This window comes from Rhinolophus sinicus, linkage group LG06 (assembly GCF_036562045.2).
Source record: "Rhinolophus sinicus isolate RSC01 linkage group LG06, ASM3656204v1, whole genome shotgun sequence".
In the NCBI taxonomy this organism is placed as follows: domain Eukaryota; kingdom Metazoa; phylum Chordata; class Mammalia; order Chiroptera; family Rhinolophidae; genus Rhinolophus; species Rhinolophus sinicus.
The window spans coordinates 50,827,581-50,899,669 of record NC_133756.1 but is presented as its reverse complement, the minus strand read 5'-3'; the positions used below and the strand labels follow the sequence as shown (position 1 = coordinate 50,899,669).

Sequence of the window (72,089 nt, the reverse complement as noted above, 5' to 3'; positions counted from 1 at the left end):
AGGCATCGACTGTAACCCCAGTACCTGCGTGCAATTCAAAACACAGCGTCACTTTGAGCAAACAAGTTTTAATCCTTAATACTAGTGCCTGTTTTGTCCTGCACTAGAACTGGACTAGATTGCACATAGGCTTTGAGAACTACTTTTACCTTTCTAACTGGAAGACCCATGGGATAGTCATGGTCTTCAGGAACTTATAACTTTCAGAGTGAGGAAAGGGTGAAGAAGGCAGCCCTTCTGGGGTTAGGAGCAGAGCTGACTAAAACAATGTTTCTATTTCCTTACGCCTCCCTAGTCCTTGTGGGCCCTGCTATTAGAATCAAGGAAGGAGCAACATTGAAAGAAGGTATATAAGAGCAAAGTAATGTGAATCCATCCCAATAGGGACTTTGAGGCATGACAGTGAAGCAGGGAGAGCTCTTCATCTTTTGGCTGCTCATACCCAAAGCTCCTCCCCTAGTTATCATAGCCCAACCACGCACTTAGGAAGATTACACTATGTGACTGGATTTTCCTTCTCCCAGGATTGGAATGAGATATGAAGGGCTTAAAATCTTCTGCATGTACTTGTATGGTTTTCAAACTTTGAGTCAAGGAGACGGACATGTCTTCAAAGAAATCTTACAGAAATAAAACAACTAAGAAGCTCTCCTTGAAATGGGAAATAGGGATTCTAGGTTCTTGATTTCTCAGCCTTCTCCTTAGGGCTCCTTCTATGAGGCAGTTTCTTAGACCACAGGGGCTTCACACGATACAGCTGAAAACCACTGAATTAGGTGTAAGACATGGTGGCTAACACATAGGTCTGGACTTCTACCTTCCCATTCTGATGAACATTGTAGGAGACCCCTCCAAAGGCCTGTTGAGCATAGCAGACAATTACCCTCTTAGCTTATGTAAGGAGTGAGCCCACCTCACTTTCTGTCAACCAGCTGTTGGCTGGAGTCCTGGTCCCAGTGACTAATCCCTTGAGGGTATACAGTTATGAACCCACTGGACTTAGGAGAGTTGCCTGTGTTACATTACTGCTGCCATGCTCACCCTCCTTGGGTCTGAGTTGGCATGTTGGATTCTTTAATTCTCAGTCTTAAAGGCCACTGGACAGTTTCTCCAGACCTTGACCAAGCAGGTACCCATGTCTTTCTCTGCTTGGAGCAGTCTAGGAATGCTTTGTGTGCTTGAGCCAACCCATTTTACAATAGATCATTTCTTCTCTGGATAGCTCTTAGTTTGTCAATTTATTTATAATATTGAAGTAGAACTTAAATTCCAATGGTCCTAAATCTGCTGCTGGAGAGTATCATAAACTGACAATTATTTCTCTCTCACATGGCAGAACTCATGTCTTCAAGCATCTGAAGATAGATCTCATGTCTTCACCGAGCCTTTCTTTTTTTTTTTTTTTTAATTTCTATTATCTTTTCAGGATACATCTATAATTTTATTTATTTATTTAATACAAAGTGGTAAAACTTGTTTATCTGATCATCTGAAGAAACAATGTTTTCCTTGTCTTAAAAAAAAATCCCCACACCTTTAAGAGTTAGGACTTCTATGAGAAGTTCTATAGGAACTTCAGAGTATGATGAATTTTCTTTGCATCATCATCCTCTGCTTCATTATTTGGATGCTCTTCTGGACCTGGAGCAGTGATAGATCAAGAGAGACGTTTCTGATTTCCGAAGGAATAGATACAATATATGTATGGCAGAGGAAGCGTCAGTTTGTAGTGACCTGCACACTGTCTGAGATGATACTTTTCTGCCTACCCGACCCCCACACAATGAACAGCTGATAACTGCTGCCGTCATGCCTGGGCCTCTTTCTCAGGCTTTGGAAGGAACATATACTAATGTTTGTTTGTCCGTGTTTTCCTTGTGAATCTCCAAATGAAATATTTTTTTGTCTTTCTAGTGCTCAACAGAGTGGCTAACATAAAGTAAACATTCAAAAAATAGTTGGTGATTGAATAAATAAGTAAATGAAATAAGGAAAAGCCACATAGCCATTCTGTTTTCTTTTCTCCTTTTCTCTTTCCTCTCTTTACCTCTCTCTCTCTCTCTCTCTCTCTTTCACACACACCCACACCCACAAATACACACCTACCTAGGAGGGTCCAATCACACAACAAAGCCATGTACTATTTCTTCCCCTTATGAGCTCAGGGTCTTAGCATCATGTCAACCTGGCTGTTGGTTTCCTCTGACAGTGGATGCCGATTGTATGATATGAATTCGCCTGTTGTTCTGAGTGGCTGAGTCCACTTATTTCATTTGCAATAAGTGATTTCTGTCTTCTGCTTCCCACCCTGTGTCTGTCCTGCCATTTCCTTACCCCAGCAAATTCTGATCAGGAGTATTCTTGGCCTGGGCCCCTGTTGCCTACAGTAGGATCTCCCTAGTGCTAACTACTGAAGCCTCTGCTTATTGCCTCATATTTCATTCATTCATTCATTCATTCATTCATTCATTCATTCATTCATTTGTTCATTCATTATAGGGCAAACATTTGCGGTATGCTTACTCTGTTGTTGAGAAAACAATGAATAAAACAGTGGTTCTTGCTCAGGATGTAAGAGTCTAATGGAACTCATCTCCTATGAAAGCCTTCATCTTTTGTCTGCAGCTGGGACCTCCCTTAAGCATTCACCTGACTCCTGCTGTCTGTTTTCTGGTCTTGGCCTCATCGTGTTTCCTCTCACTACCACCACACTGCTTCTGCTTAGGTCCTGTACCTGACCCATGTGAGTCTACTTGAAAAACCTGTGCTGACTAAAGTCAACAGTATGCTTCCATTGCTGCTCTGACCCTATAGGGCATCGTCATACCCCATATAACTGAGAGTGTCCCACAAACACACATGCACGCGTGCGCACACACACACACACACACACACACACACATACACACACACTTTTATAATGCTTGCTCTATTATATTCCACCAGAACAAAGGATTCTAATTAAGTCATTTACCTCTTTGATGCTAAGACATGCTGTTACATGCCCCCAAACACGTACGTTGCATGGACTAGGTGACTAGAAACTCTGATAGGATTTTCTGAAATATGTGATGGCAAGTGCCTAAAGTGCCAAGCTCAGTTCACTGGATCTATATCTGAATATGAATAGTAGGTGGTAACAAGGACACAATTTTTTTTCTTTTTTCCCCTAATTCTCTATTATCACATTGAATGTATCAGGGTACATATTCATTGCCTTAGCCTCCTGGGTTGAAAGGCTGTGCACATGAATAATCAGATAAGGAGATGTGGGCCCCATCCTCATTTTGAAACTCAATGCACCTGGAACAAAGAACCTCTGATTCTGCTTACCATCTGCTGGAAGAAGAGAAAGCCTCTCACTGCGCCATTTGCCGCACTTAAGTTGAAAGGTGCATTCCAGGCAGGCGGCCGAGAGCTTGGATCCACAGCCCGGGTGTGGATTTCACCCTCAGATGCCCCCATTGAAGTTATGTGGGAGTTCTTTGACTCCCCACATTTGGGAGTAGAGTGAAATTTAATTTCTGAGTAGGAGGACTAGTAAGGAAGAGCCAATGTTCTGTAAACCATAGAATAAAAGACAGATACAAAATGACAGATAATAAGTATATTTTTTATTTAATAATATTCTCAGTAATTTCAGTCTTTTTTTCTGTAATTTTCATGATGAATGCAAGCGATACTTTTCTGAATATCTTTAGTGTTGAAAAAACAGGCTGGGAAATAATTTTTTAGTCAAATATGAAACTGTACATGATTCTAATACCTTGGAGGAGATTTCATTCTACTTTCCATTGTTCTGTAAATGAAAAGTAAATTATGCTTTGTTAAAAAACTTTCCGTTGAATAGTTTTATAGCAAATGTTTCACTCACTTCAATAAATAAATGTACAATATTTTTGAGAAAATTGAGACTCAGGCTTTGTAAAATTTAACAACTTTACCAAATTAGTCTCTCCGGTTCTTATTCTGCAATAGAAAATTATGCTTTTTAACTTTTAGTTAAGTAGCATTTAAATAAAATGCCTAATTCACTTCTGAGCTTTTGTGAAACATTAATCCTGAGATGCATAAAGGTAGTTAATGTTAGAAAGCTAAAGGATTTTTAATGATTATGCTTCATCTTAATGAGAAGTGTCATCTTAATGAGCTGCAGCATGGTTGAGTGGATAGAACACTGCTTTAGAAATTAGGCTTCTGGAGGCCTCCTTGCAAGACTTCCAATGCGTCACTCTGTGACTCTTTACTGATGCCTTAACCTCTCTGGGCATTTGATTTTTCTTTTAGAAAATGGAAATAATAAAATATTGGTATCCACAAAGCTCTCAGGGATCCTTAAACAACGGGAGCTTTTTACATGTAAATGATATAGGAAATCGTGGTGGACTTATCTAAAATCTACAAGGGACATTTAGCAGATTTGATTTGTGAGACTACTAATCCAAGTCAGAATTATTTTAGATTATGGGTTAATTTCTTTGTTTTATGTTTGTGATATTGTTATTTTGATTGATATTTGGTAATGGACATGAGGGAGGAAAGGAAGAAGAAAGAACTGAATATATTGAAACAATTAATTTTGCTTCTAAATGTAGGATTGCATTTTAATCAAAACAATGATTAGAATGCATGCGCTACCCTACATGATATGCTATGAGAGGTCCAGAATCTTCACAAAATCTCAGGCCTGGCTTTATGCTTAGGAAAACAAAAAAATGGAGGGGGATTATAGTTACTACCTTGTGTTCTCTTTTTGGCACTTTGTAGACATAGGGCACACTACATCTGTACTCTTTTTTTTTTAAGGATTTTCATTAAAATATAGCTTATGTGCAATATTATATTAGTTTCATGTGTACACAATAGTTATTCAACATTTATATACTTAAATAACTGATCACCATAAGTCCAGCAACCATCTGACACCATACTGTGCTATCACAGTATTATTGACTGTATTTCCCATGCTGTACATTACCTCCCCATGACTTATTTGTTTTATACCTGGAAATTTGAATCTCTTATTCCTCTGCACCTCCCCTGTTTTTAATTTTTCAATTACAGCTGACATTTAAAATTATTTTATATTAATTTCAGGTGTACAGCATGGTGGTTAGACATTTATATAATTTATGCAGTGATCCCCAGACTTGGTCTACTACCCTCCTGACACTATACATAGGTATTACCATATTATTGACTATATTCCTTATGCTTTAATTCACATCCTCATGACTATTTTATAATGACCAATTTGTACTTCTTAATGACTTCACCGTTTTCACTGTGACCCGTAACTCCCCTACCGTATATCACCCCAATAAATCTAGTACCCATCTGACACCATACATAGTTATTACAATATTATTGACTATATTACTTATTCTATACCCTACATCCCCACGACTACTTTATAACAACCAAGTTGTACCACTTCATTCCTTCCCCTTTTCTACCCATTCCCAACCCTGCTCCTGTCTGGCAACCATCAAAATGTTCTCTGTATTTTTGAATTTGTTTCTGTTTTGTTTGTTTATTGATTTTGTTCTTTAGATTCCACATGTAAGCTAAATCACATTGCATATGTCTTTCATTGTCTGACATACTTCACTCAGCACAATACACTTCAGGTCCATCCATGCCACTGCAGATGGCGAGAACCTATTCTCTTCCATGGCCGAGCAATATTCCATTGTACATATGTACCACCTCATGTTTATCCAGTGTTCCATTGACAGACACCCAGGCTGCCCCCACATCTTGTCCATTGTAAACCATGCTGCAATGAACATATGAATGCTCACATCCCTTGAAGTAGCACTTTGGGTTTCCTCGGATAAATACCCAGAAGTGGGACCCAGAAGGGGGTCCTCTTTGTCTCTTGTTATAGCCTTTGTTTTAAAGTCTGTTTTTTCTGATATAAGCATTCTACCACAGTTTTTTTCCCCTCACATTTCCATTTTCATAAAATATCTTTTTCCAATCTCTTTACTTTCTGTCTGTGTATGTCTTTTGATCTAAAATGAGGCTCTTGTAAGCAGCATATTTAAGGGTCTTGTTTTCTTATCCATTCAGTCACCCTATCTTTTAATTGGAGCATTTAATCCATTTACATTTAAAGTAATTGTTGAGAGATATGTAGTTATTGTCATTTTATAATTCATATATTTGATCTTTTTTTTTTTTTTTGTCTTAAAGAAGTCCCTCTAACATTCCTTGTAATCTTGTAATACTGGTTTGGTGACCAGGAACTCCTTTAGCTTTTTGTGCCTGGGAAGCTCTTTATGTGTCCTTCAGTTCTAAGGGATAGCTTTGCTGAGTAGAGTAATCTTGATTGTAGGTCCTTACTTTTCATCACTTTGAATATTTCCTGCCAATCCCATTTGGCCTGCAAAGTTTCTGTTGAGAAATCAGTTTCTAGTCTTATGGGAGCTCCCTTGTAGATGACAAATTGCTTTTCTCTTTCTGCTTTTAAGAGTCTCTATTTGTTTTTAACCTTTGGCATTTTAATTATGATGTGTCTTGGTGTGGGCCTCTTTGGGTTCATCTTGCTTGGGGACTCTCTGCACTTCTTGGGCTTGTATGTCTATTTTCTTCACCAGGGTAGGGAAGTTTTTGGTCATTATTTCTTCAAATAGGTTTTCAATTCCTTGCTCTCTTTCTCTTCTCCTCTGGTTCTCCTATGATGTGAATGTTAGTATGCTTGATGTCCCAGAGGCCTCTTAAACTCTCCTCATTTTTTTTGGATTCTTTTTTCTTTTTGTTGTTCTGATTTGTTATTTTCTGCTACCTTATCTTCTAAATTGCTGATTCAATGCTCTGCTTCCTCTAATGTACTGTTGATTCCCTCTAATGTATTCTTCATTTCAGTTATTGTAGTTTTTATTTCTGACTGGTTATTTTTTATGTTTTCTTTCTCCATTTTTATGTTTCCTATATCTTTATTGAAATTTTCCCTGAGATCACTGAGCTTCCTTATAACCAGTGTTTGGAACTCTGCATCTGGTAATTTTGCTTGTCTCCATTTTGTTTAGTTCTTTTTCTGGAGCTTTGTTCTGTTCTTTTATTTGGGAAATGTTTCTTTGTCTCATTTTTGTTTCTATGTAGGGCTGCTATGCTTCCCAAGTCTTAGTAGAATGGCCTTATGTAGTAGGTGTCCTGTGGGACCCAGTGGTGCAGTCTCCCTGGTAATGAAAGTCTGGTACTCCAGGTGTGTCCCTGTGTGGGTTGAGTGTGCCCTTCTATTGTAGTTGAGACTTGATTGCTGTTTGCACATCAGTAGGAAGGATTAACCCTCAGGCTGATTTATTGTGAAGACTACCTGTGACTACAGCAGAGGAGCTGTTGTGCAGGGGCTGACTTCACACTAATGGGGCTCTGGTGATTGCCCCATCTGCCTTTTGGGCATGTCATCTTTGGAGGTGGCCTTGTGATGCTCTGGCCCAGTCCAAAACTGGCTACTGGGCCTGGCAGTCCCAGGGCCTCTGGGGAGGAGGGCCTGCTGCAGTCTGTGTTCTGCGCAGGGCCACCTGGCAGTAATTACAAAGCAATCCATTGATGACCATCACTTAAGCTGTGTTTGGAGGTGTCTTGAGAGGCCAACCCGCCACCCAATGCCGGCTGTCACTAGTGTCAGTCTTATAGCTGCTCAGCCAGAGTTATAGGACATGCGGAACCAAATGCTTCTTGTTTGGGTTTTGTGAACCTTTGAGAGATTTTAGGAAAGTCCACAGCATGAGCCAAGGCAGGCCGTTTATATGGAAAAGCCAATGGAAGCAACTTGGGTGTGCGGAAAGGTGGGGCGTGGCCTCAGGGAATCACTAAGGCAGGGCAGATGAAAGGTGATAGCCAGTTTGGTGAACACTCAGATGTGGTGTCTGCCTGTGTCTGCATGCAGGGAAGGGGAGGGCTCAACAAAGAAACAATGGCTTCTGCCAGCTCTTCTGTCCAGGAGAAAGCTGCCCCTCCAGCCTGCACCCTGAAGCCAAACAACTTAGCTCCTACCTGTATGTCCCTGGTACCTTTTGAGCTGCTGCCCCAGAGTTGGAGCTCAGAGTGAGTGAGTCTGTGAGAGAGTAAGTCCATGCACAGACCCTTTAAGAGGAGCACGTGGGAGTGCAGCTGTCCTCTGTCTCACTCAGCTACAATCTCGGCTGGCTTTCACATCCAGAAATTATTGGGTGTTCTCTCCCCAGCACTGAAACCTTGGGCTGGGGCTGTGTCCCTTCATTCCTATTTGGGGTACCTCCACAACTGAAATATCCCTCCCAATTTTTAATGGTTAAATGTTGGTGTGGGACCAGCCTGTTCCGCGTCTCTGCCCCTTCTACCAATCTTGAGGTGGCTTCTTCTGTATGTCCACAATTGTAGGGCTTTGGTTCAACTAGACTTCAGGTGATTCTCAATGATGGTTGTTCTGTGGTTTAGTTGTAATTGATGTGGTCCTGAGAGGAGGTGAGCACAGCATTTACCTACTCAGCTATCTTGACCAGAAAACCTACATGAGTACTCTTGATTCTTACACAGCAATGAAGAAAGGAGGAAGGAGATTTTATCTTAAAAGCTGTGCCCTCTCAAAACTGTAAGATCATGGTTGGTCAACCACGGCCAGTCAGCTACTTGGGGTGAGGCTGAGACTTGGCATGGGATTTCTTTAGTGGCAGGGACATGAACTGTGGGAGTTGTTTTCTGGAAGTCCAGATGCCTTCCGGGGGTATGGCTCTGTCAGGCAAATAGTCTTTTATGTTAGCTGGGGGAGGCAGAGGAGATAGTTGGCAGTCACGGGAAATCTGGAAGTTTTATTTTTGGGAGGGGAGGTGTTATAGAGGGAGGGGTCAGCATTCATGAGAACTGAAAAGTAGCAATCGACCCCATTGCTAAGCTTTGTGGTCAGACTTTGAACTTCTTGGAGACTAGATTTTGAGGTCCTATGAGTCTAGGCCCAAATCCTTGCTCCATCATTTACTTGACATTGTAATTTGTTGAAAGATATGCCACTTCTTAGATTCTCAGTTTCTGTAAAATGTATTGAACAATACTTTGTTGGAGTATTGTGAGGATATGAGCAAACAATGTTTGGAAAAAGCTGAGTCTGGTCCCTGACCTTTATTAGTATTGGAAGGCAAATTGTGGCTTGAGCCCAGGAAGAATGAAAGCCAATTGCTGAATGTTGAGTCACTTTTAAATATGGTCAGAATTGACCCTAAGAACAAACAAACAAACAAAAAAGGACCCTGGTGATATTAGATAGATCTGAGTGTGGATATGGGTTCAAAATTCTAACTGTAGGGAATGCTTCTGAGCATGGGAAACAGAATGAGGCTTGCTGTGTGAGCTTTATTGTACATATGTGGCCAGTTTTACCTTTATCTCAAGATGAGTTCCTGTCTTAGTCATCTCTGTTCTCCTGTACCTAGCACAGGACCTGGTGCAATACATAAATAATTATAGAATGAAACCAAATAGAAAAATATGATATCTGAAGCTCGGTTGCATACCTTATGAGAAAGGTAGAGCTGGAAATCTGGCATTCCTCATTTAAGCCTTAAAAAGAAACTTCATTTAATCGCTCAGCCCTGCTCTCTGACACATAGCTCCAACTTCAATTTTGTGTAATATGAGACTCTCAGGTTAAGAAATGATCCCCAGAGTAGCATGCAAATATACGAGCACATCAGGGGAGATCCTATGGAATATGGCTACCTAGGTCCAGTGGAATACTAACTAGTAGACAATAAATTATTTCAGCAGAAGAATGTATAATCTATCTTCTATTATACAGCTGCTTCTCCCTGGAAATGCAGTGTCTTTTATATTTTCTGTAACTAGTAGGACTAAATTTATAAACACAATTATTCATGAAGTTATATGATATTTTCCACTATCTTTTATGAGCCATTTTATATATGTGATGCACTTGATTCATTGCCATGGGCTTATCATAGAGATAACAGGAGATATCAGAAGCGTGTGCATGGAACCCGGTTTGCAAGGAGTTCAGGAAATCTTTTGTTGGACTCAGACAGAATGCATTTGCATCCCACGTGTTTCTTTGTGTCTCAGCTCGAACATATCAAGTTGTTCAGGAGAATTTTGTTTTCCTGGTTAGCCAAATCAAAAGAAATCATCAGGTGTTGAATGGTTTGTTGATGAAGGTATAAATCTCTTGCAAATTCCTAGTCATGAGGAGATAAATTCATTCAAGGTTTATCCCAGGGTTACCCAAAACTTGACTCAGATTTTTCTAAAGGTACATGGAGTTTGGTCAATAGAAGTAGACTGCTTTTAAACAAAATGCTAAATGGACAAATTTTGCTTGATATATGAAAATGCAGTTGTGGAATTTTATTAATTATAAATGATTTCTGGTCTTAGATAACGTGTTTAAAGAAAGTTCAAAAGCCAAATATGAGTCTTCATTGTAGCACTTCAAAAAGAGGACCAGCACAGAATCACCTGCTTCATCCTTGGTGACTATCAGTTTTCATTTGTTCCTTTGAAACAATGAAGGTCTTAGGCGTGGGAGTATCTACTCAATTAAGGAATGATCTGAAGCATTTTATAGATTTGAGGGGCTAGGCAATTTTGTCCTAGTTTCATAGATGGGTCCAGAGTAGTTTCAGCTGTATATTTATGGTTGCTTTGCAATCACAAATTTCAGCACATTTCAGACTATGTGTGACTCAGAATTCACTGACTTCAGATGTCAGAACCAGAGCACCTGCAGGAACCTCGTGCTTTGGAGTGATGAGCTGAAAGCACATCTTATCCCCAGTGCCTAGGCTGGGCACTCAGAAGACACTCAGTGATGTTTGTTGAACAGTTAGTCATTGTCTCCCACTGTTTGTTTGTTTATTTTACTTTCCCCCACTGTGGTTTTTGTGTTGCGTTCTATCATGGTTGCTGTTGTTTGAGATGCTTGATACAACTATCCTCAGTCTTGGGACTGATGTTATCCTTGGTTACTTATAAAAGACTCAACATGTGACAGCCTCAATTCAAAAACTATTCATGATTCACTTAACAGGTGCCATGAAGAAATCGAAAGGACACAATGCAAAGAACCATGTTAGGTTTCCTTGGTTATAAACACAAGTATGAAAAACAGTCCATGTTTTAGAAATGCCTATCATTATAGTGAAAGGAACAAAGCAAATTTGAGGATGCATTTAATTTAGAATATTCAATATTAAGTAGAATATTCAATAACAAATCATGTGGCAAAGGGAGTGTTACTGGAAACTAGAGGAAGGGGAAGAGACCTAGAAGAGTTAGGGTTTGTTCTGGGCATTGATGGGGACACGACACTTGGATGGAGTGAAAGGGTGGTGTATTGCTAGAGGGGTGTAGATGATCTCCACAGGCCTCGGTGTGGGGAACTGGCCTTTCCTCCATGGAGGAACTCTAGTACTCTAGAATTAGTCCAAGGTCAATGGAATCACCTGTGTGAAACTTTCCATTGATGATTAGAAAGAGACTTGTCATTTGCAGTCCTACTGTTGGTGTGATCGGAGAATCCAACGAGAAGCAGCCTTTACAAGTTCACCTGGCTTTTCATGCACAGAGCCAGAGCTCTTCCTTCCCCATTTCGGTTGCTTTATCAGATTGCCCAACCTTCCTGGGAGGTTGCCCCATCACTCCCCTTCAGGAGCCCTTGGTAGTTGTCTTAACTATTAAACTATTGATTCTAAAATTCTAATATTTACATTAGGATATTGGGATTTCCAAAGAAACATCTTTCTCTTAGGCTATTTGGTGATATGTACATGAACTTAAAGAGACTCAAGCATTTCCTGCATCTTACCTACTGTGACTTAGACTGAGCTTGACTGGGCAGCAGGGATCTTGAACACTTCTCCACTATCTAGTGCATCACATCAGGAAAACAGGACACAGATTCTACTAGTAGGTAGAATGATGTCCTTTCATTGATTTGAATGCTCTACACAAACATAGTTATGACTGTTCCAAAGAACTATAAGATAGTTCAAAAGAATAAATAAATCAAATGTGGTGAGCCTTAAATTAGGTATTTGTGTACCATTTTATATACATAGACTGCTGTATAGGTTTTATTGCAGAGCTAATTATAAATTAAGTTTTACTTTTCCTATATGTTTTCTACATTTTCCTATATTGGTTTGTAAGTATTTTAAGTGTGTATGTTTATGTGCTTGTGCATTTGTGTGTGTGTGTGTGTGTGTGTGTGTGCGTGCGCACGCTCTGCTTTTTTGGCTAGCCTATAAACTCCTTGAGGGTAAAATTTCATCTTTTGAAATCATTTATAGTGCCTATCAGATGGATTTAGACTCCAGTAAAAGCATAAATGTAACCTAGTTTAATTCATAGAGAATTTGTTTCTGATTCCTCGCTTTATTACATCTACCACTCAAACTCTAGTTTATCTCCTTCAAAAGCTTTCTATTTTTTCTGCATTTTTCATTTCATGCTCCGTGTATATATGTATAACCAGTCAACTTCATCTCACTTCTTTTTATTTCCTTGTGTGGGAGCCATTTTAATAGCATTTGTTTCAAGTGAAGATCTGTTATTCAAAGTAAACACACAGAACTTGGCTAGAGATGACTATTTGAATAATGTTCATATAGTAATAAAACCTTGAAAATGTAAATATAAAATACAATATCCATGGTTAGTGATATTATTCACACATTTTACTAAGTGCTGTTTGGGTGGAATGTAGCTAATCATAGAAGAATCATCCTCTATACTCCATATAAACATCTTTTATCTGAAGAACTCAAAGAATTTTTACTGAACATATTTATAACATTTATTTATAATAATCATTCTTTTCTCACCAATTTTTAATGTCAAAACTGAGCTGGGTCAAATATGCAATTAAGTTTGTATCTGAGGACTCCATTTTTTTTTAACCCTGAAATATAAGTTGGGTGCATGTGAAAGCACAACCTTTATGGGTAAATATGGAAATTCACTCTCTCTCCATTCCCACTAGCTCACAACTCAGTCCAGTCAAAGAAAAGAGTTTTGTTATTCACCTTTACAATCCCAATGGAAAAGTCAGGAGGTTGTTTTTTAATCCAAGAGAGGCTATTTTCAGCACCAAGGCATTGCAAAACCATTAGATCATAGATGTTAATGATAGTGAACTTATAGTTGGGGGTGGGGTGGTGCTAGACTTGTAGGGAAAGTGTTATTCTTCTCATTACAGATGAAAAACAGACTAGTTGGAAAGGGCTTATTGAATGACAGATTCCTGTGTGAAGAGCACTGAACTTAGAGTCCAAAGGCTGGAATTTGGGACTTGCATTCGGAGCTGTGCTATTTCTAGCCATGTGACTTAGTCAATGATAATGATTATAAATGGAATGGACGACATGTATTATTAAGTGGTTTCTACTTGCCAGGTAATTTTCACCTGTCACTCTAATCCTCATTGTGGCACCAAGGTGGTAGCTATGATTTTCCCTATATTATAGATGGAGAAGTAGACTCAGAGGTTCAATAACTTTCTAAAGGTCACACTACCAGTACATTGGCAGATTTGGGATTTGAAATAAAGTCTCTATGAGGCCAAAGTCCAGGCTCTTTCCAGTGTACCACGAAGCCAATAAGCCGTCTCCAACTCACCATGTTTTAAGTACCTATCCTGTTTCTCTGAAAATAAGACCTAGCCAAACAATCAGCTCTAATGCGTCTTTTGGAGCAAAAATTAATCTAAGACCTGGTCTTATTTTGCTATAACCTAAGACCGGGTATAATATAATAATATAATATAATATAATATAATATAATATAATATAATATAATATAATATAATATATACTGGGTCTCATATTAATTTTTGCTCCAAAAGATGCATTAGAGCTGATTGTCTGGCTAGGTCTTATTTTCGGGGAAACAGGGTACTATAAGCCAGTCAGCCTAAGTGCTTAACATATATTATTTCATTTAATCTATAAAAAATACAAAAATACTCTGAGGACAGCATCATTTTACAGATTTGTAAACTGAGAATGAAAGGAAAATTGACTTGCTCAAATTTATAAATTTAGTACATGGTAAAGATGAGATAATTAAAGAAATTCTCCAATTATGTTGTTAGTTTACCTTTTGTTAAGTTACAATCACTTTCTTTAACATACCGTGTCTCACTTAACCTTTCTAATTCTCCTGGGTGCTAGTCAAGGCTGGTATTCTCCTGCTTGTTGGTTATTTCTCTTCTGTGTCCACTGGCTCTTCCTCTCCATGTTGGAGGCCTATCGCCAACCCTCTTCTCTATTTCAACTTTGTCCTTTGTATCTCCCCAAGGGAATTCATCTAGTCCCATGTTACTGAATGCATTGATGACATTAATGACTTATTTAAATCAGTACTGTTATGACTTTCAAATGGATAACTTCTGAATCTCTACATTGGTGACTCCCTCTGAATTCCAGATGTCTGTTCAGCATCTTCACTTGAATGTCTTAAAGGTATCTCAAACTTAATATGAGCAAGAACACGTTATTATTTTTCCAAACATTTATACAAACCAATATTCCCTGCTCTTCCTTGACACGCCAAAAGGCACTACCTCTACCTAATTGCTCAGAGCAAGACCTAGGAGCCATCCTTAATTTCTTTTTTTTTCTTTTACCTCCCACATTCAAGTCAGCCCCATCTTTTGACAATTGTGCCATTGGAATCAGACTATTTCTTATCACCCTCACCATTATGTCCTTGGTTAAATCCTCATTATTTCTTACTTTGGGATGGCGATATTCTCGTAGTCGGTTCCCTTTTATCACTCTTGCCCACTTACATAATTCTCTCCACACTGAGACCAAGATGATACTTTTTTGTATTTTCATCAGTCAGATCATATAAATCTTCTACTTGAACATTCCAGTAACATGCCAGTGTATTTAGAAAAAAATCCACACACCTTTTTCAGGACCTAAGAGGCCCTCAAAATTTGTCCCTGCCGACTTCACTGACCTTGTCTTGCTCTACCCTTTCTGTCGCTCACATATTCTGAACATATAGCCTTCTTTTTTTTTTTTTTTTTTTTTGATCTAAAACATGCCAGCATTGTTCTCACCTCATGGCTTTTGAACTTTTATATTTCCCCCCAGATTTGTGCATGACTGGCTCTTTCTTTTCACTTAGCTCTCATTTAACCATCATCTTTTGCTGACCACCTTTATTATGTAGGCTCTGCTACCCTTGTCAAGTCACTTTGTATTTTGTTACCCTACTTTATTCTGTTCATAGGACTTCCACTACTCAAAATCATATTTTTTTTTAAAAGAAAATGCCTGTTTACTGGCTTAATGTTTGTTTAATCCATTACAATGTAAGATCCCCAAGGATCGGAACTTCTGTCTTGTTCACTGTAGAACAGTGCCTGGTACAAAGTAGATACACAATTAATGTTTAATAATGATAAAAAATTTGGATCAGGCTGACTTGGTTTTGAGTTCAGTATTTGCTTACTAGGTTATGTCACCTTGGACACATTTCCTTTTTTTAAAATGCAGATATCAATAATAATTATCTTATGTTTTTTTGAGGATTAAATAATAAATAATAAAGTATCTGGCACATAGCAAGGCTCCAACAGTGCTAGACTTTCTTATGAAAAGCATCTTGGTCCTGTGATATGAGGCAATAAGAAGATCTTCATATCCTACATCTATTGGGTCTGGCCCTGGGATAGATAGTGAGAAAGAAGCTTGAAGACCATCAGATGTAGCTGACAAAGTGTGGGGGCAGAGCCCCAGAAAGTAGTTTACAGGCTCTCGGCCTCACGTGGAGGGGTGCTGGCTCGGGTAGTAGATGGTCATCAGCTGGGGCTGGTTGGCCGTCAGCTGTAGCCATTGAGCCATTAGCCACTAATATAACTGCTGCGGCTACAAAGAAGAGCCGAGGAGAGTGGAGGAGAGTGAAAGAGAGTCGTCGGTGGGTTGCAGACAAAACGGACAGCAGGTCGCACGTCCAGTGAACCCAGCCCCCAGTGAGACCGTAGTGGTATGACTCCCCTACCTATGGCTCCGTGGGTGTTCCTTTTTGGCCTCACCATATCCTGCGTTCTTGTATGGGGAGCGGGAGCAGAGACCCCGCAGGCCTCCCTGCACGACACAAAGGGTACAGGTTTGATGAGTGGTAGTCCATAATGTATTTTTTACATCCATGCAGACCTTTGTATATCATACAACTTCATGGTATCATTAATTTAAACTACGGTGTAAATGGCATCCCTGAAATTATGCAATAAGTTGGCCCTATTTCATGTTTTCTAATTTATTTAGTCCAAGGTGTGGGTAAAGTTTATTTAATATCATCTAAAACTTCATGATTCTTGGTTGCCTTTTATCACCAAGATCATTTAAATTCCATGACGTCTTGCCTTTAAAAGTACAAGATACTTCCCCTACTTCAATCTCTAACTGCAACATGCTGAAATCTCAACAGCTCCAATTTTGCTGGCTCTTTAAGAATTATGCAGTGACTCTATTTTATGAATTAAGACGTAGGACATGTTGTCAGATAATGGAATAGAACACTGGGGAAAAGACCTGTCCTAGAATCCTTCATATGGGGTCATTATGACCTATTGTGAGTGGTGGAATTGCTGCGATAGGTATCATTTATCCTGCTTCCTCAGTGCCCTGCATTGCACATGCCAATTACAGGTGCTCAATAAATGTGTACTACGTGATTGAACACTTGACTCCCAGGCTTCTACTTTATATGAACAAAATAGGACTGATTTTGCCAGTGATAGTGCTGACATGAGAAATCTCATGGTGGTGGAAGGGAAAACAGCTTCACTGAGTTGAGGATAAAGCATGATTGTGACATCGGTCCTGGCCTAATTTGAGACACTGACTGTGTGACTCAACATGAGACAATCTGGTCCAGAGCAGTTGCTATTTCATGCCAGATGCTTTTAGGCCACACATGGAGCCTGAGAGTTGTTGGACTGTAAGTCCCAAATGGCACAAATATGTCTCAACACATCATTTGATGGTCATGAGTAAGAAGACTCAGCTGTGTCCTGAACTTGCTCATAGGCTCAGTCCATTTGATTTTTTATAAGTGCGGCTGACATTGTATGTTCTTGATTTTCACCTTCTTAAACTTCAAAAACTAAATACTCTCCTGCAAAGGCATAAATATTATTGTCCTTGAGTACTTGTGTTATTCTTTGATTCTTAGTAGTCATAGGACTACTATAATAGATTATAGATCACGTGGAAGCATTGAGCTCTTGTTCCCGATTAATTTCAGTAAGTTAATGACAGAGTTAAAAATACACATACTCCTTGTGTGACTTCCAATGGTTTTGCCTGTCTTCCCTCCAATACAGTTTCTATTTATGAAATTTAGAAATAAGCAAAAAAAAAAAGGAGTGTGGGAGCTTTATCATCAATGGAAGCTATTTATTTTCCATCTCCGCTTAGAAACCCCATTTGTTTCTTTGCAGGGAGTATATGGGATTATTTCAGAACCCATTAAAATAGTGGAGGTGATTTCGGCAGTTTCTCTAGGTGACTTCTGTGCATCTTTCCACTTGATCCTCCCTGGCTGAGGGAGAAGCCTGGCATCCAAAGGGGCTTCTTCGCATTAAAGTAACTCTGCTCTATATTTAGAAAATGATCCTTTACAGGAGAGGTTAATCACACTACTTAAGGCAAATTCACAATAGTTAAAATAGGTCATTAGGAATTCATTCAGGTGTGGGTCCTATAAACTGACTTCCAAATTTGCAAGGGAAAAGAGGAATGCTTAGTTCTAAGGACAGGATCTGTCCAAAAATAATGTTACATATTGTCGTGCGGGAGACCCTGCTCGCTGCGCCATTTGTCATGCAGTGTGGCCTGCGGGGTCTCTGCTCCCACTCCCCATACAAGAACGCAGGATATGGTGAGGCCAAAAAGGAACACACAAGGAGCCATAGATAGGGGAGTCATACTTAGTATATTCTCGCCGGCGGCACTATACTCTCACTGGAGGCTGGATCCACACTGTCCGCAACCAGCCATCCTAACTGCAATCCGCGCTTGCCAGCCCAGCCACCATCTTCTTGCTAGCCCCCATTTTTCCTCTCTCTTTCCTCTCCTCTTCGTAGCCACAGCAGTTATATTGTGGCCAATGGCTCACTGGTTACAGCTGACGGCCAACTAGCCACAGCTGATGGCCATGCAATCACAGTTGGCCATTTACTACCTGAGCCAGCACCTGTCTATGTGAGGCCGAGAGCCTGGAAACTGCTTTTTGGGGCTCTGCCCCCACACATATCAAGAAGAATTATAGTCTGTTGACGGCTGTCAAATCTCAGAGAAAAATTAATTCCTGTTTGAAAAACTTGATAAACATTTAGAGACTAACCTAGAATGAGCTTCGATGTCTATTTTGCTCAAGTAAAATGGGACAATACTATTAGGTTATTGTTAGATTGTATGTTCCTTGAGGGTAGAGGGCATAATTTGGTCAACTTTCCAGCCCCTTTTTAGTATCTTACGTAGGCTCTTGTACATGGAAAAGGTTTTTAGTAAGTTGGTTTGGAGTGAAATTGGAAGTTTGGACTTGGTTTTTTATATTCAAAGAATATACAAAGAGTAAAATTACAGAAAAAAAAGAGCATAATTCTTCTTTCTAGATGATCGGTGGGGACATATGGTATATGGGAAGTAATGGGAAGCTGAGATGTAGGAGTCTTGGATTCTAATATGGCTCTACCATTATCTCGCTAAGTGAGTTTGGTTAATAACCTCCACCGTCCTTAATTTGTTTTAACTCTAAACTGAGAAAGTAGGAGCTAAGTGCCTGTCAGCTATAAGATATAATCATTTGATTATTTTATTCTAGGTCTAATTTTTACTTGTGTTGGTTACCTAAGTAAAGGTGTCAATTCATTTCCTACCTTTGGACACTAATTTTATATCAAATAACCAAACCACTCTCTCATTTTCTCAGCCCAGGGAGGCTTCTCTGAGTGCACCAAGCAGATTCTCTCTGTCTGAATATCTGTCTTTGAATATCTGGAGTTTGGAAAACTTACTTTAAGAACTTGTAAAAATAGGGCAGAGTAAAGACACAAATGACTGTCCTTGCTATACCCAGTTGAAGTTTATAGTATTCTAATTACAGTGGACCTGAACCTTTGGTAAGCTGGAGTAATTAAACTATTCGGTGGGAGCAAATTATTACCCATAGGAGATGAATTTACCCTTCTGAGGCAAGTGTACTTAATAGTGCCTGGAAAAGTGAAGGGCGTTTTGTTTCCAGAAAGTTGCTTGTCCACACAAAATCAAGCCTGATGCTGGTTGTTTTACTGTGATCATTTTATAATCACTGAAGTTTTAATGAATAATTTGGATCTGTGTTAGAGGAATGGAAGGGTAAATGAGAACAGATACAAAGAGAAGAGTGAAAACCTTCCTCTTGCAAGAAGAGGGAAGGGTCTGCTTTTGTGTCATTAAAAATCTCAGGGGATAACTCAGTAAGAGCCCGTTGTAGGGCTATTCTGATGAACTCGGAAAATAAGGAAGAGATGAAACCCTGTCCTACAGCTGAAAGACAAAAGACTCTATGGTTGGGGTGGAGTTGTTTCACCCTCTCTTTAGAGTGATTGCTCTTGACAGCTGCTTCTCCCACAGTCCCAGTGGGGTGGGGATCCAGACATTCTGCAAGGAAAGGAGGCTATTTTTGATGTGATTTGCTATCAGTAGCTATGCAGTCTTCTGGAGCAGCCATAATCCTACATCAAATCAGAGGGTAAACTCCCAGGCTCCTTATAGTAACAAGAAGAGTGCCCTGAAAATGTGTGGGTGGGCTGGGACCAGAAAAGGGCCATTCCACCAGCAGCACTTGGGAAAGATACTGCCAACAATGGGAGCCGCGTCTGCCAACAAGGCATTATTGTAGTAAGATTACTTCCATATACTAATGAAAAGCAAGAGCCTCTGATGTTTAAACCACCATGATTCGCTTCTTGCAGGATATGTATTTATTGATTTTTAAAATTCTACTATAGATTATTAGTGTACTTACAAGTTGAGACATTTATATCAGCTAATTAAGAACTTTAGTGGAAAGAGCCCCTCATGTTTAGGACTGGTCCTCAAATCGGGAGGAATGTGATGTGGCTGCAGATCCCAGGCATTTCAGGCATGGGAATCCATTGGGCCAAGCATGCACTAGCAACGTGGGACAGTTCTAACTAGACTGTGCTGAGCTACCGATACTTGGTGGTGAAGAACGAGGACTTGGGAGTCACATAGAACTAGAATCAAGATCGACAGCTAAATCTGGGAGTAAAAGTGCCTTCCTCGCAGTGTTGCTGTGAGGAGTCAACCCAGATGAATGTTAAACATATAACAATGAGGAAGGCCGGACAGTGATGAGTCATAAGAACTGCTGGTTGGTGCAGGGCTCTGGTGGCTCCTGGCTGGGCTGCTTTAGTTGCCATATTGTAGGGTAGTGCAGGGGGTGCAGGGGGAGAGGTGGGAGCTGCCAGAGTACTTGGGGAGCCCTTGGATTATTGGAATAACAGCTATTTGCTAACCAGAACAGAAGAAATTCAACACATCTGAGAGCAAAGAGGCTGGATGAACAGTCATGGGCCTGAAAGAACTTTAGATAAAATGCTTAATACACAGCTGGGTACTTAGTAAACTCTCAGTTAATGACCATTATTATTAATATTACTTTGACTACTATTTCTTTTTCTTCCTCCTTCTTCCTTTCCTCGTCCACCACCTCTTCCTGCTCCTCCTTCTTTTTCTCTTCCTCTTCCTCCTCTTCCTTCCTCACCCCTCCTATTATATTGTATAATCCAAGAACAAATATGTACCCTACAACTAAGAATGTCAAGCTTGTTTTTGATCCAAGCTTTGGACCACTCTTGAGACTAAACCAGTGGTCCCCAAACTTTCTCAAGCCTCTTGGTATCTCAGTGATTTTTTTTTTTAAGCCCCAAAGAAATAAACTCTTCTATTTATTAAGTAGGTAGGTTGAAATAACTTAGTGTTTATATTCTAACATAACATTTGAAAAAAAACACCACAGAAATTGAAAGACAAAATCAGATTTTTTAAATTATTATTAAATAATCACAATTACTTAATGGGATATGTGTACCTGTTGAATACCTCACAACTTGTTACACACAATCAGACTGGACACTGCCTCCCTCATTTTTTATTTCACAATGAATTTTATGTGTCACTTAGTTTTTATCATAGCAATCATCAAAAATCTACCTTTGCAAAGATACAGTGTCACTGAAAGGAATATAGCAAGACCTGTGTTGAAACCATGAATACCTTTCTCATGGAACATCTAAGAAATATGACTGTGTGTGTCTTAAAATTGTTAAATATCCCTGTGTCTCGTGAATTTGCTGTGCTACTATACAGTGCCAAGGCACAGTTTGGGAAACATTGGAGTAAACAGTGGAACTTTTAGAAATATTAAATACTAAAGTTGGGGTCAGCCAAAAAGACTAATGCAGTCACAAGTCAAGGGATCTAGTAGGCATAAATTACGTATGATTATGCTTGGACTTGAGGACTCCCAGGATAAATGGTGGTTTGGGCTGACTGCCAGCAAATTGAAGCCTGCCCAAGCTTATTTGTTGATTCTGAACTTTCAAAAGACATGAAACACCTTGAATGGAGGATCACAGCCCTCACTTTTAGTCATTCTAATGCCCTTTATCTGCTTGCTGAAATTCACTTATATATTCAAAGGGGTATAGAATATTGTGCTAGTTTTTTACGCAATTAATGTTTGGATTAGCAAAGTTAATCCCCCCCCCCCCCCCCGCCTTTTTCCCCCAAATTGGATTTCTCTATCTCTGATTCACCATAGAACTTTCTGGATTCTGTTTAAATCTGTATTTGGAGTGTGATGTTGGTTTTCTGTGTTAGAGGAGAGAACCGTGTTTTTGGTAGAAGTATGGAACCTAGAATGAGAAAGAATTTTTAAGTAATGTGCCACTGGCTTCACATTTTTCTGATGAGGACAGGACAGGTAACTTGCCCAGGGACACTTCTCATTATGGGGCAAGACAGGACTAGAACCCAGTTTCCAGTCTTCTACAATTCCCTAGTTGACTGTTGTTTTCTACACAGTAACTGCTTATAGAATCCTCTTCTCCATTCATAGCGCTTCCAAGGCCTCAGGGCATCTCATTATAAATTACTTCTCCTGAATCCTCAGTCACCACCTCCTATTGCGTTAATGCTGACCTCAATCCTACACGTAGAGAGCAGTCATGACTTCAACATAACACTGAAATGCTACAAGGTTTGGGGAAGATTCTAGTATTTCTAGTTTCTTTTGGTCATTTCCTTCAATCAGTGGTTTCTAATCTATTTAGAATTACACACTTTTGTAACAGTCTAAATGCAAGCTAATGACCCTTTCGTTCTGAAAATATGCATACACACGTACACATTTTAGGGGGTTCTATAGAATCTCTGAACTCCTGTCAACTCTGGGTTAGGAGCCTTTGTGTTATGAAGCTTTTAAAGATTTATTTACCACAAATAATTATTTTGCTCTCCTTAGTGTGCTAATACATGTAAATCTCATGTCTTCTAGCTTTTAATTTGGTTTACTTTTGGATCTTTCCCCAATGAAAGGAAGAGTAAAGATTACTAATAGTTTGTTTTCAAGATTATGAAAAATCACAGCCAAAGTTTCTTTGGAAATGAGAGATCGTCTATCAATGGTCTCCAAATCCAGTTAGCCCTCTTGAGGGTGGTGAGTGGACTTTGAAAAGAAGACATGCCTGCCCCATACCAATCTTGGCCCTATCTGAAGACTCTGATCCAGGGGGTATTTTTAACATGTGACAATGATATTGATGTCACAGCTGCGTGAACCACTGAACATCCAAAATTCTCATTTTCTAGAGGTGCTAACTGACAGCCATAGAGGTGTCAAAATTAGTGACATAGCTGGAATTTATTGAAAAATTCCTGGCTCCCTGGATCCAATATACTTTCTTTTAAAAATATTTTTATTGGGAAATATTTTGCTATGCGAAAAGTTCTAGAGAGCAATAAAACAATATAACTATCAGCTTGATTAAATGTTTATATTTTGCCATATATTCTTATGACTAAAAAAGTGTAGACAGACTAGCTTTATTTTGATTTCTGGTCTCACTGTTCCTTAATTTCCATGACTTCCTTCTGCGTTAATTTGTATGTTTATGATATTTTTGAATCCCTTTATTTTGAACCATTCTGTGATTTTGTTTTAGAGGTGTCTAGTAAGAAATGCAGTGCTATTATTTTTTTCAGTCTATTGTGATATTCTCTATTTCTATTTTCATTTATTATGAAAACTTATATTTGAGCTTATTTTCATAATCTTATTTTGGATTTCTGTTTGTGTTTTCTGTGTTTTCCTTCCTTTATTAACTTTTGGATTAATCAAGTTTTAAATAATATTCTACCCACCTCTCTTTACATTTTCTCCTTCCCTTCCTTTTTACCATCCCTCCTTTCTTCCCTCCCTAACATGCCTTCCTTTGTTCCTTTTTTTCTCTTATCCAGTGTTGTGCTGGTAAATGTGTAACTACCAAGTATGTGGAGGAAAAAAAAAAAAAGAAAAGCTCTATAGCGTTTACTAATTTCCCTGGTGTAAATATTTCCATTTTAAATCCCACAGCTGATTTCAATTTATAAAGATGATGTCACTGAATGCATAGTTAGAAGAAATGCTCCATAGCACACTAACAGAAGTATTGTAGATATCATAGACATAGATTACCTCAAGAGCATAGAAAATAGTTAAATGTAGCAAAATAAAAAGACAGTGATGAGTTTTGTGTATTTATTACATTTGCTTTTAATATAATTTAACAATAAGTTTATATAATTTAATTTTTAATAATGGCTGTATTTAATAACTGGCTTGCAAAATTCCTGAAAATTTAACAGCTGGCTCATGTGAACTACTAGATCTAGCATTCCACTGATCTTAGCAGACACTGAATCCCTCCTCTCTCCTCTTCCCCCCAACACATAAAGAATACTTCTTGTTATTGTGGCAGTTTTTAACTTATTTTATTTTAAATGTCTGTACACACAAATATTACTTTCATAGATAATCATTGATTACACAATTTTTGCTCTCACCATTATTGCTTAATTTCTTAACTTCTTTCTGTGTTAATCTGTCATTTTTCTGAAGTGTATTCTTTAGTATATCTTTTAGTGAAAGTACGTAAGTAGTGAATTCCCTTTATTTTTGCATGTCTGTAAATGCTTCTGTTTTGCCTTCCTCTCTGACAAATAGTTTAGATGGGTGAAAACTGCTAAATTTGAGCACTTTCAAAATAGTTGTTCATTCTTTGCTGGCATTTATTGTTTCTACTGAAAAATGTACTGTGAGTATAATTGCCAGGGTAATCTCTTGTTTCTTTTTTTTCCTGTTAATTTTCTTTTCAATCTTCTATATCCTACAGTTTTGTTAAGATGACTTCTGGCTTAGATTTATCTCTATTTACCCTATTCAGTACCCAGAGAAATAACTTAGATCTAAATATTCATGTCTTTCTTCAGTTCTGTAAATTTGATAGTTATTAATTCTTCATGTAATACCTCTTCACAACCCATTTTATTTCCATCTTCTGCAGCATTTAGTAGACATAAATTAGATCTTTTCATGTATTATTCATGTCTTGTATCTGATATTTTATATTTAAAAACATATGAAACCCCTTTGTTTCTATATGCTTTATTCTGGGTAAATTTCTCAGTTCTGTCTTCCAATTTTCTAATTCTTTCTTCAACTATTTTCAATCTAAGGTTATTCATGCCATTAATATTTGTTTCTGTAAAAACATTTTTGCTTTTCAGACTTCTAATTGGTAATTTTCATATCCATCCATTCTTGTTTTACATCTCTTTTTATGAAATGAAATAATTCTTCATTTTTAAACAAGGTGATTTCTTCATTTCTCTCCCTGAGCATTCTCAATATACTAATGTTCCTGTCAGATTGCACCATAAAATTAATTTCTTTAGAATGATTACTATTCTGAATATTTATTTTGTTAGCTATCTTTCTTCACAATATGTTTCTTAATGAGCTGTATAATTTGGTTTAATAACTCATTTTGAGAGTTTTTGGTTCTGTGTTTTAAATTTTTCTTTTTTCTTATATGTGCATTCCGCCCTGTTTTTTTGTGACTGCTACCTTCTACCCAATGCAGCTGTGATCTCTATCCCTTTTAGATCCCTGTCATCTCATGAGATTGCTGGTCTGATGTTCTACAGTGATGATAGGGATCTCACAGACATATCTACTGAGCCAGCGGATAGCTCAATTCAATTCTTGACCATGGTGGCTAGCAACATGTTTTTTTCTTGTTACATTATTTTGGTATGTTTTGTTTTAAGCCATCTTTGTAGGGCAGACTATCTAGTTTCATTTTCTGCCTTCAATCAGTAAAACAAACTCTGGTTTCTCTTCTCATACTCTCTTTCACCCTCCCCCCAACCCTGCAATCTCATTTACCACTTTAATTCCCGCTTGCACATGAGCTGGACTTTCAAACTCCATTACTGCTCCAAGACTTGAAGTCCAGTAGGTGTACAGCTTCAGTTCAGCACACGGCTTCACATTTTTGTTCCTTTTGGAGTCCAAAGTATCCTAACCTTTGTTTTAAGTCTGGTCATATCCTTTTGCTTTTCTATCCTTATATTATCCATTGTCTGTAGAAGAGGGGACTTGACAAGTACATGTCACAATGTAGTATTTGACCACAGTGCCTTCCACTTTCAGAGGCATAAAACCTAATGTAGGCAAGATTTAGATAGATTCCTAAACATATCCTTCATGCAAAGACCCCTTTCTTTTATGTTTTTACAGAAATGTGGTCTTTCTGTTACTCAAAATAATGTTTAAGCCTTACTACATGATCAGAATAGTCTGAGCCTTTCTATTTTAAATAAAGATTTAGATGAGAAACACTGCAGGTGGCTTGGAAATGATATACCATGCATACAATTGTCTCCTGGGGTGTTATTATCTCCTCTGCTATTTTCCATGATGTACAAAGTTTTATAAAAAATTCTGTACATATCCAACATAGCATTGGCTTGAGCACATTTTATTGATTACTTTTGTCTGAAGCTAGTATACTGCCTAAAGCTAGTGACTAATGTATTGTAGCATAATGTCTGCTTATTTATGTTACCTTGACCACTTTTATCTGCTGGTATTCCTGATACAGGGAGGGCCTTCTTTTTGTGTATTTCTCTGATTCAGAGAAATGTCAGTTCTCAGTGTTTTTAATGAATCCCTTTTCTAAATCACTTTCTTTAAACCCAGAATGGAACTGTATCATTTCATTTCCCTTCATCTTCTGGTCAAGAGAAGATATATAAATGAAAACTAGCATCTCCTACCGAAACCAACAATTAGTAAACAAGCAAACAAATAAACAAATAAACAGTCCCATTAATTATAATACTCAGTACACTTATATTGATAATTAATGTATCTGGATTTCACACATAGGAGTCTCAAAAAATGATATAACTGTACTTTTTTTCAACAATACTATGTATAATAACAGCGCACACATATTAGTCTGAATTTTAAGAGCACGAAATTACCCAGAGAACACAAAATATTCAATGTCATGTAGCCAAACCATAGAAATGTTTCTTCCAAAATTGAAGACTAATGAGGCTGCCACATCCTCATCACTTTCAGGGAATTGGCCAAACTTGTAACATGCAGGGGAATCAATAAGACCTTAGTTTGGACTTCATATTTTGTGGATATAGCTTTTTTTCCTTCCTGGAAAGACTTTATATGTTTACAGGTAGCAAAATAGGTATTTCTGTATGAAGCCAACTGGTGGAACCTAGGATCTAACTCCAATGTGTTATACTTACACTGAACTGTAAATTCCTCGGATGACTGGCCCTCATATCATGGAAGAGACCCTAGTGCATCCTTAGGCCTCTTCACTGCTGCTCATGGCACCATGTTTTATGCGGCCCACACCCACTAACTTTTTCATTGGAATTATAACCACCATTATGAAGTCTTCATTGCCCTTCTAAGCTGTGTTAGAAGCCTTTCTTACACACGTACCTTACATCCTACACAATATATCTTTTATCAGGCTACGTTGTGATCCCAGGAACTTTTCCCCTCCTTTGATTGGACTTTAAGAATCAGGAGGGAAGAAGCTGTATCTTTTAACTCTGTGTGGTGCCTGGAATAAGTGATAAATGCATGCTTTCGAATGAATGTACTCATTACTTCTCTGAGGGGTTTTAAAAAAACAGGGCTTTCTATTATTATTGGGGTTTTTAGTTGAATCCTCAAATGTGTGAGATGCAACAATGTCCCCGCTTACATTAGTTAAAATCTCAGTGGTTTCACATGGTAAAAGCAAATTTCTCCTTCATGTCTTGGCTCCAGGCAATCATTCAAGACCAGGGCTGCTCTATCATGTGGCTCTGCCATCTCCTGGGACTTCATCCTCCAGTGTATGGAAAATAAGGGAGACTGTGAAAGCCTGAAGCTGTACATATAACTTTAGCCATATTTTATTGGCCAGAACTCACTCTAATGACTCCACCTAGTTGGAAGGAAGGTTTAGAAATGTTATCTAGTTATGTATTAGGAGAAAAATGAAGTTTGGTTAACCCAGCCTTGCACCTGCCACACTGCCATCTAAGAAAGCTCAGTATCTATCTGTCCCTGCTGTACAATGGGTTATGAATGTCAAGGTTTTTTGTTTTGTTTTGTTTTTTATCATGACAGATGGGCTATTGGTTACTTGAGACTTAATTGTCAACACATTCCTGGGCTTTTAGTGTGTCATTTGCTGTATTCTCTTGATGTGAACAGAAGCTGGTAAGAATATTTGATTGACAAATGTATTTTTTTTATTCTGAGAAGTAACTTTGCACCTTGATGACATAAATAAGACGTGTTACTGAAAAATTATAATGCAAAACAATATTTTAAAAGAGCAGATGAAAATACATGCCTGAGTCCACACCTTAACAAATAATACTTGTCTATCAAGGTTTATTTTTTTCTAGTTTTAGTCAAATGGGTATGTATTAGGCTCTTACAATAGAAATCATTTGAAGGAAATGACATCATTTCTTTTTCATTAACTGCATCTTTTTTGTAGGACCCATTTTTTTCTTCATCACTAATATTTCAACTACTAACTGGTCTGGGATGGTTCTTTTAAATGAAATAAACCCAAGTAGGCAAAATTAACTTACAATAACTACAGGCAATTCAAATGTTTTTCTTTTTTTAATTGTAAGCAAATGTGCTTTAGCAATTCCTAAGAAGTGACCAATTTAGCACTTGCTTTGTAGTGTGTTTAAATATGAGTTTCAATATAAAAACAACTATTCCTTGAGTATTGTCTGTGGTAAATATGGAAATGGAAATTTAACTTTTCAAATTCTATTTTTTCTGTTTCAAATAAAGGAGTCACGGTTTGGTAAATAAGATACGTGCCTCCATTTTACAGGTTTTCTTTGATTTCTTTTCTTCAAGCATAGGTAGTCAGCTGAAAGGGTTCATTCACATAAGAGATATAAGGCTTACTATATAATGTGTGGTATAATTTTTTTTTTTAACTTACATCTACCACTGAGAAATTTATAAGTGGAGATTTAAAAGGGAGGCTTGAGGACTGACTGGCCCCCTACAGTTCTTCCGAAACCTGAAAGATTATTATACCAAAAGTCAGCATCTCATGGCCCCCCATATCCATAAAGAAAATTAAAATCATATGCTGCACAGCAAGCTTAAACCATTCAGAATGCTCATAAACATATTTAAAGGCAAAATTACAGCTGTTTCTTGACTCTCAGTGCCACGTATAGCTCTAGATACCGTTCTTACATTGCTATGCACACACTGTAACAGTAATTACTGTATTTTAAGCACCACACTATTCTACAAGAGCTGTACAAGGTGGTGACACAGCAGCCTGGTGACAAAGAGCCCCTCCTGTACCACGGAATGGCCTTCACAAGGAAAACATGTATGTCTTTAATGTTCTACCAGAGTTTTGTCTTCCTTTGTTAGGGAAGGAGATGACAGGCTTTCTCAAATATAGAACCCAAGGAAGCTTTTCATTAAACATGCACAGTTTGGGAACCCACTGGCAGCTTTTTCATTCTGTACTTTTGATGCAATTTCAAATTTGGAACTTAATTGATTGCATATCAGTTTAACCAAAGGATTCACTGGTACCACAGGTAGGTCTGAGCTTGTGTGAGCACCTTTTCCTGCCACTGTGCTCTGAAACAGGGATGAATCAACAGTCAAACATGAACTGTAATTAACTTCTACTTGAGCATACCATATGGTATACAGAGATGTGGGAAGTGTGAAATCCTTTGCAAAATGGAAACTTCTCAGATTCTGACAAAGTAAGAGCACATGTATTATTGTTATTTAACCCTCATTACTGTTATCTTAATTTTTATTGTAGCTTTTACCCCTACTTTCAGAGTTTGAGATAATTAGTTTAACAACGTCCCAGTGAGGAAGGCAAAATGTGCTTTGAAATGAAGATGGACCATGTAGTATGAAATAACACTCACCTTCAGAAAGTATTTACCATACATTTGGGGTCTTCTGTTCACTTGATTCCAACTATGCTTATATTACCCTCTATCTAGTATGATGACTAGTAGGAAAAGAGCCTACAAAGTATGTCATGGTCTCCCACTGCCACAAATGTAAAATGCATTTCTTACCCTGCTGGAGAGGGCACTTATGCGTGAAGTAGGACTTGGTCGCTCAAAGTTTAACAGTTTCTGCTAAGGACCAGCTATTAGTGATATCTTTGCAAAGATGCTTATCAGCTTACATCTCAGTTCACTGAATTATAAAAAAAAAAAATAAAGCCCCTTTTGTCTTAAATGTACAAATTAGATATCCACTAGGAATTCTGTCTCTTTGAGAAGTAAAATAGACATTGGTTATTTATATACTAATTTCTATTCTCGAGAAAGATTCCAAGGATTAACTCTGTTGAAAGCCTTTGAGAAGCTAGAAGAAAACAAAGTTGGGTCAGCCCTAGTATTTGAAAAGTACTTAGCAGAATCATTAGCCAAGATAGAGAAATTTGCTGGAAACTCTAACTATAGAAGAAAAATGGTTGAGCAGAAAGAATCTTCTTTCCCTTTGGGCCCACAGAGTCAGTCTTCATCTCCCCAATACTTGTCCCCCTAGAAAGAGGTCAATACTCTTTGTCTTTAAGCATAGGAGAACTGTCTTTAGCCAAAATCTATCATAAACTTCTTTGGAAAAAATCAGTAAAAGTGAGTCATTTTGGCTAAGGAAGGAAGTCGTAAGGACAGAACCTCCTTCAAACTCAGCCTCCACATTTTGTATTCCCCAAGACTTCTCTCCTTGGAAACCTCAGAGGAAATGTACAGCTTCTCTGAGCATAGTTTGAAAATTGGTGGCACACGACAACTCAGACCATTTGAGACTCATTTCCTTTGATCTAAAGAGAAGTCACTCTTTACTCTGTTTTGTTTGTTGGAATAAAGAAGAAAGAATATTGGAAACTCCATGTTTGAATGTGCTAAATATTTTATAGTATAGATTCCCATAAAGACAGTAAAATTTCTGTTTATATCAACAATAACTAGCAAAACATATATTTCCAAAAATGGAAGAGAAAACTATGAATACACATATGTGTATGTTTACAGGATAAGAGTTATGCTTATGCAGAATAAGTAGATGCTTATGCTGTGTGATTAGAAAAAACACTTTCCCAGACAAAACATACTTCCCACAAGCCCTGTTGCATATGTTGGGTCTGCTATGACCTATTCCTCTGGGCAAAGGCAGTTGTTGACAAAGAAATATCAGCTGGGGTATGGCACATATTTTGCCATTATTGACCTTTAACATTTTATTTTCAATCAATCTGAAGAAAGCAAGATCAGGGGAGTGTGAAATACAAGACTGAAAAGATTAAAAGAGAATAGAAAATATAGAGGAGAAGTTGGGTTTGGGGGAACATTATTTAGGCAAGATTTCGAAGGGAGAGACTGACCAACTGCAATGTGGCGCACATTATCTGAGATAGTCATGCATTTAAAATCAGAACTACGGAAAGGAGGAAAGAGGTGTGGAGGAAATCTTCATGGCTTTTGTACTTTGCTAACTACCCAGAGTCCGTGTGAGTATAACCTATATATAAAATTAGTCGTCAGCTGGCGTTTGTATGTGAAAGAGAATGAGAGGGAGATGGACGTGATCGTCTGAGTTGGTCTCGAAATTTTCCAATTGTGTTGAGTTGCTTCACCATGGGATTCTTTTAATTTCTCCTTCTTGCTGGGATATCTAGGTTCTCTTTCTTCAAAGTCAATTTAAATGCATCCCTAATAGGTTGTTGGCTGTTTTGTTGTGATTAGAGATATATAGAATAGATCAATTTCTGTATCTACCTGGGGCTGCATAGCATGGGGTAGGGGTGCAGTGATGAAGGCAGTGCATCCCTTTGTAATCCTGAGAAGTTGAATAGAAAAGAGGGCTGTCCTACAGGCTCTAAGAGGTCTGTTCTGAATCCACTCGGCAGTCAGTTAACTATTACAATATTAGCATGGAATTACTAGAACTAAAAGGTAAACAACTCCTCTATGTCAGATAAATTTTATCTGCATAGTTAAAACATGGACCTTCCATAAGGATTCAGAGGAAAGGGAGATTAAAAAAAATAAATAAATAAGTTAATAATAATAAAGCCGGATGAGAAAGAAGCCTAAAATGATAAATTGCAAAGTTTTAAATGTCCATTAAAGCTGAGCAAGTCAAATGGCTACCAAATAGAGTTTCATTTCTCATTTTATTTATAAACATTCATATAAAATTGCAAGGAGAAAAACAGGGAAAAATCCTTGAACTCCTGTGAAAGACATTTTGTGCCGTGTATGTTGAATTACTATTAAGTATTCACCTGTCTTAAATGGGCTTTTTCTCCAGCCTCTGCATCATACATCTTAATGTCAGTAACATCTGCAACTGAATGGTAATGTGGATCAGTGAAGATAATCACCAGTTAATAAGAGCTTCAAATTGTGCTTTGGCTATTGTACACCCTTTAATGTATTTCTTTGGATGATTACCAGTACAATTTTATTAAATGCTTGTGCTTGATCAGAAAGTGCTTGTGTACGAAATTAGTGGCAAATCTGAATTAAAAAAAAAATTACAAGCACAGTGGTCCTTTTGCTTCATGCAGCCCTTACCTTTGAGTTTTCTTTTGAGCTTAGATCCCAGAAGTCATCGTTTAAAAATCATTCTTGGTTTCTATTTGAGTGCATCAGTGATGGAGCTGTAACCTTGCTCTTTTTAGTAAGCCTATGTACTACAGAAATGAAAAGGTGAAACGTGGAACACCTATGTAGTTTTCTTCCATTGATAAATCTCAGGTGCTTTGGGTCTTATGAGGAAACTTTGACCTTTAGTATTTTTGTTTTTGTTGCTCTTTATTTATTTTGCTGCAGCATGAATGCTATCGGTCATGAAAAATAACCCAGGGGCGACGCGGTGGGTAGTGGAGGGAAGGCGGAGGAGTGACCTGGTTTTGATTAGTTAATTCAGATTAGGGAGTAAATTCTGATTTCACAGCTGCTGTTCAGGTTCAGTGGCACTACCAATTTTTCCATTTCAAGTTCCCATATATAAAGCTGACAGTTTCCTCGGCTAGAACCCTTTTTAATGTTCCTCTTTGGCACAGGCTCTACCTTTCCCCCCATGATTTTCAGTAGCCTTCCTCCCCCATGCAGCTTTGCCAGAGCTACTCAGTTGTGAGCTTCAAATCTCCTGTAATTCCAGTCCTAGCAGGCCCTTAAAAATGTAGCAATGCACAGATGTGCAGTGAAAATTTTAAAATGTGCACTTTCTTTTAGGTATATGAACACTGAATATCACATAAACCTCTGATGTCCCCCTTGCCACCCTCTAGAGCTAAGCTAACACTTCCTTCTGTGTTTATATTCGTGGCTCATAGGTAAGTGGTTGGCCCTGGCTTTTAGTTCTTGTGTTTTCTCATCTCTTTCCTTCTGTGCCAAATAGCTTACTGGTTTTATGATGTGGGCAGGGGCCGATGAGGGAATAGTTTTGAGTCCACAGCCTCCATTTTCATTCATGGCCTGGGCTGAGTTTTAATACAGGCCTTAGTTAGAGACAAAGTCTAGTTCTCCACAAAGCTCCCTTTTACAGTTTCAATAGAGAAATGATAAACATCAAAAGATCAACAGTTTTCCAAAGAAGCCAATATGTAATAGTCATGCCCAGGAGCACTGTTATAACTGAAAACCTTAAAATGAGCATTGAATTGTAGCTTTGTTCTAGTTTGTTTTTCCTCCCTATAATAGGGTCCCTTAAAAAGCAAGGCAGATAAAAGGAGGGAGGGAAGTTTGAGAATTGAGACTGAAATGAGTCTGATCATTTAGATGTAATGAAGCAAAGAAACAATCTTCAGTTCTGGAGGCTTTTTGTTGTCGGGGGTGGGTATGGCTACATTGAAAAATAGCTTCTGCAATCCGATTGCAAAATAAGCCTTGCATGTGACTTGTGTTAACTCAAACAGGTGAAGTGAGTATTTTGTGGGTACATGTGTGTGATGGGCCAAAGGAAAACTTCGTCCCAGGGGACTCCACATCCTTTGAATAGAAGTGATGGTTCTAATATTTTGCTCTTGTTAGAAAAGAAAAGAAAAGAAAAGAAAAAAGGAAAGGAAAGAAAAAGCATTGGTGATGGGTGTGCATCTTCCTGTCTTCCTCATTACAGAGTATTTATGAAGTTAGGATTTTTTTTCTGTTTCAGAGATGGGCAATCATTCTTCAAATTACAGAATGAAATCTTTATGCGTTTCAGGGTGATCAGGTCTTTAAAACGCCATCTCTTTTAAGAGACCTCTATAAAGTGAGGAATTTGAACAATGAGGCTGGTTTAAATAATGCCCTGGCAGAAGAGGGGTTAACAGGCACAACGCAGAGCTGAGTGCTTTTGCATTGTTTGGTGTCTGACTTCACTGTGAATTATAGGAAAGAATTTTTGCATACAGGTTGTCTGGGTGGGCTGCTTGTCATCATCTAGAAATGGCCATTTCTTCTAGGATGGTGGATTTGTGAGTTGCTTTACTCTTTATTACCTGAAGTGTCTGTGAATACATGGTGTATATCTGAAGTTGAGTTAATCCACGATTAAATTGATGAAGGGCTTGAAAATACTGGATAAAAGGAACCATAATTTTGCAATAATCAAAGAGGTAAGAGGGGGCCCGTTACACAGGAAATTCAAGCTAATGCCTTTGTACGTGTCTATAGCGAGAAGCCAGAAAGACAATACAAACCCAGATAGATCAACCTGCTGTCATCATGGCTGACGAGGAGACATGTTTGGTTCAATATTGAGAACTTTGGTCTGGAAATCAGGAAACACAGTTCCAGTTCCAGTTTTAGTGCTGATCTCTCCATTAAAGTGTTCCTTAAGAGGCCACAAGCAAGTAGGAAAACAAGTTACTTTCGTGTTTTGTGCCTTACATTTGCCCATCTGAGAAGTGGGGATGACAACACCCTCTGCCGTTCCTTTCCTCATTGGGGATTTGGTTAGATGGATGGAAGGACATGTGTGGATGAGCTTTGGAGTTTTTCCGTGGAAAGGTGCTCTAGAAATCCAAGCTTGCATGTGTTGTTTGAAAATATCAGTAATCTGCCATGACATGGATGGCTGTCTGAAACTGCCTACACACACACACACACACACACACACACACACACACACACACTGAACCTGAGCATCCTCCAACCTGCCTGAGAGGCAACATTTAGCATCATTGTGGAGACCCACTTTAGGTATTGACACCTTAAAGTAAGATTCACTTAAATGCAAGGTGAAAAAACAGCTCCCTCCCCCCCACACAACCATCACATATCTTAAGTCTTCCACTGGTACAAATGAAAATAAGGAGATTTATGAAATGGCAATGCAAATCTTCATGCTAATCAACAGAGTTTAGAAAAAAATCAGCCAGGAGCCCTGAACATGCCTGTGGCAAGTGTACTGCTTCAGCCTGCAAAAGATAAAGTACACTAGTGCATATCTGTTAGTCTAATTTATTCAGAGTCATTGCCATATCACAACCTTGTGTTTGATTTTCTTATAAACTAATAATTTCTTGAATGAACTAATACTGCTATAGCCACTAGTACCTCTACCTTGTAGAAGTTTTTTATTGTTGTGTATGCAACTAAATTGAAATATCTTTCACTTGAAATATTGACTTTAATATCTCATTTGAAAAATTCATGAAGCCTTTGATGTTAAATCCATACTCAATTTAGCCAAATGCCATTAGAATATGCAATACGCCTGAATACAGAAAGCATTATTGTCTGTGTTTCTGCAGAAGAATTACATTTTATGACTGTAACGTCAGGATCTTTTTTGGATTTGTGCATGAGGAAAAGAAAGGGAAAGGCAGCACATTAGATGCAAAATGAAAAGTGGTATTGATTAGGCTCTCATTTACCCACTCTCTGCCTCATTCCCTAAATGCATGGAAATAAGGGTTGTGCCACTGCAACTAACAATGCTCTATAATGAATGGAACAATCTTTAGAAAATTAGTGTGAGCATGTATGATAGTGCACAGATGTTGCTCGGAGTAACTGTCATACATTTTTTTTACATCTCCATTTACATAAGTCTCTTTATTTCCTAATAGTATCATAATAGAAACATGACAATAGTTAATGATTTCATAAAACATATAATGTAAAGACTGTCAGAAAGGTAGAACGTTAATTGAAACCTATAGCTATACCACATTAGAATTACATTTCCTAAATGACTCATGTTAAAAATATCCCTCTTGAACAGAGAAAGATAAAGACAGGTATTTTAAAAAACAACAACAGCAAAAAAACAATCTCAAGCTCTCAGCGAATTAAAAATCCCCTCCCCCCCAGTAAAACACAGAGCAACAAATATTGCAAAATCCACTGTGTGCTAATAGAATGTTTTTTGCCTTTAGTAATTTATGGGCACTTTCCCCCCATCTATCGATCACATTTTAAAAAGTAAACTGCATTAACATTTTAGACTATTAGGGCTCCAGAAAATGTTTGATTTTTATCGCTACTAAAACATCGTCATGGCACAGGCTTTCATTAGCCAGCACAGAAACAGGATACTTCTTTTTGAATGAAAGGGCTATCTGCACCTTTCATGTTTACCCAGGTATTTCATGGTGTCCTGAAGGCAAAGGCCGGAGAACGTTTTTGGGACAGACCAAGCTATTTGTAAGACTACAAAGACTACATTTATGAAATTCAAAAAAAAAAAGTGGAAGAGAGAAAAGATGGGGAATGAAGAATCCCTTACCCAATGAGAAAAACAGACTAGCCAGAAGACTACAGATCCTTTGGAGAAAGTCTGGGACACAGTCCTTGAGCGCCAAGGAGTTCAGCCCTGGGTTGCTGCCTGCTCTGTAGCACCATCTGCTGGTCAGCCTGTGGTTGCTGTCAGTCTTGGGGAAGTGGTCTGTTCAGCTTAAGAAAAAGGTCAGCCTGACTTTAATTTTAACATACAGAATGTGAATTGCCATTTACGTCAAATAGGGAGAGGGGAAACTATAGTCATGTTAGAGAAGAATAGAGAAGGATAAACGGAACTGAACAGGTCACATAGAGTAGTTATTTACAGCATATTAGTTTAAAGAAACAAAAAGCAAAGTCCTTTTCTTTTCTCTTTTTCTTTTCTCATGGAGTGGGAAGTATAAGAATCCTGTGGATTTTTAGAACAAGACTAAACCATCTGTGCAAGAAAATTTATTCTCACCTTGATCCTTCAACAACTTGTGTATCTTCCATTCTATTAAATTAAGGCATTACTGAAATATGTTTAAAATTGAGCACCATCCATCATAGAGATTGAGTTAGAATATCTCCATAATATTTACACATCTCAACAGGAAAAGTAATTTTTCTTTTCAGTAGTTATCAGTTTTGAAAACCTGGAATGACTTGTAAGCCACCGTCTGTCTCATCCCTTACTAAACATTTCCTCATCTGATGCATTTCACTGATTTGATCTCACTGATGTGGTAATAAAATCATTGGTCACTCAAATACACAGAGGGTGGTAGCCATGTGTTGAATCACCTGCTGCTAATTCAGATAGAGGTATACAGATGGGACTTGGGGACCCAAATGTGTTAATCTGAGAAATCCCTCGGCAATATCCCATGGATTACAATATTGCTGAAATATCCGGTATATTACTGCAAGTTAAATACTTCTAGAATTAATTATTAAAAGTGTATTTACCAAGGTTTAGCAACTATTTAATATGTGTTGCTTCCCAATGGGAGCTTAGCCTATCTAAGGGCTGTGGAATCCTGGGGTCTTTGGATTTATTTAACAAATGATAAGCACCTGATTAAAAATAAATTAAATGCTGGTAAAAGTATTTGGGAAGCTCATTTAAAGTGTTTCATTAGTAAAGGGTTTACTCATACCATCTTTAATGTTTTAGAATTACTAACTTTGTATACTAGAGTAAGAAACAATATGGCTGCCAAAGAAGAATTGGGTGAATCACCATATTTCTTTCTTTTTTTTAAAATTAAAGTTTATTGGGGTGACAATTGTTAGTAAAGTTACATAGATTTCAGGTGTACAATTCTGTAATACATCTTCTGTATATCACATTGCGTTCACCACCCAGAGTCAGTTTTCTTTCCATCACTGTATATTTGATCCCCTTTACCCTCATCTACCACCCCCCTCCCCACTTACCCTCTGCATATTTCTTAATTACTTTTTTTCTCTTGTGAGAGTTTTATTTTTTTTAAAGGAGAGTTCTATGATTTTTTTTTTAAAACCCATGAAAGCAGGTATCTTAATGCTACAAAAATTTGGAAGAAAGTATTTGATAACAGATTCACCAGTGGTAAGCTGTTCTCATAAGAGAGTTGCCTGTATTTTTTTATTTTCCTTGTGGAATACACTTGTAAGTGTCCTTCACTCTATTTTCCGAGTTTTTTTTTGAACATTTCTATAGTTAATGCAAGGAAAAAGGAAAAAAAATCATTCTCTTGGATAGTCCTTCATAGAAAAAAATGTAAATCATAATTTATGACAAAATGGTTTGAATTCCTCTTTCAGATGTATTGAGTGCTTGTTATTATTATTCGCCAGCCATTGTACTAGGCCCATTCATGTACTTTTTTTTTTAAGGTCAATTTTCAAGGAATTGTTACACTTACCAATTTAAATACATGATATGCACAATGCCAGTCTGCTTAAGTTTGAACAAGAAAAGTTTAAGAGAAGAGCCCAGACCAACACAGATCTTTCCTTATACAGAGCTTTTAGAGAAAACAGGATTCTTTTGAAGCCAAGTCAGAAAGCAATGGGAGTTTTATATCAAAACAGACCTAAAGACATGTTTATAGATGAAACTGTATATTTTGTTTTAATACTTAAATTATGTTTCATGTGTTTGAAATCCATTTCTTTGCATGCAAGCTGTTTTCTTTTCTTTTTTCTTTTTTTTCTTTTTTGTTTTTCTTTAGTGTGAAATTTCCTTGAGACTAGGGTCTCATCTTTATCTAATTAAAAGACATCCTGACTCTCAGTACATACGCTTGATACAAACAAGTTAAAAGTAATAATGACTTCTGAACTTGGAGCTCATTCTTATCGCTATCTAAGAACTGAAGATTGGAAGGAAAAATATGTTAAGAGAAAATGGAGTGGGAGTGAGGGAGTGGGAGAGGGGAGTGTAGAGGGCAGGATCTGGTGGAAAGAAATGCTGCATTTAAAATGAGGCACTGGCCCCTCCTATTATTCTTCAGCAATGTTCCAGTAGAGAAGGTCTCTGAACTGAACAACAGATGTGTCTTGAGATGTCTTGTAAGGGCTAGATTCATAAATTAAAGATAACTGTGCAGGTGCACATCTTGTTAAAAAAATGTGGCAGATATACCAGATTTATTCAGGTAGGGCATTCTGCTACTGACCAAGTGTAGGAAATAGCGGTGGTCCTAAATAGGTTGGACTTGGACTTTTGGTACCAGAAATCTCTTCGGAACAACAGCCTACATAGATGAAGTGCCAGTAAACAGGAGAACCTGATCACAACAGAGTTGGCGATTGACTTGTGTGGGCTATGGCTAAGAGCTGAAAGTCAATGATAATAATTGAGCCAGTTTATCTTAAGCATCTGGGATAATCAACCTAAAAAACAAAAGGAGTTGCCTTCTTCATTTGTCAACCGCAGCTTGGAACCAGAGGACAGAACTGCTTGGGGTTCCTGCATTAGGTGACTTCAAAGGAAAATGTAGCATTTACGTAAATCCTGAAGATAAATGTATGTAAAATGAACCTTCCACAATTAATATGGCCAGATTTACCACCATGGTTGAGTGAATGAAATCAAGTGAAAACAGAATGCATCTTGGCTGTGCTCATTGGCCATGGCCAGTGGTCAGGCAGCAGATGTGGTCTTTATGTTACAGCAAAGGCTTTGAAACCTCTCCTGGATCACCTCCCACCCTCATGGCTCCCTGAGCAATGCTGATAACAACTAGCCAAGCGACTGATGCTGCTGCTGAAATTACCTCTTTGGTCTCACACAGAGCCATCCTCAATCCATGGAGAACAGCCAGCATGTCTGTAGCGATGGCAACTTAGGCACTGAATATGTCCCATTTTGTGTCAGGGTTGTATGATTCCATGGGAGACCTGTCAGGGGGAAAGATATCCAATGATACTGTATGGTGCCAGGAAGTATTGGTAAATGCTGGGCAGTTTTGTCTTGAGGGGGGACTCTTAGAAGTTGCCTTGTGTGCTACAGAAGTGTCTTGGTTTATGACAGCTAAAGACACTGATACTGAATACCTGGCTGTGGTCACTATATGCGTATATGTGCATATATAATTACTATAATGTTCAGATCTAGAATTCTGGGAAAACCAACATGCTGAGTATCTGTCTGTGATATCTAACTCATGGTGAGACTATTCTTACATTATGTTCAAATGTAAACTCTTTCTGGTGCATTAACACCAGAGCCAATCCATTCCTAACTCCCGAAGCTAAAAAGAACAAAGCTGACCATTTTTTGAAGCAGAAGATGTTTGTTTTAAAATACTGGGGAATGTGGAATTGGGCTCAAAGGGTATGGCTTTCCTTTGATGGATACTCAGAGCTCTTGGTACTCTGTACTTTGCTTATTACTTCAGAAAGGGAAGATGAAAAACAGTGCATACAGTCCAAAGTTGAGTAAATGGCAGGTTATTGAGAAAGCATAAAATAATTACTGATGACACCTAGCATTTATTGAGTACTTCCTATGTTCTAGGCATGGTACTAAGTTCTTGCTTAGTGCCATGACCTAATTTATTTCACCCAACCATCTTTGACGTAGATACTGTTATTTCTGCATAATTCTCAGGTAAGTAAAACCAGTTCTCGTCTAGTAAGTGACAGAGCTGGTTTGTTTAGACTTTGGTTTATCTGACTCTAGGGCTCAGTCTCTTTACCTTGAGAGTTTAGGTAATAAGGTTGGTGCCACAGGAAATTGAAGGCATTAGGGTTAAAAAAAAATGTATTATAAACAACATTTAAGACTCTCAAATAATATAAAGACTTTTGACAGTCAAGTCTACCCTTCTACCCCCCGACCCCCCAACTCAAGACAGAAAACTTACCTGCCAGTAGCTCTACTTCCTCTCTCTGTGGTCACTGTGATGATGAATTTGGTTGGTGCGTGTCTTTATATGTTCTCCACATATATATTTACCCTTAAAAGTTACCTTGTTATTTTGCATAGCTTTTAATTATGTTCTGATAAAACTATTTAGCAGTTGGAGCGAAGAAGCATGGAGAGAAAATGGAAACCACAGTGCTCATCTCCTGTGGAAGTGTGTCGTGCAATGTTAAGCTTGTTTTATAGATTTTTTGGTACTTTCTCAGGACTGTATTAAAGGTCTGAGTGATTTTGTCAGCATATTTTCAGGGAAATTGTTTCTGAACCACAGGTACACAAAACAGATCTTGAAACAATCGTCATTTCCTGTAACTGGGGGCAGAATCAAATTTGCCCTCTTTTCTGCACTGTATGATTGTCAGGATGGCTAATTTTCTTTGATTCTGTGTGGGGAAACTATACCCCAAGAAGTTAAAATCATTATCTTTGCTTGGTACTCTGTGGCAGCTGCCTGCCTGGTGGCTTCTGGTAGTTCCGTGAAACGTGTGGGCAGAAGAACAGAAGGGCTGAGGAAGGAAATAGAATGACTGGAATAGCATTTGCTGGCAGAATGTTGGTAGCTGAAGGTGGAGCATATCCAGAGGACACTGTTAGGAATATTTTAAAATCACAGGTGCACTTCTGCTCCCTGCAATTTAAAGACACACTGCAAATGCAGATTGTATAACTGTTTTACATAGTGGCTATATGGCTTCCTTATTTCTAAGTTGGGGTTCTGGTGGGCCATCTGTAGGCAAAGGGGAGACGAACTGTGTCAGCTTCTTCCAGAAATGAATGTGTTCTAAAGTGACTCTATTTCTCTAGCACCTGAGAACACAAGAAACTGTAGAACTCAAGATCAAGAAAGATTTTTTGAAAAAATTAATAGAAATGTCACATTTTTCAACTTGAGGCTTACCAAGTGGTATACAAATTTTCACTTATGTCTATTAGCCCTACCGCACTTATCTAGTTCAGCTTTGAAGTGGGTCATGCATGTGCTAAAGATTGCTTCACACGGGTGGATTCTGAACATGCTTTCAGAGGTGAAAGGAAAGATTTTCCTGTGCCCAAACCTTTCATTTATTCACTAAAATCTGAAAATCCACCTAAGGCATTTTATTTAAAGGAATACAAGAAGGAAATAAAAGGGAACCTCCTAAAACTAGTGCTCCAAAATTCTAAAATTATACCTCACATCAGTAAACTTTTTGGAGGACTTAACCCAAATGTGTATGTTTATTGATTTATAAATTATATTTGCACTTTTATATGAATATTTTCATACATAATAGAATGTATGCAAACATTTTAACTGGAGGAGACAAAAGTGAAATAAAATATCTTATTTAGTAGTGGTACAAAATCTTTTCTTTCACAAAAGTTATTATTATGATTGTGATTGATTATAATTCAAACTTTTTGATCATCTTGGTTTAATATTAGATTGATGCAAAAGTAATTATGGATTTTGCAATTATTTTTAACCTTTTAAACCGCAATTACTTTTGCACCTACCTAATACTTTGTGATGTAGTTTGGTCTGGTTCTAAATTCAGCTTATTTTAAAATTTTGTTTTAATGTCTGTTGTAGCTAAAACAATGCTTCATCAATGTATGTAGGTAAATTGAAAAAAGGCATGGTGGTTGAGTTTACGAATTTGTGATACCCAGTTTCTAGTTCCCTCCACAATTATACAGGCATTTTTATTGCTCCCGGGCAAGCAAATAGTCATCTTTTCAGATGCTAATCAGTTGTCTTTTCAAAGTAATTAGAAGGCATACATTCTTATATTTTTAACAAATGGATTTAAATCCCTCTGAGAGTTTTGATCTTGAGGATTTTTAATCAAGTTACAATATTCTACTTTCAAGTTGTTAAGAAGTATGAAAATATGGGAGCTTTTTATAAGTGACAGACATATCATTTTCAGTAGTCAAATCATATTAAAATGGAAATGATTCTAAATACCAATTTTTAAATATTCTTTCCATAGTCCAAATTCTAGTATTGTTTTTTTTTTTTTTTTAATACAGTGTTTCTCATCTATGGTTGAGACATCAAGGCCAGATTAAAGGCCAGATTCAGCATATTTTCTTTCCATAAAAAGTCAGCAAATTCATACCCCTTGACTTTTTTGTAAAAGAAAAATGCAAACTTAAATATAGGTGTCACAAGATTTTCTAGCTCTTGGTCATGAGATAATCAGCTAACTTCTGTGTGGGATAAACTATTTTTATGGGCAGTTTCTATTTCATTTGCAGAGAATAATAAATATTTTACTGTATTTTAAAGGTTTTGTGGTTATCATGGTTGTTGTTAATACTTTAGGACTCTGACACTTTTAACTTCAACTTTTTTGCTGTGAGAGGTTATGAATGATGTCAATGAAAAGTGTCTTGTGCATAAAATTTAAGTCTTTTGCATAAAATTTAAAATCTCACACATTTTGTGAGGCTTACTTTAGTTGCAACTCAGTAACATAACATACAAATCTGCTTAAGGAAGTCTAAGCACACTGCACAATATCACAGTAAACTGTAAGCAGTCCGAGGAACCCCTGTCAACCCTTCTACATCAATTTCCTTTTTTTTCTTAAGTTATTTTATATAAATTCTATGACATAGTACCACTTGAAAGGCAGACTGAATGAGGGTAATATAGAGTCAATCTATATTAAATATTACCGTAGTAAACCTTTTAATTCTTTTGCATGAAAAATGCATATGAATAGAAGAACTAATGTTTTCTTTATTCCCCCATTATATCGCTGTATGTACCCCAAATTAGAAACTGCCTTTATGGCATTGATCCTGTTATAATGCAAATCTCTTTGAGTGACAGAATACTTGAAGAAATTACATCGTTTAGTATGAATCAATTAAACTTTTTTTGAAAACGTATTTTAATAGGGTAAGAACATGAGTGAAGTAAATAGAGTTGGCCCTTGGTGGTAGTGGGTGGTTACTGAAATTCAAGAAGAGATGGAAAAGATCATGTTCAAAACTGTAAAGCTATGAGAATGAAACATCAATCATGAGGTTTGCAGCAGTTAAGTTCTTTCCTTACTTTTGTGATAATTCAGAACCGTAGAGCAGGCAAAGTAGTTCAGCTGTCCTCTCATTCCAGTTCAGATTGCAGCTCTGTACCTGGCCTACCAGAAGGAAAGGTGTTGGGCTAAGGTATAGCCAGTCCTCAACCTGGAGCCAGGACATGGCCCCCAGCCTTGGCCAAGGTGTTTTGTCGGAGCACAAGTGATTTGAACCTAAAGATGGTACCTTCCCAGGGATGATTGGTTACCATCACTTGGGTTTTGAATATAGTCTGGCATTCATTCTGTGGTCTATAAACTAAGTATTCAAGTAGCTTTTCTGGGCTATGTCATTTTCCATTGAGGGAGTTTGAGCTGTTATTATACTAAGGTCTGACAGCAGGTTAGTTTTCAGAGACTCGATAAATCCTCCAGGAAAGCTATTGAGGTTGGAAGCTTTCTCCCTCTTATTCTATTTTGAGACTGGCAGCAGAAGTAGAGGATTCCATTCTGTCCACTATGTTATTTTAATTTCTGGGATGGTGGTGCCATCACCTCACCTCTTTTCTCCATTTTTTTTTCCTTCCTTCACACCATTCTTTGCTGAAATGTTACCACCAGACACAGGAAGTCACTACCTGTAGTTGGCATTTTTATGGTATTCACCATCACAAATGATCACCATCAAATAGTGTAATTAAATCACGGTTTCTTTATACTTGACAATGAGAGGAATAAAATGAGCATTTTATAACATGACATTTTTAGAGCACATGAGTCTTTTGACATCTATCTGTTCTTTGGAGAAAACATGTTCTTTTCTTAAAGATTTTTATTAAAAATATAGCTAATGTACAATATTATATGAGTTTCAGGGGTACACAGTAGTTCAACATTTATATACCTAAAGAAGTGATCACCATGAGAAGTCCGGCAACCATATGACACCATATGATGCTATCACAATATTATTGACTATATTCCCCATGTTACATGTTACATCCCTGTGGCTTATTTGTTTTATACCTGGAAATTTGGACCACTTAATGGCATCCACCTTTAACCCCCACTTTTTAATTTTTCAATTACAGTTGACATTCAATATTATTTTATATTAATTTCAGGTGTCCAGTATAGTGGTTAGACATTTATATAATTTAAGAAGTGATTCCCCCTGACTAGTCTAGTACCCACCTAGCACTATACAAAGTTGTTACCATATCATTGCCTATGTTATTTTACATCCCCATAACTATTTTGTAACTACCAATTTGTACTTCTTAATCCCTTCACCTTTTCACCCTGCCCCCCAACCCCATCCATCACCCATATAAATCTAGTATCCATTTAACACCATGCAGAGTTATTACAATATTATTGACTATATTTCTTATGCTATACCCTACATTCCTATGACTACTTTGTATCAACCAAGTTGTACTTCTTAATCTCTTCCCCTTTTTTACCTACACTCCAAACCCTCTCCCATCTGGCATCTATCAAAATGTTTTTGTATCTATGGGTTTCTTTCTTATTTGCTTATGGTTTTTTTTTTGTTCTTTAGATTCTACATGTAAGCAAAGTCACATTGCATCTATCTTTCTCTGTCTGACATACTCCCCTCAGCACCATACCCTCCAGGTCCATCCATGCCACTGCAGATGGCAAAACTCCATTCCCTTCCATGGCCAAGCAATATTCCATTGTATATATCTACCACCTTCTTTATATCCAATTCTTTCATCAACAACCACCCAGGCTGCCTCCACATCTTGGCCATTGTAAACAATGCTGCAATGAACATATGGATGCACACATCTGCTCGAAGTAGTGTTTTGGGTTTCTTTGGATAAATACCCAGAAGTGGATTTACTGGGTCCTTCTTTGTTTCTTGTTATAGCCTTTGTTTTAAAGTCTATTTTGTCTGGTATTAGTATAGCTACCCATCTCTTTATTCTCTCTCTCTCTCTCTCTCTCTCTCTCTCTCTCTCTCTCTGTATGTGTGTGTGTGTATGTGTGTGTGTTTGTGTCTTTCAACCTAGAGTGATTCTCTTGTAGGCAGCATATGTAAGGGTTTTGTTTCGTTATCCATTCAGTCCTCCTATGTCTTTTGATTGGAGAATTTAATCCATTAAATTGAAAGTAATTGTTGACAGATATGTAGCTATTTCCATTTTATTACTCATAATTTGATTTTTTTTTCTGTCTTAAGGAAGTTTTGCTTTGGTGGTGATGAACTCTTTTAGCTTTTTCCTGTCTGGGAAACACTATCTGTCCTTCAATTTTAAATGATACCCTTGCTGTGTAGCGTACCCTTGGTTGTAGGTCCTTGCTTTTCATCATGTTGAATATTTTGTGCCAATCCCTTCTGGCCTACAAAGTTTCTGTTGAGAAATCAGCTGACAATCTTATGGGAGCTTCCTTGTAAGTTACTGGTTGCCTTCTATTGCTGCTTTTAGGATTATCTGCCTTTCACCCTTGCTATTCTAATCATAATGTGTCTTGGTGTGAGTTCATCTTGTTTGAGACTCTCTGTGCTTCCTGGGTTTCTATGTCTATTTTCTTTGCCAAGTTAGTAAAGATTTCAGTCATTATTTCTTCAAATAGGTTCTCAATCCTTTGCTTTCTCTCTTCTTCTTCTGGTACCCCTATGATGTGAATATTGTTACGCTTGATGTTGTTCAGAGTTGTTCCAGAGGTCTCTTAAACTATCTTCATTTTGGGGGGTTCTTTTGTTTTTGTTGTTCTAATTGTGTGTTTTCTGCTACCTTGTCTTCCAAATGGCAGATTCGAGCCTCTCTCATGTAGTCTGCTGGTGATACCTCCTAATGCATTCTTCATCTCAGTTATTGTACTCTTCACTTCTGACTGGTTCTTTTTTATGGTTTCTATGTCCTTTTTTATGCTTAATATTTCTTTATTGAAGTTCTCATTGAGTTCCTTGAGCATTCTTATAACCATTGTTTTGAATTCTGTCTGTGGTAGGTTGTTTGCCTCCATTTCCTTTGGTTCTTTTTCTGGAGTTTTCTGCTGTTATTTTATTTGGGATATAGTTCTTTGTTTCCTCATTTTGGCTGCCTCCCTTTGTTTCTACATGTGAGGTGATCTGCTATGTCTCCTAGTCTTGATCAGGTGGCCATATGTAGAAGGTGCCCTGTAGGCTCCTGACACAGTATCCTTGGTTACCTGCTCCAGGTGCTCAAGGAGTGTCCCTGTGTGGGTTGTGTATGTGTCCTCATGTTATAGTTGAGCCTTGGTTGTTATTGGTATGTTAGTGGGTGGGATTTACCCTCAGGTTGACTGGCTATGGGGTTTGGCCACATCCACAGCTTATATGCTGCTGTGTGGGGGGGATTTGTCCCAGTGGACTCTGGTGTCTATTAATACCGTCCTTTGTGTGTGCTGCTTATGTGGCTAATTGGGTAGTGTTCTGGTGTGGAAGCCAACCTCCAAGTATGTTGGGTCTGAGGCCTCTTTGGAGGGGCTCCAGTGTAGGACCAGGTCACCCACTGCCTGTGACCAGCTGGGGCTACCTGGTAGGAGCTACAAAGCAATGTACATGTTTTTGCTGCCTATGCTAAACCTAGAGGCACATGGAGAGGCCATACTGCAAGTTGATAATGGTTGCCACCAGTACTAGGCCTGGGGTAGTTTTGCAAAAAGCCAGGACACCTTGAGTCCTGCTGCCACCTGCTGGCTCCCTTAAAATTCAGCTGCTTATAAAGCCTTGTGTGCATGCAAGTTGGATGAGGCAGGGTCTCAGGGAGTCACTATAGTGGGAAGCATTGTGGTCACCAGATTAATGTAGACACTGGTTTGGTGCCAGTGCGGAGCCTGGAGCCATTCAGCAAAAGTCTCAGAGCACACTGTGGCAGTTCTCACCTGCCTAGGATCCATGGACTCCAATAGTTTTCCAACAAAGAGTGCAATGTGGGACAGGCTGGGTTCTCTTGGTGAAAGTGCCTCCCTGTGAGTCAGCAGAACAGGATCCAGGAGCTCATCAATCAGATTCAAATTTAGCCATAAGTGTAGGGGGCAGGCTCAACTCATTAAAGATGGCAGCTGCCTGCTGACTGCACAGGAGAGGGACCCCCCACAGGGAAAACAGGACTGTTCTCCAGCCCTGGCCTTGAAGCCACACACCTCAGTCTGCTCCCCATATGCCTCTGATGCCCCCCGAGTCACTGTTCCTCCTCTGGAGCCCATGGTGAGTGTCTGCATACGAGTGAGTCTGTGCACGGGCCTTTAAGAGGACATCTGGGTTTCCTGTGCCTTCCATTACACCTGGATGGTTGGAATCCCCACTCTTTTTTACAGCCACATGTTGTGGGGGCTTCTCTTTCCAGCACCAGTATCTGGGCTGGGGAGCCAGAGTGGGGTTCTTCGTTCCTGTGGAGGGAACCTCCAGTGGTGCGGTATCCCTCTCTATTTTCTTCCATCACATGGAGGTTTGGGACCAGCCTGTTTCACATCTCTGCCCCTCCTACCAGTCTTGATGTGGCTTCTTTATATTCTTAGTTATAAAACTTCCATTCAGCTAGCCTTCAGATGGTTCTCCAGGTTGATTGTTCTATAATTTAATTGTAATTTTAATGTGGTCATGGAAGCAAGCAGCCACAGTGTTTATCTGCTCTGCCATCTTGGGTTTCCAAAACATGTTCTTCATTGATGAGTAAAAATACATCTATTTTCTGTAAAGCCTGTGCACCGTATCAGCATATGTTACACTCCATGAGATGAAAAATCAAACCCTCAGTGTAGCACATGTAAGGTAAAGTCTATACTCTGTGCTGAGTCTGATGCTGATGGATGAAAATCTATTAGAGGAATGCACTCACCATGCTTGGAGACTTTGCTGTTAACAGCTTTCCAGATCTTGTTTTTCTGATGTGAGTCTTATTTCAGAAAATTCAGATTAGATGATGAAAGACTGGGTAAAAAGTCTACCAAAAAAAAAAAAAATCCCCCCAAATTTGTATACTTTTTAGATTGATGCAACTCACAGGTAAAATTGGGTAATAGAGAGAACTGAAAACAGTACATTATCAAGTCATCTTTCTATACAGAATTCAAATAAGCAGGTCTGATTACAGTGGCTCTGTACCACTTAGAAGGAGCTCATGAGACTTAGAAATAAATTCTATACAATATTGTTAATTGGGAAATGGCCAGTCAGTGAAAATTCTGGATTATTGTACTTTAAGTAAATATATACTTAGTACTTTTAAATATAATAGCGCTGTACTTATGGAGAACCCAGATGTCTAACACATTTAGTCATCAAGACTAGACTCTAGAATTCAGGAGAACAGGAAAAACTCTTATCATCAGTGCATGTAATGTGCTTCATAGGAGACTATGGCATTACTCATGGAACCTCTTCTGGACCATTGTGTATAAAATAAGACATTTTATTAGAAACATCAGGGACATACAGATAGGCAATAATCTACAACAGTGGGAAGATGGAGATGAAGGACTATTAAAGGCTTGCATAAGTATAGTAATTTGACATGATTCAATAAAGGAAAAAGTGTCCCATAAGACATAACACAATTCTTTTCATGATGGTGATTTTGAATAAATAAGAATGGGTTCAATTATGCTCAGTGCACTGTGTTTGATAAGGCAGATAATCCTGCAATATATTTTTCTAAGTCCTTTCAAAAAGGATTAAATAATAGCAATTAGAACTTACTGAGCATTTACTATGGAACAAATGCTGATTTAAATATTTTTTTATGTATCACCCCATTAAATCCTCAGAACATCATCATTAAGAGTTACCATTTTCATCCCCAATTTACAGGTGAGGTACTGAGTCAAAAAGACATTAACTTGCCCCAGGTAGAAGCTGTAGACTCAGACTCAGCCTGGACATTTAACTACCGTGTCATACCTCCCTAATTAAAGTAAATAAGTATTGCTGCTTAAAGTCAAAATATTAGTTATCTTAAAATTTTACTTGTATGAATTTTTGCTGATGCAATATAAATGAGACATTTAGGCATATATTAAAATAGCTTTAATTACAACTAGGCTCCTATTGCGTTACCTAGTAAAGTCTTTCCGAGGCTTTTTTAGTGATAGATAAGAATGTTATTACAATTAAAGCTTTGAATATTTTCCATAGGTGGAGGTTTACATACAGAATGAAGATAGCTTCTAGGTTGAGAAGCTGCTATCAAGATACCTAGGAGAATGTTGAATATATCCTAGAACTTGAGGTTTACAAAATCATTAAGCCTTGTTTATGTTATTCTTTTGTTTTGCAAAAATATTTTTTTACAGACAGTACATAGGTAAACTTTAGCTTTGCTCCTGTCAGAATTATCTAATTTCTCGTTAGGGGAACCTGATTTAAGGAGCTTTTCTTAAGTAGTTTGGGTAAGCCTTGGATGACTGACTTGAAGTAAGTGATATGTTTTGTGTGTGTTTTTTAACTAGTTAATCATTAGTTGCTTTCATAACTGATCAGTCCAGCATTTTTGTAGAGCTGGGTAATTAGGCATTTGTTATAGACACGATGGGACTACGAGATGAGAGATGAGAGATGACAGATGAGAGAGGAGAACTAAAGGGATTAAACAAGCTACTGTGGTCCCTCACTCCTGGAAAGTCTGCAAAGGGGCAGGGGAATTGCAGCAACCACAACTGGAGGCCTGTCCATGACAGTCCTCTACCTGGCTGCAGACACCCCCATGCAGGGTTCCTGCTCACCATTTCTGCTAAATATTGGAGCTTGTTCACACATCAGTGCTAGCAGTTGGGTGAAGTTAGTGCTAACCCTAACTACCAATGCAATTGTATTTCTCCACAGCTTCGTTTTTGTACACAAGACAATTGCAAGTCACTAAAAATTAGGGAGGAGAGTGTAGCCATCTGGAAACGTATTGGTCATCATATTATTTCACGATGATGAGGGGAACCACAGAGTAGAATATCCTGGATGTCTATAACAGTTTATCAAAGTTGGTTAAGTTCAATCAAATGCTTTGAAAGTTATCATAGAACAGCAAATAAAATGACAATGTTCGCTACCAAGAAGTTGGTTTACCCTTAGTTATTTCACCCCAAATATGGATCTCATTTTCTTGAATTCCAATAAAAAATACTTCTAGAAAGGGAATAGGCTCTAGTTTTTCCAATTCTATACTCACCCATGGAGTACACCAGATTCAAAAGGCAATGCCTCTGGGGACAGCCTGGTTTGGCAGCTGGAGAATTTACTTTGAATGGACAAAAGACAGCCCAGTACAGAATGCAACTCAGGCCTCACATGTGTAAACACGTGCTCCCATAACCTACTTCTTTTAATGAGTAATGAATTACCTCCCCTGTTTCCCTGAACTTCAGCCTTTTTCCAAAGGGCTCTGCAGAATAGTGCATTGACGTGGAACAACCGGGTAAGATGAGACAGTTCGTTCAACCCATGTTATTAAAGAAATTGGTTCACCTTTTTGATTCTGTGTCATTGTAGTTTCAGCCATTCATTTGTTCAATAAGCAGTTTGGTATGTTCTGGGACATAATGAATATTGATCATAAAATCGATCACTTATTAAGAAACAGACTAAGGGAAATTGTTTATCCAATCAATTGTAATTTTTGATTTGTTATTTATATTTTCCAATTTTGTCCACCCCTCCCTGAGGCTCTCCTGCTCTCAGGAACACCAAGGGAAAGGCTTGTAGACACTGCAACTTCTGAAGGAGCACAAAACCCGATACATTCATTATAGATCATGCTGGCTGAAATAGCCCATAGTAAAAGAGAATGTGATTGAGAACTGCAGACACACTGGCTCTTGCACCTGTGGCTATTGGACTGAAACTTTATATAGTAATAGGATTTGCTAAAAAGGGTGTGCACTTACTGTTCCTCATGTACAGGCTTGCTGTGTTGTGCTTTAGGAGACAAAACAGTTGCAGACAATTAAAATTTCTATACAAGCTGACAAAGATTTTAAGCAAGCCTGGAAAGTGATGGATTACTTTGGATACATATAATATTTGTTTTACTTATAGGGTTCCTATTTTTGAAATATGTTTTTGTTACAATAGAAATGAAATCCATCACTCTTAGAATTTTCTGAAGCTGTAAGAATGAATGGGTACCCAATTGGGGCAGGTTTGAAATAACTAAGTGATACGACGTGGAGATGGATCTTCCAGGGATATAGAGGGCAGGGCAAAGGCACACATAGGCTTTGAGATCCTGGGAAAAGGGACCACTGTTCTCTTGTGGAAAATATGATGAGTACTTTGATGAACCCTCTGGGGAAAGTGAGTGAGTCCTGCTATGAAACAGCAGACTTGATCGCCATTCTAGATGTCTTGTTAAATTGAGGAGTGAATCAGGTGCAACCACAGAACACATATGTTTCCAGTTTCATTTCACACTTATGTGGAAAACCAGGGCTTGAAACCAATGTATAAACTAATCTCATTCTTTAGTAGAAGTGATTCCAACTTTTTGCCCTTTTCCCACCGTTCCTCTAAGGTAGAGAAAATGTAAGTGCATCCCCAAGTGGCTAATTAACTTTCCCTGGGATTGGTGAGCACCAGGTGAATATATTGCTCGTGCTCATACTTCATCTGAAATGTGATTTTGAATATCCCTCTAGCTGGCTGCAGACACTAATGAAAATTCTCTCTCTCTCTCTCTCTCTCTCTCTCTCTCTCTCTCTTTCTCGCTCTCTCTGTTCCAGTTTCCTTAAGATCAGAGCCCTTCCTTTACAGAATATGGTAGCAGGTCTAATTTCCAACTGACATTTCAAGTTTAGTTGTTTCGTGGATATCTTAATGGCTACAAAACCTGGGAGTCCTTTGTTAAAAATCTAAAAGGCTTGTCAAATTTATTTTACTAGTTGGACAGCCCACTTGCATTCATCTTGAGACTTCGCTCGTCTTTGTCTTTCACCTGCTTTTACCTATTACTTTTGAACCTATTCTCTGTGAACTAGTGTTCAATTTAGTTAGTTCAGATGCCTCCTTCCTATAAACCTGCTTTCACTACAGGGGTGAGAATGAGTATGAAATGTGATAATATGTAATCTTATGAGCAGTGTGTCATTGTCCACTAAGTTATTATGACGATCTCTTCAGAAATGATCTATTTTAACTGCTTCATGTCTCTTTATTTCCTCCTTGTTTGTTTTCTTCTCTTCTTTTTCACTCTACCTCTCACAGGACCATTCATCACTTCCCTCTTGCATTTTCAGCAAGTCAGTGCTCTCTGGATCTCTCCCTTTTGCCTACAACCCCCAGCCTCTTTTTACAAACCATGATTACTAGCCCACCCGCCACTAGCCACATTGCCCCTTCCCTGCAAGCTAAGGTCTTATTTCTCAACTTTCCTTCCCTGACAAACTCCAAGAAAAGGTAACTGACACTTGCTGCCTTCCTCTTTAGGACATTGCTGTCTTGTTTCTGGAAAGTGGACCTTTCATTCACTGCTTTCACTTCTTAACCCTCTTTCTTTCACCACCTATGTTTTGGTTTCTGAACTAGAAAGAAAGAAGTCACAATCATTTTATTCCTAAATCCTTTAATCCCTTTTTATATTCTATAGGTTATAGTGCTTATTTGTAGCATTTGATATTTCTGGGCCATACCATTCTCATTTGTTCATCGAACAAGCATGCACTGGGTGCCTGTAATGTTTCAGGCATTGTATCACATGCTTGAAATGTATCCATAAACAAAGAAAATAAAAATTTCTACATTCTAAGGGAAGAATGAAAAGATAAAGTAGTTGATAGACTAAATAAGAACCATATTATCAATTGTAAGACACACAGGACCAGGAGTGGGGTAAATCAAGGGAGATGCCTCAAAATTTAAGGTGGCACTCACTCTGAGGGTTGGCACTTGCATTACCCTTACCGCTTTAAATTTTGTGCATTAGATGTCTCCCTTGACCATTTTAGAAAAAGGAGAGAGCCAGGACAAGAGCCCAGATGGAGGAGTGTGCCTGCTAGGTTCTAGGAGGAGTAGGACGCCAGTGATAAAGCAGAGAGCGTGAGCTGGGGTGAGTTGGAGATAAGATTGGGAGATAGGGGAGAGATCACATGGGGACTGGCCATTGTCAGTCATTGTAAGGACTTTGGCTTTAAAAGATTGGGAGGAAAGTGAAGGGTTTTGGGGCAGAGAACTGATGTCATCTGCCTGACACTTTAAAACAGGGGTGTCCAAATTGCGGCCCGCGGGCCAACTGCGGCACACAATCCATTTTTTATTGGCCCTTAGCAAATTCCAAAAATATATTTAGTTTACTTAGATAAACCAGGTGAGGCAATACGTACTTCACCTAGAGTGAGTGGCCCGGGTGTTTGTGTATTTTACTGCATACGGCCCTTGGTGAAAAACGTTGAAAAAAGTTTGGACATCCCTGCTTTAAAAGCATCATTCTGACTACTGTGTTGGGTTGAGAACTGGGGAACAAGGGTAGAAGCACGGATGATTACAGCAATCTCAGGCAAGAGGAGATGGCTGAAAGCAGGCTGGCAGAAATGACAAGGGTGAAGAAAAGTGGTCGGACTCTGAACAGATTTGGAAGGTTGAGTCAACATGATTTGCTGAGGGATTGGATGCAGGATGTGAGAGGAACAGAGGAGACAAAGGCGGTTCCTGTGATTTTGGCCTCCGTTCCCGAGCCGCATGAAATTCTCTCCTGCTCTGACTGCCAGGAGAACATTTTTCCAATTTTCATTTCTTGGTTTCTGACTTTGTTGTCTTCTTCACACATTCCTTTTCCTGCTTCTGCTGCTGCCTCATTATCATAGGCTTTACCTCTGCTGTTTCCTCAGGCTTCTCCTATCTCTGTGCTCTCTCTCATTTCCATCACTTCTTGAACTCTATCTTGAATGCACCCCAAATTTGTGTTTCCAGCTCTTTATCTTCAGCTTTCTGTCAAATCCACAGTCCTCTTCCCAATCATCCAGTCTTGAAACCATTTGTCTTTGTGGCATTGGTCCTTCTGTAACTATATAAAGAAAATTTCCTTCACTAGAATTGTTCTTGGGGAGAGCCTAATTGCAAGACGTGCTTGGAAAAGTTCATTGAGATAAGTGGTGAGCACCTCACAGGGCTGCACAGATAACAGAATATGGCCGCTGAACTCCTCTCTGAGGTGGAAAGTCCCTGTTAGATGCTGAGCACTGGGCTTTTCTAGGCATGGCCTTGGGGAGTCAGGCTATGCAAAATTTGGAATAGTAGCCAGGGCAGGACTGCAGTCCTTTGCATAATAGAGGACTAATGAATTTTAAATTCTCAGTGGAAAAATATGGAAGTTTGAGGTAGATGCTAACAAGGCTAGATACTATGTGGGAGAATGAAAAGAGAGAGAAAGGCAAAGTAAAAGTTGATGTAAATATTGTGGCAGGTGTGGGTGAGAAAGGATTGGGAGAAGAGAAGTATCTGGGAATTTTGAAAGTATTGACCACCTTATTGTGCAAATGTAAGGAAAATCTCTACTTCTGTTTTTTTTTAGTTTTTTTTTTTAATTCAGTGAAGATTCCATTATGCAGTAATGGTTTTTTTGAGACTATACTTCTTGGAGACTTTCAGTGAATGCTAAGTCCTGTAATTGGGTTGCAGAGGGCTTAAAAATGAGATATCATACAGTATTTGTCTGTCTCTGACTGACTTATTTTACTTAGCATAATGTTCTCTAGGTCCATCCATATCATTGCAAATGGTTAGATTTCATTCTTTATAGCCGGGTAATACGCCATTGTATAAATGTACCAGTTTCTTAATCCAGTCATCTACCGATGGGCATTTCAATTGTTTCCAAGTCTTGGCTATTGTTAAGTAGTGCTGCAATAAACAGAGGGGTGCATGTGTTTTTTCGAATTCGTGTCTTGGATTTCTCTGGATAGATACCTAAGAGTGGAATTGCTGGGTCATAAGGTAGTTCCATTTTCAGTTTTTTGAGATACCTCCCTACTGATCACTTATATGTGGAATCTAAAGATTTCAATAAATGAGCAAAGTAAATAGAAATAGTCTCAGAGATCTAAAGGAAAAACTGATGGTTGCTAGAAGGGAGAGGGGTGGGGATGAGGAAGAATGGGAAGGGATTAGACAGCATAAATTGGTAACTACAATATTGCCACGTGGATATGAAAGACAGTTTGGGGAATATAATCAATAATGTTACAAAGACTTTGTAGGATGTCAGATGGGAACATGTCTTACTAGGGAGCCCACTTCGTGGAGGGTGTAGATGCCTGACTACTGCAGTGTACACCTGAAGCTGAAGTTAAATAATATTGTATGTCAACTATAATTTTATATATATAATCACGGGATATGGAGTATAGCATAGGGAACAGAATCAATGGAATTGTAATAGATATATATGATATCAGAGGGGCAATAAATTGGGGGAGGGAGGTTATCACTTTGTGAGGGGTGAAATGTCTAACTAGTGCATTGTTTTGTACACCTGAAACTAATAAAAAATAAAGAAATTAAAAAATGAGATATCACTTGGTGGCAAAATGGCTGGAAACAAGAGAACAGTAAGTTACCTTCTGCCTTACCCCACTCCTCTGATTGCCACGATTAAAGACTGCTACCCTAAGTAATGTCATAAGTGCCTTTTCTTTTCCATGGTCACCAGATGTATTTTCTTTCCTCTGGAAATATGTATTGAGGTCATATTAACTGATCTCCCTGCCACTTGCCTTTTCCTTAACCTGTGTAAACTTTCGATCAATTATCTTAAAAAACAATAATGATCATGTCAGAGAGGGAAAAAACTGGAGTTTCATCAGCAGAGGTTACAAACTGAGGTGACTCTAGCCTGAGTGCAATTTTATTTGGCCTCAGCCAGATAGCACACTTTTCCCCCTTTAATTTGAATGTTTTTATGTATCTCATTTTTGCTATAGTTTTCACTATTCTCTGTGTCTGACACCCAGACAGCTTTACTCAATCAACATTGGTTGGATGTCTCTGAAGTTATTTGGGTTTATAGTCTTAGAAGTTGAAATCATGGGCATTGAAGTTAGGTATGAATTTGAATCCAGCTCACTTACTTGCTCTGTCATCTTGGGCAAGCTCTGGGAGCAACTTGAGCCTTAGTTTTCTCCTAGGTAAAACGAGAATAAAAATATTTCTTTCATTGTGTGGCGGTGATGGTTGTATAAAATTATATTGGCATAGAGTAAGCCCTTAAAAATGATAGTAATTAATTTTTTATGTCATTTCTCTATACTGAAGCTTTCACAATTTCCTATTGTCTTCTAAGTAAAGAAACCAAACTGATTTATCCTAGCCTCTGGAACCTAATGCTTTGACGCTGATGTGTCTCTTCTAGTATCATCTCCCTCTACACTCCTGTGCACATTGTAACTATCGGCCTACTTGCTGTCCTTCAAATAGGCCCCATGTATGCCTGCTTCTGTGGTCTTGTTCTTGCCTTCCCTGTTCATTTATATGCCCTCTTTCCAAATCTTCACCAGTCACAAACCTACTCACCTTTCAAGACTCAGTCAAAATATCCCTCATGAAGACTTTTCTTTTCATAAGAGTTGGAATCACCCCTACTCTTCCCCAAGACTTAGTGGCTATCTCAAGGCATAGATCACCTGCCTTGTACTTTGAGAATTTAGTTTCTTATCCTAGATCATCAGCTATTTGTAGCATAGATCCTGTTTGTTTCATTCTTGTAACCAGCATGATGCCTGGCCGTCTACAGTTCTCTCTCACTCCCCAAAGGGTTCCTGAGTGCCTAATCGATGTGGGGCTCCAACTCTATACCTGACACTTGGCACAAATATATTGAATACAGGAATACATAGCTGAAAAAATGTGTTGTTAGTAATTATTAATAATTTCTTGAATTATTTTAGCAGTGGAGTCAGACCAAACATCTAAAAAGCTAAATTATCCTATTTCTCAAGAACTACAAAGGGGATACTTTGGAAATTACTTATTTATTTTAAAGATTTTTAAAATTAAAATATAGCTAACATACAATAGTATATTAATTTCAGGTGTAGATCATAGTTATTCAACATTTATATACCTAAAGAACTGATCACCATGATAAATCTGGAAGCCATCTGACACTATACCATGCTGTCACAGTATTATTGACTGTATTCCCTATGCTGTATATTACATCCCTATGACTCATTTGTTTTATACCTGCAAATTTTGTTTTGTTATTTTTTATTTTTTATTTTATTAAATTTATTGGGGTGACAATTGTTAGTAAAATTACATAGATTTCAGGTGTATAATTCTGTATTACATCATCTATAAATCCCATTGTGTGTTCATCACCCAGAGTCAGTTCTCCTTCCATCACCATATATTCGATCCCCTTTACCCTCATCTCCCACCCCCCACCCCCACCCCCCAACCCCCTTACCCTCTGGCAACCACCAAACCATTGTCTGTGTCTATGAGTTTCTGTTTCTCATTTGTTTGTCTTGTTCTTTTGTTGCTTTTGGTTTATAAACCACATATCAGTGAAATCACATGGTTCTCTGCTTTTTCTGTCTGACTTATTTCGCTCAGCATTACACTCTCAAGATCCATCCATGTTGCCACAAATGTTCCTATATCATCTTTTCTTACCGCCGAATAGTATTCCATTGTGTATATATACCACAACTTCTTTATCCTTTCATCTATCGAAGGACATTTTGGTTGTTTCCATGTCTTGGCCACTGTAAACAAAGCTGCAATGAACATTGGAGCACACATGTCTTTATCTATAAATGTTTTCAGATTTTTTGGGTAGATACCCAGGAGAGGGATTGCTGGGTCATATGGCAATTCTATTCGTAATTTTTTGAGGAACCTCCACACTGCCTTCCATAACGGCTGCACCAGTCTGCATTCCCACCAACAGTGTATGAGGGTTCCTTTTTCTCCACAGCCTCTCCAACACTTGTTACTATTTGTCTTGTTGATGATAGCCATTCTGACTGGGGTGAGGTGATATCTCATTGTGGTTTTGATTTGCATTTCTCTGATGATTAGTGATGTTGAGCATTTTTTCATATGTCTATTTGCCATTTGTATGTCCTCTTTGGGGAAATGTCTCTTCAAGTCCTCTGCCCATTTTTCAATTGGGTTGTTTGTTTTTTTGTTGTTGAGTTGCATGAGTTCCTTGTATATTCTGGATACTAGCCCCTTATCGGAGGCACTGTTTGCAAAAATCTTCTCCCATTCAGTTGGTGGCCTCTTTATTTTGTCAATGGTTTCTTTTGCTGTGCAGATGCTTTTAAGTTTCATATAGTCCCATTCGTTTATTTTAGCTTTTACTTCCATTGCCTTTGGAGTCAAATTCATAAAATGCTCTTTGAACCCAAGGTCCATAAGTTTAGTACCTATGTTTTCTTCTATGCAGTTTATTGTATCAGGTCTTATGCTTAAGTCTTTGATCCATTTTGAATTAACTTTGGTACATGGTGACAAATAGCAGCAAATTTGAACCTCTTATTTCCCTTCACTCCACCCCCCCGTTTAAAATTTTTTAAATTACAGTTGACATTTGGTATTATTTTATATTAATTTCAGGTGTATAGCATAGTTGTTAGACTTTTATATAATTTAAGAAGTGATCCCCTACCTAGCTAGTCTAGTACCCACCTGGCACTATACAAAGTTATTACAATGGTATTGACTATACTCCCAATGCTTTATTTTACATCCCCATCACTATTTTGTAACGACAAATTTGTACTTCTTAATCCCTTCACCTTTTTCATTCTGCCCCTTAACCCCCCTTCCATCTGGCAATGATCAAAATGTTCTTTGTATCTATGAGTTTGTTTCTCTTTTGTTTTATTTGTTTATTTTGTTCTTTAGATGCCACATATAAGCAAAACCACATTACATCTGTCTTTTTCTGTCTGATGCTCCACTCAGCATAGTACCCTCCAGGTCCACCCATGCTGCCACAGAAGGCAAGAACACTTTCCCTTCCATGATTGAGCAATATTCCATTGTATATATGTACCACCTCCTCCGTATCCGTTCTTCCATCAATGAACACCCAGGCTACCTTCACATCTTGGCCATTGCAAACAATGCTGCAAAGAACATATGGATGCACACATCCCTTGGAAGTAGCATTTTGGGTTTATTGAAATAAATACCCAGAAGTGGGATTACTGAGTACTTCTTTGTCTCTTTTTATAATCTGTTTTAAAGTCTATTTCACCTGGTATCAGTATTGCTACCCTAGCTTTTTTTGTTTGTTTATTTATATTTTCATGAAATTTCTTTTTCCATCCCTTTACTTTCAGATTGTTTGTCTGAGGATCTGCAGTGTGTCTCTTTTACGCAGCATATGTAAAGGTCTTGTTTTCATATCCATTCAGCCACCTTATGTCTTTTGATTGGAACATTTAATCCATTTACATTTAAAGTAATTGTTGATAGATATGTATTATTGCCATTTCATTATTCACATTTTTGATTTTTTTTCTTCCTCTTCTTGAAGAAGTTCCTCTAACATTTCTTGTAATACTGTTTAATGGTAATGAACTCCTTTAGCTTTTTCTTGTCTGGGAAGCTCTTTATCTGTCCTTCAAATCTCAATGGTAGCTTTATCGGGTATTGTAATCTTGGTTGTATGTCCTGAATTTTCATCACTTTGAATATTTCATGCCAATCGCTTCTGGCTTGTAAAGTTTCTGTTGAAAAATCAGCTGACAGTCTTATGAGCTCTGTTATAAGTAATTAACTACTTTTTTCTTGCTGTTTTTAAGATTCTTTGTCTTTAACCTTTGGCATTTTAATTATTATGTGTCTTGGTGTAGGCGTCTTTGGGTTAATCTTGTTTGGGACTCTCAGTGCTTCCTGGGCTTGTATTTCTATTTCATTCCCCAGGTTAGGGAAGTTTTCCATCATTATTTCTTCAAATACTTTTTCAATTCCTTGCTCTCTCTCTTCTCCTTCTGGTACCCCTATGATGCAACTGTTGGTGCACTTGATGTTGTCCCAGAGGCCCCTTATCTATCCTCATATTTTTGGATTATTTTCTTTCTTTCTTTTTTTTTTTCTCTTCTGATTTGATATTTTCTGCTATCTTATTTTCTATATCATTGATTTTATCCTCTGCTTCATTTAATCTACCATTTATTCTTTCTAATGTATTCTTTATTTCAGTTAGTTTTCACTTATGACTGATTCTTTTTATGTTTTCTATCTCCATTTTTATGTTTCCTATTTCTTTTGTTGAACTGAGTCATTAAGCATCCTTATAACCAGTGTTTTGAACTCTATGTCTGATCAATTGATTGTCTCCATTTTGTTTATTTCTTTTTCTGGAGCTTTGTTCTGTTCCTTTATTTGGGACTTGTTTCTTTGTTTTTCCATTTTGGCTGCTTCCCTGTGTTTGTTTCTCTGTATTTGGTAGGGCTTGTTTCCCAGCCTTAATAGAGTGGCCTTATGTAATAAATGTTCTGAGGGGCCCAGTGGGGCAGTCTCTTTGGTTACCTGAGATGGGTTCTCCTGGCATGTCGCTTTTATGGGTTGTGTGTGCCCTCATGTTGAGCCTTGGTTGTTGCTTGCAACAAGAAAGGGAGGGAGGCAGCGACTCTTGGGCCGATTGGTTGTGAGGATTGGCCCTGACTATAGTGGAGGAGCTATTGTGCAGGGGCTGACCCTCCAGAGCAGGATTCGATTTAGCAGAGCTCTTGTGCCTGCTCAGTGTTCCTTTTGGGTGTGTTGTTTTTAGAGGTGGTCTGGTGATGCTCTGGCTTGTTCTGAACAATGGGTGTGCTGGCCAAAGGCCTCTTGGGAGGGTAATTGCCACAGGCCAAGTTCAGATGCAGTTTGTGCTGTGTATGGGGTCACCTGGCATGAGCCACAAGGCAATCTGCAGATGGCTGCCACCAATGCTGTCTTGGAAGTAAACCAAGAGGCCAAGCCATGAACCATGGCCAGCTGTTGCTAGCAGCTTAGAGCTGCTCAGCCAGAGGTATGGGGCATGCTGAAGCCAGATGGTGCTTGTTTGGGTTTTGTGAACCTTTGAGAGATTTTAGGAAAGTCTCTTGTCATGAGCCAAAACTGGCCATTTGTATGGAAAAGCCACTGGAAGCAGCTTGGTTGTGCTCAAAAGTTGGGTGGAGCAGGGTCTCAGGGAATCATCAGGGTGGGGTGAACAGTGTTAGCTAGGTTGATGAGGACACTGATACAACGGACGCCTGCCTCTGTAAGCCAGATGTGGGGAATGCTCAACAAAGAAAGAATGGCTTCTGCCATCTCCTCCATTTGGGAGAAGGCTGCCCCTCCAGCCCTTGCCCTGAGGCAAGACAACTCAGTTCCTCCCCATATGTCCCTGGTGCCTTTTGAGCTGCTGCCCCAGTGCTAGAGTTCAGAGAACGTGAGTCTGTCAGTAAGTCCATGTATGGGCCCTTTAAGAGGAGCATCTGGGACTCCAGGCACTCTTGTCTAACTCAGCTAAAATCTCCACTCATTTTCACAGCCAGAAGTTGTGAGGATTTCTCTCTCTGGCACTGGAACCCTGGGCTGGGGAGCCTGTTGTTGTATTGGAACTCTTCAGTCTTCATAAGGGACCTCTGCAGCTGACATATCTGTCCCTATTTATTTATTTATTTATTTATTTATTTATTTATTTATTTATTTAATAGAAGGAAGATTTATTAAAGTAAGAGAAGGGTGAGCTGGGCAGAGTCTGCTGAAAACTACTGCAAACTACTCATCCGTCCCTATTTTTAATGCTCACACTCGAGTTTGGGACATGCTCATCCACATCTTTGCATTCCCCCACCCCCAACACACACAAACTCTAGGCTCCAGGTGGCTTCTTCTGTGTGTCTTTAGTTGTAGGGCTTTTGTTCAGCTGGACTTCAGGCAATTCTCAATGATTGTTGTTCTGTAGTTTAGTTGTAATTTTGATGTGGTCATGAGAGTAAGCAACACAGTGTTTACCTATTCCTCCATCTCAACCAGAAATCCTTTGGAAATTTAAGTTCTTTTAATACATTTTGGTCTTTAATCATATGAGTTTATTATGATTTTTTTTCTCCCATTTGCTGTTCTTAGCTTATTACTCTTACAAGTTCCCAAAGAATAGAATTCTTAGGAGTCAGATACTTGTCCCCCTTTTTAACCTTTGTCCCAATACTTTTTTCTTCTTTTCTAACTGGCTCTCACTCTAGCTCAATGTTTGAAAGTTTCTCTTCACTCCCTCCTATTGAATGGCAGTTTTATTTTGTGAGCTTCTTAAATAAGATGGAAATTATAACTCTCTACAGATATGCATTTGGGTATAATATATAAAGTATGTACAGAGTCATATACACAACTCTTTAAAGGTTATGTATGTGTACTTGTTTTAAGCAAATATACTGTACTACTTTTCTCTTGCTTATCCTTTTAAATTTCAATTCCCAATAAGTACTCCAGCCCTGTTGAGCTGTGCTAGTTAACCTTTCTTGGAGATAAAGATTCACACCCCAGTCTCCTTAGTTGTTGTACAGATGCTTGGAAATAAGACTAGCTACTCACTTTAGCAATTGAGCAGTAGGCTTGTAGAAACCCGAAACATCCTTTGGGAAACTGTCACAGCAAGCTGGTAGCAGCTCTAGCAGGATGCCATTCTGGTGTGGCTGTTTTGATTAGTCTTTGCTTCTCCCTCTGTTTCCACTTCATTTACTTATGGTTTTTCTCTCTGCTCTCATTCCCTCTATCTCACGGCTTCTGTTTAATAGCAGAATCTACTACGGTATAGCTTCTACGACTTCATAGCTTCAGTTTGCTTACCATGTGTCTTTCAGAATGTGTAGTACACTACTCTATATAGTAATCTCTCCACTAAATACTAATTTAGTATTCAGTATATTATGATCCTATTGGTTAGAATTTTGCACAGAATCACTGCCCGGGCTTCCCTTACATCTATTTCACAAGTGGCCAACTTTGGTACAGGTGCTAATTCCTGGTCCAAACATTTAGAATACAAATTTCATGAATAGAGGCCTCAAAATGCAGAGTAACCCATGTATGAGTACCTAGTTGTGGCTTCTTTATTTAGAAGAAGACTGTGGGTCTAATAGTTTTCCAGGTGAACAATCAGTTATTTACCAATTGTTACTTAATTTAGAAAATATTATAAATTATTTATTTATAGATTATATCTGTATAAGACAAGGTGAATCGGTGATTTCAGTTCTCCTATGAAGTTGCTCGTTATAGGTAATATCTGATAATGTGTAAGATATAAAAGAATCATAGTGCTGAAAGGGGTCTCAGAAATCTAGTCCAACAGTTCTCAAAGTTCTTAGTCTCAGGGCTACTTTACAATCTTAAAAATGATTTAGGACCCCAAAGAGCTTTGGTTTATGTGAATTGTATCTATTATTATTTGTTGCATTATATTTTAAACATTTAAAAATGTTTATTAATGTATTTAAAATATTAATAAATTTATTATAAATAAGCAAAATAACATGTTTTTGTGAGAAATAATACATTTACTGAGAAGAATGACATTGTTTTACTTATTTTTGTAAATCTCTTTAAGGTTTGGTTGCATGGAAGATAGCTTGATTCTTCTATCTGCTTTTAAATTGAGGCACATTAAAACTTTTAAGAGTTTATTTGAACATGCATCAATTCAGATTGTGCAGAAACAACCAAAAGTATTTAGGAGCACGCCACAGACAATATCTAAGGGCAAGCTTTTTATAGGGAAGACACGGAAGTCAAGCAAAGCAATTATTTGGTTGGCTTACATAAGTAGCTGCCTTGTTTGAGAAACTCTACTTGGCTGCTCGTGATTAGTTGCTCTTGAATTTCACTTTTTTTGGATTAGAATGCATCAACTCTGGCTTAGATTTTGATTTGCTTAGGTAGGCTATCAAAGCATTAGAACCACCTCAGCCTAATGGCCTCCTCATGTAGCTTCTGGAAAATTCCACTGTATACTTGTAAATGAATCAGAGTAAAATAGGTAAACAATGTCTTAGTATTATTATGAAAATTGTTCTGATTTCACAAACACCCCGAAAGGATTTCAGAGACCTCCTTGGTCCTTAGACCACATTTTGAAAACAATTAAAGAATCTCGTTTTAAAGAGGAGGAAACAAAGTCTCATACAAGTGAAGTGACTTGCCCAGGGACACACAGTGAGTTGCTGACAGAGCTGAGGTTACAACTCCAGTATTCTGTTTCTTCATTATATCAAGATTCAAGTACCAAACAACCAGCTTTGCCCACATTATGACCAAAGAGTTGACATAATGCCAAGTCTCCACCTGTTTCTAATGTGGAAACTTGGCTTCAGATAGTTAACTACCATGTTTCCCTGAAAATGAGAACAAGTCATATATTAATTTTTGCTCCAAAAGACGAATTAGAGCTTATATTCAGGGGCTATCATCCTGAAAAATTGTGCTAGGGCTTATTTTCTGGTTAGGTCTTATTTTGGGGGAAACACAGTAGGTTCTGGGAGAGAAAGGGTGGTGGTGTTATAAAACCGTCAGAAGGGATGCAAGGATTAGGACGCAGGATAGAGGAGAACTTGTCCTTCTGTTAGCCTGTATGTACTGGAGTTTCACTCTAAAGCCTTATATGCTGAAGGTTTATTGTAGAAAAATAAACAAACAAATCAGAACTTAAGAAGACATGACTGGTTTGCACCAGTCCTTTCTCAGCATTTTCCAGAGGGGGCAATTCCAGAAGCACCAGTCTACATTATTGTCTTTAATTTCCCCATGGCCCAAGAGTAACATTGTCCTTTCCCTTTGTTGTGCTCTTGGCAGAAAGCCATTCCCTCGTGGTTAGACTTAATTGGAATCCAAACCAAAGGGGGATGGGACAGGCTGCCATGTTGTGACACTTCCCTAAGCCAATTCTTTGGAGAATGTCTGTGTTTATAGATATAATGATGTAATACAAGGTTTATTGCGTAGTACATGGAACTAAAGGAGGAATACAATCTTAAAATTCTTTAAAGATAATTTTGAGGAAACCAAAAAAAATGTATTTATTATTCAAATTTTTACTTGAGTATATATGTATATATAATATGTATATATGTATGTGCTTGTCGCTGTTCATATGTGTGTATATGTATGTATATATGTATGTATATGCACACATACATATATATTTCATCATGAAGTTAAATGGTCACTAGATAATTATAGTAGTAAACACCCTCTTAGAGCAGGTGTATGTACTTTTATTAGAGAAACATCTGGAAAATATCAGAATCATTCAGGTTAAACTTGGAATTTAAATCATGAGCTTTCTGGTGCTACATACTTGTATATGCATTTTAACACATAAAAACCTGATTATCTGAACAAATGATTAATTTCTAGAACTTTTCAGATTCAAAAATAAAATGCTGTTTGTGTATCAAGTGTATTTTTTTTCCTTTTGAATGAAAAATTTCCATGTTATGTAATCTTGATACCTCATGACCTGAACTATAAGTACCTAGGTACATTTTCATCTCTCCGTATTTGTGCTGTCGAGATTGAAGCTCGTTAATCCGTGTGCTACGCGGTGGGACTATGGCCTCTTCCAAAGGGAGTTGAAGAAAATGACTGGCCTGCATTTTGTTATTCTATTTTCTCTGATTTTTTCAGAGTATTCTCATTTTCTCCAGATGACTGGAATTGCAGCTCTTTTTGCTTGACAGCCAAAGACAAACCCCAAGCTGTCCAGAAGATCGAGTGCCATTTTATTCCTCTGTCGACATTCCTGATGAGACGGGCAAAACATCAGGAAATTCTCCCAAGAAGCTTTTCAGAGCTTTCATAATAATAAGACTGACATTTTCAAACTGAACTAGTATACCATGAATTTTTTTTCTCTGAAAATATTAATAAGCTTTCCTTATTGAAATAATTATAAAGGAGCAAATTTTTTTCCACTATCCACCAAAGTCTGACTGTTTTTTTTAATTTATGGGATTCATTTTATAAAGTTTTCACAGGAATTTTGAAAGTCCCTTATGTCCCTCTTCAAATCATATTCCCTCAATCTTGTGTGCCCCAGGTAACCATACCTGAATTTTTAGTTAATCCTTCCTTTGTTTTTTTATTTGCCAATTTTTAAATTTATTTAAATAGGACTACACTCTATGCATTCTTCTGTGACTTCTTTCCTAAAGTGTTAAACTCTTGAGATTTATCTATTACTGTAAATTATTTATTTTTAATGGTAGAGAATCAGAACTAAGTTAGGTGGTCACTTCTTTGTCACTTTTTAAAGAAAGTTCCATCAAATTTGTAGTCACTTGGTCACTTTCCCTGTCAAGGTGTACATTTTGCAGTTTATTTTTATTTTATAAAAGCCAGTGCTACTTACCCATAATTAGTTGAGAATCATTCAGGGGCTATCACTATCAACCGCAAGCAAAAACAACCTCTAAAATGCCATGTGTGCTTATGATTCAAATATGTTTCCTTTGACAGGCTAGTTTGAAATTGGATAAATGTCTTCTAAAGTATTTACAAAAAGAGGAGAATGTGAAATAATGAAAAAATAGTGTTTATAGTCCTGTATATGCTAACAAGAAAAAAGACATTTTACAAGTTTGGAGGCCTAAAATGCCCTAGTTCCGATGAATCCATCCTTGACAGTTATGAATGGTGGACTAGTTGCATTAAAACAATGAGAGAGCTAATAGCAGGTTTGAAACTGGGTTTGAATAAATCATCAACCAAACACGTAACAGTGCTGGAAGAACAGGCCTGACCCTGTGCAGCCATGTGCTTCCTAGTTGCCTGGAGACCGTGAATCTTGGGCGTTGTAGAAATATTGGAAATATTTTTTGTCACCTTAAGTTTCCTAAAGCTTTTAAAATATATATTTAAATATTAAATGTAGTTAGTGTAAAGTTCAATATACATTTTTCTTCAGCTAACACTGCCTCTATTATACGTAAGTGTTCATGATTATATGTAAGGTGTTAGGCAGCTCTAAAATTAGGGTATATATTTGAAATCTTAAGTGGAATTGACCTTTCGTATAACTTTTGAGTAGGTGCAGTATAACTACTGTGCTACCTTCTAGAATCTTTTCAGTGATTATATAATTCCCCCAATATGGTATCATTAAACTTGTAGGAGGTAGAAGCCATTACAAAAATCCCATTGAAATTTGGTTAAAACTCTTATGAAAATGGTTTATTTAATTTCTACATATAAATAATAACCAAAAAGCAGGAAAGAAGTTACTAAACCATAATTCTGTACTAAATTAAAACATAGTGTTTCATTTTGCCTCTTTTATTATGACAGTTGAATAATACATGCTATACTAAATGCATGTCTGGTATTAAGAGCAAAGATCAAGAAATGAGTGTTTAGAACAGTAGATTATATGTTAAAAATCTATAAATAGCTTAATAAATATATTCTTGCATGTAAAAAGCAGAAAATTGCAGGCTACAAAGTAGATTATCCAAATGGCGCTATTTTGAAATCACCTTCAGAACAGTATACATTATCTCCTTGAGTTTTATAGCTTCTGCATATAAAACTTCAGTTTTTTAAAAATAGGCCATTCTGAAATGCGTTTCTTTCTTTCTTTTATGTCTCATTTCATTCCTGAAATGATTTGAGGTAACTTGTAGATATCTTATTTGATTCAAGAGAGCAGAATTTATAGTTGAGATAATTAGTAAAGAGAGAAAATATGAGTAAGCAAATGAAAGCCAGTGATCAAAAATTCACAAATCATGTATTCATGTATTTGCTAGCATATTTGTATTGCATCACATATATGTCTTGAGTTTCCTAGCAACCATGGCAAGGAGAGAAAAGGTGCTTGGTTTTGTAATGTATATAAAAACACACTTTCTGCTTGGGGCTACCCCAGATTTTTCTGATGTTGAGAGCAAGGAAAAGTTTCTTATAAACTTGTATAGCTAGCCTAACCTGTAACCCTTAGGTTACCCTTCGGGTTACTTCTAAATTCTACACTCTTTTTCTATGAGTATTTTTATTTCATCTTAATGAGAAAACGGCTTAGAGATATTGGAGCTCTCCTCAGCCTTAAGATAAGGATGACTCATTTAAAGCCATAGGAGCTTCAAACAAACAGAAGATAGTCTATGTATGAGTTCAGGGCATGCTTTAATAAAAGCCCCAATCATAATTTAGTGGCCTCAAAAAATTTGTTTGTTTTCCTCTGATGTAACAATCTAAGGAGAGCATTCCAGGTCTGTTCCTCCTTCAGGGATCCAGGATTTTCCATCATATTGCACCACTATCCCTCTGGCCCTTATTATCATTGTCATAGTTCATACAAGGTTCCTGTGGGATCTAACCAGTGGCAAGGAGGAGAACATGGAGATGGCACACCCAGTCTCAAGGACTAGGTCTGCAGGTGACACATTTAACTTCTGTTCGTAGTTCATTGTTCAGAGCTGTCATGTAGCCATCCCAAGATTCAGGAGGGGCTGGGAAATACAGACTAGCCATGTTTTCAGGGAACAGACAACATATTCTTTCAGAAAGCTATCAGTCTTTTAGAAGAAATATTTTCAGAGCAGCACTGAGATCTTGTCTACCTAGTTGAATACTTAGTAGCATGCTATGTTCAATTTTGCTTACCGCACCAGCAGGGATGTGAAGAAACTAAAACTAAACTCATGTCTTCTGGTTCCCATTTTCATATGTGATCTTCATTCCTTTGTGGTTTTCATTTAACGTTATTTCCTTTTTGTGCTTCATATTCCATAATCAGGTTGGTTTCTCTTCCTTTCTTAACCTTCTATATCGCATTCATCACATCTCTGATAACACCTCCCCTGTAGTGTCTCCCAAATCTGGATCACTTGTCCATTTCCATCATTGGCTGAGGATCGGCATTTACTTCCTCTTGTCTGGATCATTGCCTTCTAAGTAGCCTTGCTGGCTCAGTCTCCTTCCCACTCATCCTGTTCTACACATATCTACTCTTTATCCCCCTCATCATTGACAGTCAAAAAACAAAGAAAAAACATGCACTCAAAGTACACTATAATGTAAAAAGTTAGTAATGCATTTGGAGATGTTCAGATCACAAGGTTCATGGTGGATCACCCTCCAGAAGAAATATGTGACATCAAAGTCTTATTTATGGACTTCCTTGGAAATATGGGAAAATAAATTTGGAGCCTGAATCCTGCAAACATTAGGAAAAAAAATAGTAAGTGGATAAAATGGTCATATTAGCTTATTTACAATGATAACGCAAGATGCCTCCTGAGTCAGGAAGCAGAGGGACTGGTCCATCTCTGGGACTCAACGTTGTAGTATTGCACTGTCCTCTAGCCTAGCCTCTGAGAATTTGGCCTGTGTTTCTTGAGAAGGAAAGTGGTGCATTTAAAAAAAGTTAAATTTGGAAAAGAAAGGGATTGTTTATTCTAAAGTTAGAACATCTAAAATTTTCTGAAATAATTTTCATGCCAGGAAAGAAAAATCTCCTGAAAGGTCAGTAACCATCAAGCCAGACATGGAAATCCTGGCAGGTAAGGTACTGCATGTACTGTGCACAGGAGAGGAAACCCATAGATGCTTTTCTATCTTTCTCTCTCTCTCTCTCTCTCTCTCTCTCTCTCTCTCTCTCTCTCTCTCTCTCTCCCTCTCTCTTTCTTTTTTTTCCCTTGCCTTCATTCTTTTTTAAGGAAGAAATATAATAGCTAAATTTTAGGCCAGTGGGTGGGGTTACTGATGAATTTAAAATTTTCATAAACTTTGTAATTATTTCTGAAGTCTTTATTTTCCTGTGGTCGAAGGAGTAGAATGATTCAACAATTCTAGGGGTGTAGAGTATGGAAGCATGAATCCTCATGGGGGATATTTTCATTAAAAAATACAAATAGTTGTTTACAAGTTATTTTCTCCTATGTTTTCATGCTAAATTTGAGCTCATTAAGGGAGTGACCACATTATCATATAGGATGTTTCAACTGCTAGTAATAAAATAACCCAACTAGATTAAACCACAAGGGAATTTATTAGCTCACATAACATGAGGTCCTGAGTTTGGATGGCCCTGGATTGGTTAATTCAGTGGTTCAAAGATGTCATCCAATTTCTTTCTAACTTTCCTCAATGTCTGCCTCAGTAATGAATGAAGTGTGAAAGGAGGAAATAATTCTAGGAAGTGGAATGGCATGAGTGAAAGCTCAGAATTGGGAAGTCACAGGGCTATACAGGAAATAAGAAATTGTTTCATTTGACTGAAATACACAAATTAATGATAGTTTATATTGAAAAATGTATGTTGGGACCAGACATTGTAGGGCCCTGAATGTGAAACTAAGGAGTATAGGCTTAATTCTATAGACTACTAAGAACCATGCATATATTTTCACTAGGACAGTGACAGGATCAGCAAAGTGCTATATGAAGATGAAGCTAACCAGTCAGTAGGGTGGGCTGGAGGGTAGAGGGCCTAGAGGTGACCTAAACCTGAATGAATCCTAAAGTGATAGCTCAATAAAGTGGAAATGAAGGTTTGAAATGGGGCAGAGGATGGGAGAAGGTTAAGAAAAGTGTGGATCCAAGAGCTCGTGCAGAGAGAAAATTGACAGAATTTGTCCACTGGTTGGGTGGCAAAGGGAAGGTGAAGTGTCAAAATGAAGCAGAAATGTCATTAATGCAAATAGAAACACAGGCAGGAGTATGGAAAACGCCATTGGTTGAGACTATTCTCTGTCCCAGGCACAGACATTTTACAACAGCACAGCAATTCATTTCCACCACATATCAGTGAGGAGGTTTATCATCTCATTTTACCAATGAGAAAACTGAGACTAGGGAATGTTCATGTGATTAAACAATTAGCACATGGAATACATGAGATTGAAACTGGCTTTACATAACTTCCAAGCTTGTGCTTTATCCATTCTACCTTCTAAAATGTAAGAAGGCGAATTTGTTTTTATTTACTTTGCTCTCCTACTCAGAAGTCCTCAGTGACTCTACATTGCTTCAACCACTGTTGCGTGACAGACCGGGGCCCTGAGCTCTGATTTCAACTTGCTTTTGCAGCCTTATCTCCCACTGTAGTCCTGTGGTGTCAGACCACATCCACCCCCAAATGATTATTATTTGGAATTTCCTAAGCACACCAAATGCTTTTTTGTTTTCTTTTTCTCTCTGCTCCTGGTTACATGGTTTCTTTTCCTAGAATACATTTCCTCAACTCTTCTTCCCATGGAAATCACACCTATCTACTTCCTCCATCAGTCTTCTTCTGATTATTCATTTTCACTCAATCTGAACTTTCAAGTGTTTTATTCACGGTTTCCTCAGTAACACATTTACAT

General features: G+C 38.0%; 1 long non-coding RNA gene across 1 annotated transcript; it reads right to left on the bottom strand.

Annotated features, from left to right (window-relative positions):
* Positions 1-35,933: 35,933 nt before the first annotated feature.
* On the bottom strand, positions 35,934-51,048 carry LOC141572387 (uncharacterized). The gene is made up of 3 exons (XR_012497750.1): positions 50,972-51,048; positions 39,650-39,773; positions 35,934-36,575 (listed from the first exon to the last, which is right to left on the bottom strand). It is a non-coding gene; the product is annotated as an uncharacterized LOC141572387 (long non-coding RNA).
* Between the last annotated feature and the right edge of the window lie 21,041 nt (positions 51,049-72,089).